This window comes from Cyprinus carpio, chromosome B10 (assembly GCF_018340385.1).
Source record: "Cyprinus carpio isolate SPL01 chromosome B10, ASM1834038v1, whole genome shotgun sequence".
Taxonomy (NCBI): Eukaryota; Metazoa; Chordata; class Actinopteri; order Cypriniformes; family Cyprinidae; genus Cyprinus; species Cyprinus carpio.
The window spans coordinates 13,826,550-13,887,863 of NC_056606.1; the positions used below are offsets into that span (position 1 = coordinate 13,826,550).

Sequence of the window (61,314 nt, forward strand, 5' to 3'; positions counted from 1 at the left end):
AGGTAACAGATTAAATTAGACTGAGAAATTGAGAATAGGCCACTTGGCTCTTAATTTAAGTGGGAGTTCGTAATCGTCTAGCAATAACAAGACAAGAGGAGGAGATGAGTGAATAAAAGGGGAGTGAATGAGAGAAGATGCGAGGAAAAAAAGAAGGGTGTACGGATAACGGCCTCCACACAGGGAGCCGTTTACCCTCCCTGATGTTCCACAGCGGAAAAAAAACACTGTTGAATTATGTCAGCAGCTGTGAAGTCTATAAAATGGCCTAATACTTGTCTTTTTTTCCACAATAGCCCGTCTGCACCAAACACCGGTCCAGAGGCCTAAGCCATGGGATAATGGAAAGAAAATAGCGGACATTCTTGTGGCGGCCCACAGAAACCGGGGCCGTGCAATAAAGACAGACGAGATCACTAGTGAAGTGTACACACACTCAAACAGAGGAAAGATGCAGCCAACTACGCCACATGGGAGGGAAGGACCTGGGGTCTGGCAACCCTCCCTTATGATCTCTGAACTGGCAACCGGCTGTTCTCTAACTGCTGGGCTCAACTGATGTTTGGCTATGAAAAATGAAAGTGATGAATTATTACTAATCTGTGGATTATTTTCTGTATTAAGCCTACCAGACTTTTTCCCCCTAATGTTTGTTTTTAATCACGAAGGAAACAGGAGAAGAAAATGCCTGACCACATGTGCAATTTCTAATTTCTTTTACAGGACAAGTATAATAATAAGAAAAACAAACATGTCATTTACAAATTAGCATTATATAATGCTTAACATACCCGTTTTATTCAAGTGAAAAACATTACTTAATGTCATATTTGTGGTGCACATGCTCATGCATAAGAGTTGTTGGCTCAGTGACCAATGTTTGAGTCCGACTTGGGTCATGTCCCATTCCCACTCCCCCCTCACACCCCTGCTTTCCTGTCTACACTTGGCTGTCCTATAAAACAACAAATACAAATATATACATAAATATATATATAGATATATATATATATATATTTAAATCTTATTTTATTTACTTATTACATATTTACTATAACAGGATCAGTCTGCTAAAATATGAATTATGTTGATCATAGACTATACATAACTAACAAAGCATCATTCTGTTGTATTTCAGGAGTCATGTATTAATTATTTACATTTACATTTATATTATCAAACACACACATGCATGCATATAAATTTATGTGTGTGTGTGTGTGTGTGTGTGTGTATAATTCAGAAATGTTTTTTTTTCTAAGTTGTAAATGAAACAAAGATGGATTATGTTGTGCAAAAAAAAATACTCATACATCATATTTCAGTTATTTCGACATTTCACTTTTAATTAAGTGTTTTACTTCCCATTTCTTTGTAACTGTTGCTGAAAATTATTAGAGAAATCGTTAGAGATAATCTAAAACTACAGAGATAATCTTTAGTTTTTCATCATTTTCTAAAAAAAAAAATGTCAGTGTATACACACTCTCTCTCTCTCTCTCTCACACACACACACACACACACACACACACACACACACACACACACACACACACACACTAAAAATACATAAAGGTGTGTAAAAATGAATAAATAAAAAAAGTGATATACACAATTCCTTGAATTATATCAACCAATTTCATCAACAAACAATCCCTTCAGAAGATTTTCAAAATGACTGATCTGATTTCATTGTGCTGTTCTCTTAAGTATCAGGCTTGGACGATCACTTCAGACTATCAGTGAGGTCATCTGTGGCACCCACAAAGCTTCTGTGAAACTCATTTTCATGTGTGTAGGAAATTTTGGACTGCATGATCAATCGCCAATGACGGGGAATGTTCAGTTTGCAATCTGGAGTGAGAGACAGTGTGTATGTGTGCGTTTTGTGTGACTATGAGACAGCGTCCCCTGGGTTGAAATAATGTGTGGTTGGGTGTGTGTGTGCATGTGTAGGGGTTAGTCCATGATTTATCAATGTGGGATTTTCAACCACATGAGCTCATTCTAGTTCCTCCACCCACTGCAATGCCACCGGAACACACACATGCTGTCCGGCCCAAGGACAATGAGGTGAGGCTGTCGGGAGTCTGGCCTCAAACAATTATGATGAACATTTCTGGCCCAAAAAGAGAGAAAAATTGCACTGATTGATTTGTTACAGACACATTTGGTCTTGCATAATGTTCATCATCGATGACATAGCCTGATCATAAAATTTAAAAACAATTAAAAGGCCAGCCATTTATGCCCTAATTTGTTTTGATCTGTCAGGAGGGAAGGGAGTGTCCCGCTCTAGAAAGACATCAAGCGGCACAAACCCCAACGCCTTTCTAATTCATAATTTATTGGCCTCATCACGAACAAAACAGCCAACTCTCCTATTCAGAACGGCAATAAACCAGATTCTCAAGATATCAGAGTTGATGTTCTTACAAATATTTTAAAACAACGGTCTGCAGGTGATGGCAGAAACTGACAATTAACAAGACCTTCAACTGAAAAATGACTAACACTTTGCAATAAGATCTCATTTGTTAACATTAGATAATGCATTATCTAACAAACTAACAATATTTTTAAAGCATCTATTAAAAAAGGCTAATTCTAGTTAAAAGAAACACAATTATTTACTGTTTTAATGTTAAAATTGACGTTAACAGAGATTAATAAAGACTTACAGTATTGTTCATTGCTAGTTCATGTTAACTAATTTATTTAATGTTAACAAGAGACATCTTAAATGTAGTTACTGAAAAAAAATGGGTTACAATTATTTTTTAACGTGTGCTAGTTACAGTGCAGTTATACATTTAAGTACTGAGAAATATTAATTAACTACATGTGCTTACTATATGGTTTGGCTTGTGTTACTTGCATGTAATTATGCATAATGTATTGTTATTTTAATTGTAAGCACATATAACCTGTGTAACAAGGACACCTTAAAATAAAGTGTTACCAAAAAATGTTTTAAGACTACAGGATGTAAACGAGATTCTAATCTATGACACAGATAGTACAGATTAATCTAGCATACTTTTTACAAAACCCTCTTAAAAAAAAAAACATCCTCTTACAGAATCCTATGACCCTATATCAATAAAAATGTTGCACACTGTCTTGTTCTAGGTAATCAAGAACTTTTCTTTAAGATGTTAACAGTATGGTAAACTGAGCTGCTAGTTTTATCAGTCATGGATGAGTGTCACATTATTGTCCTTCTGGTGAATGAGAGAAATGAATCAATGAAATCGCCTGCATTTCATTCATCCCACAAACAAGTTTCTCCAGTTATAAAAAGAGCTTTTGTCCATGTTTTAGCACAAAGAGGATATTTATTCAAATAATGAAAAAAATGCTGAATCAAAATAGAGAGAAAATGATACTGGGATATTAAGACCTCGTGCTGAACATCAGTACTGCTTCACCTTTAACACATAAACAGGCACGTCTGCACACATTTACACCTGTCACATCACTCGTATGAATTGGCCGTTTCCTTTTGTGTGTCTCAAATGTGGTTTCACAGCCCTGAGCAGGTACAGGTCTGACTCACAACTCGAACCCGCCCACAATCATGAATGACGTGCCTGATTACAAAGCCATTGTGTGGCGATTGAGGGGACAGGGAAGGGTGAGGTATGTGAGTGTGTATTTGTGTGCACCTGGCCAATACTGATTGGAAGTAGATTTGGCATATTACTTAAGGTTGTGTTACAAATTTTTTTTTCCCAAAACAGTGATAGGGGCTTCAGAATCTGGAAAAGGGTTAATAGTGTGTGTTGCACGTGTGTGTGTGTGTGTGTGTGTGTGTGTGTGTGTCTAACATAGACAAATTTACTGAACATATGCCCAGAAGTTAGCAAACTCGGTCAAACTCAAACAAAAGACAAAAAAGAAAGAAAGAAAAAAAGCTCACAAATTGAACAAATATCCTTTAGTTTTATTTAAGGTGTAGAGTTTGTGTTAAAATTTCTCTATAGCCATTTGAAACCAATGAAAATTGTTTAATGGCACGCAAAACATTTGGATAGCAAGAGAAATGTGTCTGTGCAAGTTAACGGATAGTTAGACTAACTGTTTAAAAACAAATAATTAATTGTTCTGTAAAATGTTTTAACCAACCTGTGGATTTTTTTGTCCAAATGTATGTACTGATTCTATTTCAATTACGTTTCAATTTTAAGAATAAAATAAATAAATAACAAGAATCTAACGTAAAACTGTTTATCACATAAAAAAATCTGAGAATGGCAATGAAGAGACAGTGGAAGAATAATGTGAGCACCAAATGTAACACACGGAAAGACACGTTTTCTTTTATGACAATATGCCAAAACGTGATAAATATAGACAATATTTTTTAAAAGTATATCCACTTTTTATAAAAGTAACTTTTGTATGAATTCATTTTAAAGTACCAGTATTATAAATAACACGTAATTCATTTTTTGGCTAAGTGCATTTGAAAGTTTGTGAATAAACAGCGACACTTCCATCTATTGGAAGATGATATGAAACATGATATACACTGACCCAACCCTGACATTTTTATTGTTATAACTGGTTACAGCTTCAGGGCAGCAATTGCAATTTTATTTCAGGATCTTTTTAATTTGTGCACACAGCATAGTCCCTCAAACACACTTTACACTTCTTGCATCAGTTGTAAAACTTTATTTAGAGAAATGCAGTGCAGCCAGGTGCGTTATTTCAAATCCACGAGAGGCTTAAATCACACTGATTAAATACACTAATAATTCTTTGCCTTGCATACACAAATGTGTTTCAAAGTTGATTATGGCAAAATGATATTGTAGGAACACACTGACTGTGTAAATAGCTGGAAGAAAACTGCCACACACACCCTTGTATGAGGGATTCTCTAAACGATGGCTTTTATTCAAGTGTAAACACTGAAATACAAAGCCATCATGTATTACAGTAGTACATTTAAAAAAAAAAAAAATGATTTCTGTCAATAATAGTTGTTATCATTGCTGTTTTGTCAGTATGGAATTTACCACATTTTACTGTAAATCTATAGTTTATTCTTAATTTGAGTATAAACACACACACACACACACACACACACATATTATATTGATTTACATAATATCGAATTAACTTAAAGTTGACTCAATACTTCTGAAATAAAAAGTAAGTGGGACAAAGTATTATATTTTACAACGCAAATAAAATAGTGGTCAGCGGACTGGTTCAAAGTTCCATAAAAGTGCCCGCTGGTTGAAGTTATAACAACTGACTTTCCTGCGAGGGGTACAATACACGTGGTCCTGCCTCCCACTGAGAGAGACACAAAGAGAGATGCTGGGGTCGAACTGTGACTCACACAAGTCTGAGATACTAGACAAAACAGCCATCAGAAACAAATCACGAAAACTCTGTAAAGAAAAGTCTTGTTTGGTAAGTAACGGTCTTTTGCAGCTGGCGACATGGTCACCTGTCATTCATTAGAGGCCAGTAAAAACTTACAACTCCATAAATTTATATTGAACATTTTCATCAGTTTTATGTATCCTTTCCATATTCCTGATGGACTGCCAGATCCATAAGGAAAGAGTGACTCCACAAGAGTGGGACTGAATTATCATCAAATAATTAAATAATTATACCCTTCACCCTCTGCTGGACAAGGAACACTAAACGTGTCATCAATCACTTAATCAAAATGATGCTCTTTTCATTGTCATTGATGCTCACATAACATTAAAAAAACAGATAAAAAAAATGTACATTTTGTTGTGAAAGTGAATGTGTTAAATAGCACTAAATGAGTTCTGACGTGATAATGAATAGGCAAAATGTCCAGGCCTTAATTCACCTTAAAAAGAGATAAAATATGACTATATTTTCCATGAAGACAGTAAAGCCTATGATGATCATTGTAGGTTTTAGCTTATGACATTATTTTCACATAAATTAAGCTCATTTGCCCTTTAATTCCTAATACTGTGTAAAAAAGAAATAATTAATATCAGGAGAAAATAAGTTCAACTTAACTAATGCAACCATTAGGCGTACTTACAATTGTATTTCATAATATTTAGAATATAATCATTTTTCTCCATTATAGCAATCTCAAACTATTCTGGGTGGAAAATAAATAAATAAAGCATCAAACAAAAAAACTCTAAAGATGGTTAATTCTAAGTGACCACAAAATGAACTAGGTCAAATTAAAATGTAATGACTCTGTACACTAATAATTAGTGTATCTGCAATGTAAGCACCAAACGTGCATGAAAATAAATTATTAGTAGTACTTTTTTTGTGGTAATTTTCCTTATGCAAAATATAATCTATGAACTGGCAAGAAAAAGATTTCTTGATCACTTGGATATGCCAGAACCAACCGACAAACTATAACTGTATTTTCACTTTCAGTGATGTATGTGTTCAAGAAAAAACATTGTACAAAGTTGCACAAAAACTGTATTCAATTCTGTTCACAGAAAATTACACAGAGATGACATATATTATATACACAGAGTGTATCATATGACTGAGGCGTGCCATTACATCATCCAACAAAGTACATTTGTTCTGTGTCACAAAAGACCAACAGGAAAACACGACTGCCGAATGCAGGTCAGACAGCAACTTCACAGGCTGAAAGAAAGACAACAATTATCTCTCTAGATAAGAGAAATTCATGTCGATTGTCCAAATAAGCCTCCTTTAACAGTTTAATGCCCCTACAGGTCACAAGCCTATTCATTTCTTAAACACAATGTGGGGCAAAAACGTGTGGATCTCAGATACAGTAACATCTTTTTAGTACCAGCAGGGCCAATAACTCACACTGGTCTATGGCGCCATCTTCTGGACATTTTGTAGACTTGAAGGAAAAAGAACAACAAAAGGAAGGTCTGTGATAAATTCAATGTATGATGCCGGTATTATTCCCAAACATTTGTTTTAAAATTTCCTAAATTGTTAAACTGATTTTTTTTTATTTTTTTTATTTAGTATTTAAATCTCAGATTTTAATGTCAAATGATTTTTGGACCCCACGGTATAACAAAGAATTTAAAAAAAAAAAAATCATATAGATTAGGAATCCATTTATAAATATCAACTTTGACAAAAAATAAAATAAATAAATAAATATTATTAGATAATAGCTGAATTAATTAATTGTATGCTCCAAGTGAATTTAGGAATCTTAACATTATAATAGACAATATGAAAAAAAATATATATTCCATATATTTATATATATGTGTGTGTGTATGTGTGTGTGTGTGTGTGTGTGAATATATATATATGCGTGTGTGTGTATATATATATATATGTATATATATATATATATATATATATACACATACACACACACACACAATTTAAAAAAATTATATAAGTTATATTTAAAGTTGGAAAAACAAGCAAGTGCTTATAATATAATTATAGACATCTGGGATGCTAATTAGATTTTTAACAAGTCATTTTATGCACAAATGCACACAGCAATTCTATCATTATTTGTAAGCATTAAATAATTTAGTTCTAAAAAACCTCTCTACAAAGGATTAAATGTTTTCTATAATCCACCATTAAATTAGTGCTAGTTTATAGAAATATTGCAAAACTAATCTTAAAACAAACAAAAATAACAAAATATACAATATTGGCTGGAAAAGAAAAATCAAATATCAGACAATAACAAACAAACAATATATCTTGTTGGTATAATTAATATCCTTAATCCATATCGTTTTCACTGATTACAACACAGCATCAAACTGTTACCCTTGTAAACTCTTTACAATTGTTTGTAAATTTTTAATGTAATGCTAAACATATACAACATGTACACACGCGCACGCGCGCACAAACACTTATATAAGCACGAATCTATAAATATCATATCGAGTTAAATAAGCTCAAGTTACTTTCAATATTTGTAGTTTCTAACTAAACCAACCCAAAGCTAAGAGTTAATTATGCATCGATGCATGAATAACGTAATTTATCAGCTCCTCGTAAGCCTCGATGAATCCGAGGGTCACTGGGTTCGTCTGTTACATAACGAACCACACGATGTCGCTGCAGCTCCAGCAGATAACAAGAGACACATAACATGCCAAACCGTAAAAAAAAAACAAGTCACTAAACCTTCTCAAGTTACATTTAGGGCAGGAAAGTTCTCTTTCCAGAGGAAGTTTCTAGTTCATTCTTTCAACGCTTGAATCCAGTGAAGGTGCCAACTAAAACAAGCAAATGCGTAGCGCACGCGAGTGACGCAGAAGTATTTTTTACAGCTAGTCAGCCCTCTCTAAAACCTACCAGCTGTATGAAGCCTCTGTCTGTGGCTGTGCCAACACCTGTATGTCAAAACGGAAGCTTAAAGTAAACAACTTTGCGATATGAGACAAAAAAGAAAAAGAAAAGAAAAAAAACAGCGTCAAAGCGAGACGAAGGGGAAAACACAACAACCTCAGTTAGAAGAGCAAGAAGGCACAGCGACGTGCGTGCGTGCGTAAGGGAGGGGCGTGTCCTCGGCTAGACCGCGGGTCAACGGGTTCGTTCATTCCTACAGCCTCGTGAAATGACAACCGATCCGAAACACGATGTGCAGTTCTAACACACACACATATACACATAACACGGAACCAAACACCAGCCGTTATCGACACATTTTAACACACGCACCTGCAGACCCCAGACACTGCTGTGTGACTATCACACGCACGTGGATTCACTTTCACACTGAACAACGTAGACTGTATACACACGCATAATGGAACAAGGAAGTAATGTGTGGGTTACACAACCACTTTTGTACACAAACTTTTAGAAAGATGCATCCTGAAATACATACAGAATACATTTATGCATGCAGCAGTCTCCTATATGAAACTATAATAAAACACATTTGCATGGTTACAGATATGATGCAGGTGGTTCTTACCAGCTGAAGAAGCTGTGCACGCCTGTTCTCAGTCCAACAGGACAGAAAGAAAGAACAAAAAAATAAATAAATAAAAAATCAGAAACTTTCTTCAATGCAAAAAGGTACAGCAGCACATCTTCAGCAGACAAGCACATGTGGGAGAAAGTGAAAGACAAATGAGAAGGGAGCAGAGAGAGGTACGACTTATGGGAAGAGAAAGAGAAGTGCGACACAGCAGGAAAGGGGAGAGGGAAATAGATAGAGAGAAAGCGAGAGTGAGAGAGGTAGAGAGAGCGAGAGGGGCACCTCAATGTGAGTTCTTGCTGCTGCAGAGAGGGGTGGTCGGAGCTGTAGGGTACCAGAGTTCAAAGCACTGAGAGAATAAGAGTGTTATTCTGCTACAGCCAGCCAAGTCTTACACAACACCAACCAGGGGCAGCAAGTTCCTTCTGCCTATCTCTCCCTCCCTCCCTCGCACTCATTCACCGACTCGCTCACTGTCTCGTTTCCTCACTCACTGATTCCCTATTCTTTCCATTTCTTCTATTTCTGTTTCAATTATGTGGTTGCTCTTTCCCTTGGATTTTTCTTCATCACTCCCTACATGAAAGCACAACTGAAATCCATTTAATCTCTTTTCAAATTACATACAGAGCAAATTGCTTATTGGGATAGTTTACCCATAAATGAAAACAGTGTCATCATTTATTCCCCCTCATGTCATTCAAACCCAAATGACTCTTCTGTGGAAGGAAAAAGGATATTTCGAGGAACACAGAACCAAGCAACATCGGAGTCCACAGATTTTAATTGTATAGAATAAAAATAACAACATAAATCATATTCCACAGAAGAAAGTCATAGTTATAGAAAGACATGAGGGTGAGTAAACCATGACCATTTTTAATTTCTTTTCCTTTTGAGTTTTAGAAGAGAAAAAATCCCAAACTATACTCTTCCAAGATTCTTCCTAGAGCAAACATGATTCACAGTTATTTTATAACTCTATGTTCTTGCTGCATGTCAGCAACTGAGTATAATTTCTGTCTATTTTTATTGCTCTTAAGGAATTTTAGAAGAAACATCTGAGGCGTATCCATTAAGTGGCCATGAAAGAGGATGATCTGAGCTGTAAAATGTTCCTCTGGCTCCTGTTGGTGAAAAGGGCAGGTTGTTTTGCAGTGAAACTTGCGGGTTGAGGTTATTATGGAAGCATTGAAGGGTTTCTGGAAAAGGCCTAGAGATCTGCATCACTGGAATTCCAGGAAAGCAAAACAGTAATGGTCTCATTCCCCGCTTCATACGACACATACTTTGTCAGTGTAGACCTTTCAATGCCATTATTAAGGCATGCTGGATTGCTTTTATATCTAGCATAAATGTAAGAGATTAAGCATGGCATGGAAAATTTGGATTTTGGTGAGGATTTGATTTAGATGCAAGGGCACAGCTGGGTTTAGTCACAACTGCATTTGTATTTAAATTGATAGTCTGCCCAAAAATCATCATTTACTCAAAGTTGTGTTGTATAACTTTCTTCTGTGGAACACAAAATATATTTTTAAAAATGTTTTAGTGTTTTTTGTGTCTGCACAATGAAGGTCAGTGGGCTTCAGTGTTGTTTTGGACTCTACTGTCTTCCATTATATGGATAAAAACAGTTCAAAATATGTTCTTTTCAGAGAAAATACAGTTATACAGGTCTGGAAAGATATATATATATTTTTTTGCTTCAACTATCCCTTTAAGTATTCCATTAAATAAGGTTTTCATATGTGATTTTTTTGCAAGATGCAGGTAGAAACTGTTTATATAAGGCTGATATAAAATCTGCAAAATCATCATTCATAAATCACTGGTGTCAGGTTTAGCAATAATGAGAGCTTGTTGTCATGAAGAGATGGAAATGTCAAGACATGTTTTTGTGCTGAGCTAGAGGAGGTATTATGCAACCATTTTCACAAATAATAAACCTACAATAAATCTTTAAAATAACAGCATCATAAATTAGTGTTTTAATGCAATCAAATCACTGAGCAAAGTGATCCAAGATCATAACCATCTCATAGTTTCAAAGACCTGACAATACTGGAGTCTAAAAATAGATAGAAAGATTTCATAATAGTTATATAACAGCAGGCTCAGCTTCACCTTCTGAAGTGCTGCCTGAATGGAGACAGCAGCAAAGAGGATGAGGAGGAAACAAGGCCATAATTTGACCTTATGTGCACAATTAAATAAACTGATGATTTGCTAATATAGCAACTTAACTGACACATAGAGTCTTTAAAAACAGTCTAGGTTGGAGCTGTGGCCTACTAGTAAGCAACGACACATAAGGCCAAGGAGGAAGACACTGGTTTGAGTCCAAACTTCAATAATTCCAATTCAAATCTTTGCTATCAAAAATAAGTGGAAGAAGCTACATTGTAAAAGAGTCTACCTTGTCAACAACTGTGCTTCATGTGGTAACACCAACATTAACTAAATGATGTTACCAGTAAAAAGTCTGAAGTCTGATCAGGTAGATAAAGGTTCTTAAAGGAGCAGATCACCCAAAAAGGAAAATTTGCCTGAAAATTTACTCAGGCCATCCAAGATGTAGATGAGTTTATATCTTCATCGGAACAGATTTGGAGAAATGTTGTATTACATCACTTGCTCACCAAAGAATCTTGCAGTGAATAAGTGCCGTAAGAATAAAATGCTAAAAATAATTCACAAGTAATCCACAAGACTAATTAGCATCTTTTGAACAAAAAAAAAAATGAATCCATAACTTTTTCACTGGAGAATGCAATATTGTGGATAGAGCACGACAGTTTGAAGTTAAAACACCTTTATGATGGATTTGTTTCTTACAAACACACAGCTTTTCACAAGACATTAAGTGATGGACTGGAGTTGTGGTTTTATTGTGATGTTTTTATTAGCCATTTAAACTCATTCTGGAGACACCCATTCACTGCAGAGGATCCGTTGGTGAGCAAGTGATGCTAATTTCTCAAATTCTTTTTAGTTGAAGAAACAAACTCATGGGTGAGTACTGTACATTTTCAGCACAATTTCATTTTTGGGTGAACTAGACTTTTTAGGCAACGATGACACTACTTCACTAGAGAACTATCCCTTTCCCTCTCATGAACCAATGGGAACTTGCTTAGAGGAGTGGAGCATCCACTGGCCTATTTTGCAGCAGTCTTTTGTGTCAATTGAACGCAGAAGTGTTGGAAAAGCCAAAGTCAGACGCCTGGTCCGGGAATGTCAGACTTAGTCATATCAGAATCATTTCCACGTCAGTCTTACGAGTCAGAGCGGTTCGCCTTATTAAACGCTCCCACACATGCTGAGAGACGACTTGAATTTCTCTACATGAAAGATCTGTTTTTCCATGTAAACGTGCCAGTTAAAGCACAATTAAAGCTGCACGTTATTAGCCCCTGAGAAAAAGTAGTCAGTCAGTAAGAAATGGTAGGCTAAAAGAAGCGAGATTCTGTATTAACTAATATATACAGGACATACAATGCAATATTTACAAATGTGTACCACACTACATAAACATTAAAGTGGCCTACTTGAACAGTATGTACTCTTGAAGCACACGTAGAGCACACACTCTATCACATTCAGCTGTGTGGGAGGAAACTGCGCAGAGGCCCCTGGTTCAAAGTGTTTAACTACTGGTATTACATACCCGCGGCTGTTTCGCAAGAACAGCCTTACTCACCTAAGCCTTTTCAAGCCTCTTCTCCAGAACTGAAACAAAATCTATTAAAATAATCTCGGGGGTTTTATTAAACCCAGACTAACTTGGCAAAGACTCCAACCTGCAGTTAGATGTCAGTCTTAATTTGTAAGAACCGCTGCGAGTGCCTTTATTGGATTAAGACGAGGCTTTGAGATGTTAATGACACTGTTAATGGTGATTCTTAAATCTTTTTGAGGCAGAAAGAATCAAGTAGTTTTTCTGTCAAATGCATTTCCATTTAATTTTGAGAATTTTTCCTATTTCTTCATCAACTTCTTCAATATGAGTGTATCTAGCATAATGAGTGTCCTAGTGTCCTCTATTTTCTTATCAATTGTTTGTACTGCTTATCATGTACATTTACATGCACACATATATGCACATTACACATATATATACAGTATGAGAACATTTAGTTCAGTACTTTTATTCATCAAGGATGCATATGACTTTCAAACATATGCATATGAGGTTTCAATCAAACATCTTGAAACTATTTAGCATAGTATATTGATTTAGCATAGTACAATGATTAAAAGTTTAACATAATATAATGATTTCTGAAGGATCATGTAACTGGAGTAATGGCTGGTGAAAATTCAGTTTCGCCATCACAGGAATAAATTACAAATTTACCACATAAATGTACTACATAGAAAATCAAGTTTAGACACAATAGAGCTCCTATTCAAATACAGTGCTTGCCAAGACTCAGCATGAAGAGTGTTGATAAATGTGAATATGCAGGATCCAGCAGTGCTATTTTAATATCACTGAGATACTTTTATTTCAGTTGTTTTCCATTTTCATTTTAGTTAAAGTAATTTTGTTAGGTGTTTATGTCCTATATATTAATTTTTATTCCAGTTTTAGTTTTTTAATTCAGTACACAAGTTAAATTAAATGCAAATGAGAAATGTTGCCATGGCAAGTTTTTAACTTGTTTTTATTTCAGTTAATATTTATTTTATTTCAAGTAACAATTTTTTTTATGGTTTTAGTTTTAGTTTCAGCTATAGCAATAATAATCCTGGGATGCAATAATATAATAAGCCTAAAATTGCATTTGCAAAAGAACAAGCATTTGGTGTGCACATTTCTGTTCTATAAGGTCAATGAGTTCATTAGAAGAAAGCCTGTAGGGCTGACCTGTCTTTCCAGAGCTCTGATTGTGCTGGTCCCACAGTCCCACTCTTCTTCAAGGAAACTTCAAATCTGTCCCATTTTCAGCCATCTCATTATAGACAAAAATATGCACCTGTGGGACAGATAATCACAATGTTTAAAATGTCTTTAGACCCACACAGAGGAAGACAGAGATGGGGAAGAGAGCAATACAGAGTCTGCATTCACATTCTTGTCTGTTTTCTCTCTTCTCTGTCCCTGATCATTCTGGTGGCTGCAGATCTCTGCTGTGTTTTGCAGATTACTGTAACCCAATCGGACCTGTGCATGACCCAGTGATGCAACCAAATGCACTGCCAGAGTCATCATGAATGCCAAGTCAAGAGTGCAAACCACATTATGTAAAGCTAAAACCAAAAAATCATGATTCATTTCCATAATTATTCCAATCTGGAACCCAAAAATCCCACATAAAAGTGAACAGTCGGTTATAATTTACTCACCCTCATGTCATTCTAAATATTTGTTACTGTGGAACACAAAATGAGATATTTAGCAAAGTGGTCGTGCTGCACTTTTACACACAATAAAAGTAGATAGTAATCTTCTTGGGTACTGTGCTAAACTTTCTACAGAAGAAAGAAGATCATTTGAAATGACATAAAGGGTGAGTGAATGATGACATTATTTCATTCTTGGTCGAATGATCCCTTTAGGATTACACGTGACAAACTCACAGGAAGGATGAGTATTTGTGCACTTAACAATACCCTAGTGAGATCTCACATTCACTAAATAGGCCAGCGGCATGACAGTCTATATATAAAGACTCTCATTCCAGTTACCAACCACACAAAAAACCCTGAGGCCCACCACAAATGCACCAAAAATAACCCCAAGTACAGCAGAGTTTTAACAAGAGGCATAGAAAAAGTTTTAACACTACCATCACTGCGGAAGGTACTCTACGTTACTGTGAAAACACTTTGATGCCGGTTTTATTTTGAACACAATCTTTTCACATCTCTCTTTGTTTGTCAAAACGTTCAGTACTTGTTCTTGCTTCTCCAGTTTCACTGTGCAGCAACACAAAGATGTCAGTGAAAAAATCTGATCATCTAACAACCTACAAATTTTCTGCTTTTGAAATGCACACTTAACATAATGTAATGTACATTTGTATTCATTTTTCTGCTCTTAATGATTACCGATTTCACATAGTCTTTCACTGGGGATGAAAATAACCTTCACTTCTTGGTGTCAAAGCAACAGATGAACAGCAGTCTGGATAAACAACAACAACAACAACAAAAAAAGACAATATCGAAAGTCAGAATCAAAAACATTTTGTCAGTAGTTTAAGTCTTACACAACCCACAGCACACCTGCTCTCCCAGGGGTACACTAAGGGAGCAAAACCATGAGAGGCCAGACCCGAAAAACAGTGTCTGGTTTCAAAGCTTTTTTACACTGTCTTAAATTAGGCTGGGTCTCTGGGGTTCAAAAGAGTAAAGAATTAACCTGCCCAGATAAGAGTTTGAGTAGATATAGGCTGCTGTTAATGCATGCACCTGCTTATAAATTAGTCGACCCATGTAGCTGGGAACTAACCCATGACATAGCTGTCAACATTGAACAGTGGAGGTGGGTGATTTGTACGGGAATCCATCCCCAAAATAAGGGATTTTTTTTTTACACGATTCTTACCAACAAACTTTAAAAAAAGCACTAATCATTAACAGTCTAAAGAGTTTATAACTACACAATATATATTAAAGAATGACAGACCAATGGATACGTTAAGGTAAACATTACTTACACATTTTCATTTGCTACAACGTGTTTTAGCTTAATGTTGTGAGACAGAGTGAGAAAGAAACAGAGAGAAAGAGGCAGACAGAGAGAAAGAATGTGTGTAAGAGGCAGTTGAACAAATGCGTTATCGGAATTGAACGCAATCTTTTCCAGGGAATGCCACGATTCCTAAAACCAGGAAAGAAAAGGAAAATGGAGCCACAATGTCTTTGATAAATACTGTATGTAAACTCAAGAGTGTGAGTGTGAGGGAGAGACAGAGACAGTGTGTGTGAGAGACAGTGTGTGTGTGTTTGTATGTGTGTGTGTGTGAGTGTGAGTGAGTGAGAGAGAGAGAGAGAGAGAGAGAGAGAGAGAGAGATTTTGAGAGAGAGAGAGAGAGAGAGAGAGTGTGTGTGTGTTTGAGAGAGAGAGAGAGAGAGAGAGAGAGTGTGTGTGTGTGTGTGTGTGTGTGTGTGTGTGTGTGTGTGTGTGTGTGTGATTGTGAGTGAGAGAGAGAGAGAGAGCGACCTTAGTGTTATGTCCAGCTTGTTGAACAAATTTTCTGTATTGCCCACATTGCATGGCTGCTTGTCAGGTAGTGGAAGGTGGTCTCCCATTTACTCAAATATCGGCATAATGTCCTCGGTTTTGGTTGGTGATTAATTCGGTGATTTTGGCCGTCGGCGGCCTGATCTATCATCGCACATCACACTCATCTACTCTAGACTCGAAGTTCACTTCCCGCTACTTTTTCCGTCTTCATCCCGCCCGCCGGCGCCGCTGCAACTGTCTTCTTCTTCGATAGTAGCCTAAGCTAGTGTATACTGCCACCTGCTTTACTGGAGGTCTAGCAACCCAAGTGCAAGCCACTTCACAGACACAGATAGTTGCGTGTTCTGAGCTAACACAATCAGAGTGTAAAAATACGGGATATTTTACGGGAAAATACTAAAACGGGAAGACAGCGGGAAAAGAGCTCAAATACGTGAGAAACCCGGAAAAAACGGGAGGGTTGACAGCTATGACCCATGATATTTAAAATGCTGTCTAGGAAGGTAGTTTGCTAGATTTTGAGGCATCACACTTACGGCTTTAAATGTCATATGCATTATTGGGCAAAAAATAATAATTGCAACAACACCTTTTCACCGCCTAATGCAATGATGGTGGACAATTTCCTTTCTAAATAATGCAGAATGAAGGTGTGAAAGGAAGGTGAACACATTAACACATTCATTCATAAGGATAAAATACACACTATCGAAACCTGACTAGATTTTTGCTGAAGATCTCTCGAGTTCTCGCGGTTGCTTTAAACACGTGACGTCATCATCCAGCGTCGGCTTGAACGAAGCGGCTCGTGGAGTTTGCAGGAAGCTTCAGGTTGCTGAATCATTTTGATTGCTGGTGAGTCTGATATCAAATGTTCAGAAACAAGTTTATATTGAATAGTCTCACCAGCACCGGTTAGTATAGCTAATAAAAGATCGTTAGAGGGTCGTTTAAGCGAACACGTTTTACTTAGATTTAATCCAGAAGGCTAAACTGACAGCATTGTCATTGACGAATGTAGTGCAGAAAATGATCGATTTATTGATTATTAGTAGGACAAATATTAATGCTTATTTGATACTGTACCCATACAGCAGATCCCAGTGCTTCCTCTAAAATACTATAGTAAGTTATTGTCAAGTTACTAACATGAACACATAATAAACACCAACACATGTGTTTTTGTAATCTTTTAATCATTTAGTTTAATTACATATGCTTTTTTTTTCCTTTTTCAATTGCACAACGAGGCTAATATGATCAGTTCTAAGCATTTAGAGTTAAAACACTATATTTATGTCAAACTGGCTTCATATTAATCAGTCGAATGTTAGCATATGTTTATTTACATGAATGCTAAACCAGTTTCCTGTGGTTAAAATACTATAGTAACAGTTGTTGTTACTAATATACACATAATAATTGAATATGTGATACAAATCTTTCTGCCATTTTGTTTCACTTTATATTCCATTTTGTAGATGGTACCAGTTTTATCGTAGTAATATTAACCTTTGTACTATGGTTAACGTGGTTATTTTGTGTAAAGGTAGAGAACTGCAGTGATATGAATCATTCACGCTTGTGTTTCATCAGATAAGAGGATGGACTCTCTGTATGGGCCTGTCGCTTTGGGTATACTGGCAGGTGTAGGCTGTGGGCTCTGCCTCGGATGGCACCTCAGTGGGCGTTTTGGCAGATCGTCCCGCAGCATGATGGCAGCTTTAGGAAACAGTGCCGGTGCTGGCAGCGAGGCCAGTGTGATGGGCGAGAGCGGAGAGTTCAAAATGATCCTGGTGGTCCGAACTGATCTGAAGATGGGCAAAGGTAAAGTGGCAGCCCAGTGCTCCCATGCCGCTGTGTCCGCCTACAAGCAGGTCCAGCGCAGAAACCCCGAGCTCCTGAAACAGTGGGAGTACTGCGGTCAGCCCAAAGTGGTGGTCAAGGCTCCAGATGAGGACTGTCTGCTGGAGCTGCTGTCCCACGCCAAAGAGGTCGGACTGCCGGTCAGTTTAATCCAAGATGCTGGAAGAACCCAAATTGCACCAGGGTCTCGTACGGTTCTTGGGGTGGGACCGGGACCAGCTGATCTTATTGATAAAGTGACTGGACACCTTAAATTGTATTGAATAACACTATTGGATTAAGATGGGACTAAATTCTTATCATTTTTATACAACTAGAAAGAGTGGTGAAGATTAATTAAAAGAGTTAAAATGACACATTGATTTATAGGTTTAACAATTTATTTTAAGTAAACGGTTCACCCATTCCATCATTGAACATGAGTAAAATTTTTGTCATAAGTCAAGTAAGTACAGAAAATTTTATTTTGGGGAATCTTATTTCTATCATATTTTAATCGCCCCCCTCATACCCAATGGAATAAATTACTTGTTTAACTTTGATGCAAAAAATCACTTCCTGTTCCTTTTTCAATTGCACAGCAAAGCTTGTATAATCAATTCTGTGAACATTTAAATTTAAAACACTGGATTAATGTCAAACTGTCTTCTTAAGTATTAACATTTTTATTTACACGAGTGATTTTCCCACCGTGGAGCTTCATTTATGTTCTGAATGTCTGAAACTGTTCAGTGAGTATGAAGGGGGAGAAATTACAAAGTGTGTTGGGAAAAAAAATACATGGCACATGAAGCTACGTTTAGACCAGATTTCTCTTGACAAACAAGAAGCCTTTATTTATATGATAATCTGTGGGGGGAAAAAATCTCATTCTCTTTGTGCACAATCAGGTCATTACAATATATGTGTATGATTAATCTCAGCTCAGTGAAAACTGAGTACAGAACACACAGGGAGTTAGTTTAATCTTTGTTCTTAAACCATTTGTGATTTCACTTCTTTACAAATAAAGGGTAAACTGAGTTTAGGAATAACTGGCAGGATAAACTGGCTTTCTAGTCTCACTTCGGTGCCATACAGTGACCTAAACATCACAACAACCAGCAAACACACATACGCACACAAACACACTGCAGCACAGAGAGGTAAGGTTAGTAAAACACACACAGGTGTGGAGAGCCGCATATATATTTATATATATATTCAAATGGATGGTCCAACACAATGAGTACGTGTTACTGCACAACAAAAGTTTGTTTTTCATATGGAAAACAAAAATTGGAGAACCTGCATAGGTCAGGGAAAAGGTTTGAAGTTGCCATATGAATGCATGTTTATGCATTTAAAATAACCTTTTTTATATATTTCTAGAGCTACGCACCCCCATTGAATTACTGGTACTGAGTAGTGTTTGTTTGTGGAGGCGGTAGTTGTAAGTTTTTTTTCTCCGTGTTATTTTATTTCCTGGAATATACAATATGCTGACAGACTGAACAAGTTGTTCACACACACCAAAATGATACATTAGATGTTTTTCTCTGACTACGGAGTGCAAATCTGATTTTGTTTTGTCATTTTAATCAAGCTGACTTGCTTCTCCCACAAGTCTCCTCATTGTAGACACCATTCCCTTTTATTGACAGATAAAACTGACAGGAAATTAAATCTAGTAAGTATCTGGAATGTGAAAAAAATAATTCTTGATGAAATCTTTGACAGTATAGAAATAAAGTCCTTCATGATGGTATAAAGAAAACACGATAAACAAAAACGATCATTTTAAAAAAGGTAAAGTAAAAGAATAACATTTGCTCAAATCCCCCGTCGTGAGCACAAAGTGGTAGAGTCGGACTGGTGGAGGATTGAGGGAGGGAGATCCATAGGGGTGCTGCACCGAACCAAGCGGCAGCTGGAAGAGGGGCGAGCGGGAAACGGGGAGGTCCTTACATGCCGTAACCGAAACCCGGCTGTGCCTGAGGAGCCTGGGGGTAGCCAGGGGCTGCTGTGTACCCGTAGCCATAAGCCTGCTGCGGGGGGACAGGCACACTGGGACCTGCTGTCAGCATGAGCTGAGGTGTGCCTGAGGAATGAGAGATATTGTAAAAAAAAAAAACTCATTTGATATATTTTAAAAAACATAAATACTAGTCAATTTTCTTTGCAATTTGCTTTCACTGTTTTACCATAAACAATGGGTTGAGTCTCTGTCGCCTGCTCCTCTTCTTTCCTCAAGGATTCGGAGGTCTCCAGCTTGTCCACCTAAATGCATGAGAAAAATTTGTTTTCAGTCTGTATATAATGATAACTGTGCTGAGGACCAAGAATGTCTCTTAAAATAATCATGGTTTTATCATTCATTAAAATTAGTTTAGAAAATAGTGTAAATACAAATATAATTACACTAACGCTTATTAATTAATAATATGAATGTTAATATACAAATGTTAATCACTTTTCAAATTGACAGAGATATTTAAAATTCTTTTAATTCATGTTTAAAATGTAAAACATTCTTAGTTTAATATTCAAGTTAATACATTGATAATTGATGACTTAAGATATCAATTATGATTATTTGAAAATATTTGTACTGTTACTTTATGTAAATGCTAATTACTTTTCAAACTGACTTATTTAAAATGATTCATTTGATTTATTTTGGTCAACGTTATCTGTGACTATTTTTAAATTAGTATTCTGATAACTGATGTCTTGATTTTATACTAAACTGAAGTATGTGAATGTTAAATCACATTTCAAAGGGAAAAAAAATAAAATAACTTAAATGTTAGCTCCATTTTTTTCGTGTTTTTATTTTTAATATATATTGAAAAACTAATGTCTCCATTTTTATTATTTAGTTATTATAACTTGATTATACTAGCATATATACTAATGTAATTTACAATGTTAATACATTTTAAAATGTAATATTTCCTATTATAAAATGTTAGTCAAATTTACTCTTTTTTTTCAAATTAAGAAAATAAAGACATCAATTATCAATGTTATGCTAATAATTATAATTATTTAAAAATAATTAAATACAATTCACTGTATGTAAATGATACTTTTCAGCTAAACACATTTAAATTGATTTAATTCAGCCTTCAAACGTTAGTCAAAGGTCATTGTTTTGAAATAACTAATTAATCTTCTTTTATTTTTAAGTGGCATTCCTAGTCCTCCATACATTTGTTCCCCATTGTAGAGTAGCAGCCAATCCTTACCTTGCTGAGGTATTCCCTCATCACCTGGATGAAGTAAGGCATGGCAAAGTCCATGATGTTGTGCCTCCATGCTGTCTCCAGCACCACATCAGGCCTGAGCAGGTCATAGCAGGTGAAAAGGCCGGCGGCAAAACACTCCTTTTTATCTTCCTGAAGGAACCACTGCAGCAGCTCCTCGGCCAGTTCTATGTCCTTCGACTCTGACGCATACTGCATTGCATCCTGAATAGAACAACATGCATGGCTGTTACGAATCAGATCAACTACAGTTACAAATAGCATGACTAGACAATAACCCCATCCTCCACCTCACCTTGTAGAGTTTGTCTTTCTTGCACAGCTCCACACTCTGCTTCCATCGGTTGTTTCCCTTGAAGAGGTAAGCAGCGATTCTCCTGAACTCGATCAGTTCGTGTTTCTCCAGACGCTGGGCCAGTGAGATGTTGTCGAAGTTATCGTACGCATCTATAGATGTCCTGAGTGCCTGAGGACGGGACAGTTGAACAGATGATGAGGTGGCGGACAACAGCTACTGTAAAAAGCTACAATAATTGTTATTTGTTTTTCTGAAAAATCCTGTTGTTTGTACCTGATAGTCTTCCTCTGAGATGAAGAGGTTGTTAAGTGCTTCATTGACAGACTTGTTGTTGTGGTTTTGTACTGACCGCAGATAAGGCTTGATGAGAGGAAGCTGCTTAACCTGAAGAAACAAAAAAGTCATTTTAGTTGATGTTAAACAAGCATGAAGTTCAAAGGCTCAGCACACAGGCAAGGTAGCCTTGTGCTTGCTTTCCATACCTTGCTGAAGAAGCTGACGGCACGAGAGTGATCCAGTCTCGGGGAAAGAACTATGAGCAGGTCGTTCAGTAACAAGGGCTTGAACTCCAGATAAAACTGGATTGCTTTGTAGTACAGTTCCACGTTGGCCACCTAAACAAAACAAGAAATACGATCACTGCCATTTAATTCATTTCCTGGTGTTGTCATATTTGTTTATATGATCAGTATTCATTTTAAATTGAAAGTAATTATATGTACTCTGGTCATTTTTCAGCTTAAATTTATTTTATTTAATTTAGTTTCCAAGGGAATATTTCTCATGTTTGTTTTTCCATTTAAAAATGATTCCTTTTCATTTTTAAATGTATATATTGATAATTAATGTCATAATTTGATTCTGTATATTTATACTAATAATTAATAATAATTCTAATTATATCAATCTTTATTATATATTAATCAATGCCTTAATTGTATTTTATAATTAAATAATTTAAATTATTTTATTATTTATATTTATACTTATACTGATCGCTCTCTCTCTCTCTATATATATACACAGATATAAGTACACACACACATATATATATATATATATATATATATATATATATATATATATATATATACACACACATATACATACATACATATAATTTTAATTTATGTTTGTTTTGTTTTTCCATTTAAAATTAATTTCCCTTAATATAAATATGTATATATAAATACACACACATGCATGTATGTATATAATAAAAAAAAGTTATCTTTATGTATTTAAATATATTTATTTATAATATAAATTATGGGAATATAAATATAGTCAAGTAAATAAATGTAAATATTTTCAAAATATATAATGTATGTTTGTGTATTTATATACACATAATAAATATACATAAAACACACACACACATATATTATGTAAACAAAAACTTATTTCGGATGTGATTAATCGCGATTAATCATTTGACCGCACTAATATAATTTTAATATAAACCTATAATTATAATAAGTAATAATAATATAATTGGCAATATGTAAATGTTAACAAATCACTTTCTAATCAACAAAAAAATATAGAAATTTAAATTTAGAAATTGTTTAGATCATGTTTATATTTTATTTTGGCTTTATTTCTGTTAACGTACATTGATTGTTGTAGAAAACAATAGCAACACTGTAAAAAAGTTTAAACTCAAAAGAAGTTCATTGGAAGTGTATTTATGTACACAGGAAAAGCAGTTAAACTTTACCTTGGTGATGATGTCTTTGAACTGTCCCTCTTTCCAGGCATCTGTGGGATGGCTCATCATGGTGATGATGGCGTTGTCATATTCTTCATACTTGTCATAGAGGAAAACAAGCTCTGCCCACAGGTGAGCCTGCTCTGCAGCCCTCAGGACCTGATTAAGAAAGAAAAAGAATAGAAGTCAAGTGAAGGAGACAGACTTTGTAACATTTGTGCATTGCAGAGGATGATACTAAGATCGTTCCTTTGGAGAATATCAGATTACATGTTGAATTGAATTAAAGCTGGAGGGGGATGATGGAAGAAGAAATCAACTCCTGCTGTTTAACAGAACTGAGCGAAGGACACTTAAATAAAAAGTGGAGTGTTACAAACCAACATCTGAAATAACAATCATCTTTAGTAGTGCTGTGTACCTTTGGGATGTTGACTCTGGACCAGAACAGTTCCAGGTGTTCCCTCATCTTCTGTGGTTTGAATTTAGAGTAGAGGATGGCCAGCTCTGTGAACATGCCCATGTGAGCGCGCTCCAACCCCAGCGCCGCCTCCAGCAAGGTGATCAGCTCCTCGAAGTAGCCACGGTCCTATAGAGAGCATTTTATAACTATATATTTAATTCAATTTTTAGTTATTTGCAGAATCTTCTTGGCGGATCACAACTTGCCTGGTAATAGTTGATGAGCTCTTCTAGTTCATCGGCATGAACCACGATGTGAAGGCCGCAGATCTGAGCCAATCTGAACTCATTCCCATCCACACAAGCAAAGCACACCTCCTTCCATGTGCGAGTGCTGTTAGCCTTGCGGGCACCGTCCACTGCGGCTTGATACTCTCCCAAGTGGACCAGGGTAGAAGCCAAGCGGCCGAAGTTGGAGACGTTATTGTACAGAAGTTTGGCCGCCTCGTACATCTTCTCGTCATAGCAGCGATCTCCAACCTGTGTGGAATAATAAATAAACAGTGTTACTTAACATATTTTTTTATACTTATATAATAAAGTACTCGTAATAACCAAGTGTTGTTAAAACTGTATGAAAAATAAAGCTGAAATAAAATAAAATACGTTGTACTAAAACGACTAAAACTGAAATACACAAAATAAAAATAAATTTTATAATTATAATTTATTTTTATTTTGTGTGTATTTCAGCTAAATTATTTATTTAAAAATTGTTAATAAAATAAATAATTTTGCTGAAATAAAATATAAAAATATAAAAAATAAAAGCTAAAAAAAATACCAAATGTAAGTGAATTTGAAAATAGAACATTAATATAGCTTAATTGAATAATATAAGAATAATATAACTTCAAAATATTAATAAATACTATAAAACACTACTAACAGTATTTTAATAATACTATAATAACACTGTTATAACACACTAAAGAATTAAGGAATTCATAAAACACGATTGTGCATTACCTGCTGGATGTGTGCATTATTTGGTCCATTTATAAACTCCTCCAGTTCAGCGAGACGGTTGGTTTTGGCCAGTGCGAAGATCAGCTCTGTCTCCACATAGGACTCTCTGGACTTCTTTCTGGCCATCTGCAGAAACTTCACCAGGTCCTCCCAGTTACCTGAGCCAGAAAATATGGTTGTGAATACAAAATCAGTGGAAAAATGTCCTTAAATACAATAATTTATTATCTAGAACTAGGACTGAAGAGGACGTACCACTCTGGGAAGAGACCTGAACCACCTCCATGTAAGCTGAGGGGTCATCAGCCTTGATGTAGGAGTCAATGGACTCTTTGACGAGACCCTTTTGCAGTTGAGCCTTAGCCAGCTGGCTCCACACTGCAGGTTCATTACAGCGCTCCGCAAACTCATAAGCCCGGTCCAGATTACCAATGTGCTCAATCAGAACCTGAGGAGGACAGGAAACATCAGCTCTTTCCTTATCTGCTATTCAGTAAATCACTTCAGCAAGCCTACACTTGAAAACCAAGGCTACTGAAAGTATTGCTCAAACACATACCTGCACTGCAGAGGTATTGACATCAAACTTCCTGAAGATAGCAAAGGCCTCCTCGAACAGCTCGCTGCTGATGGCGATGTTGGCGATGTCTGGGGCATCGTAGTTGTCCAGGCGGTTGATGTATTCCATGACGCGTGTGCGGTCTGCTTTGATGGCTGTTAGGATGAGCAGGTTCTGCAGGTTTCTAGGAGCAGGATGAAGATTGGACTTGTATTAAACTTTATTAAATTGTGTTAAAAGCTTGCACAAGACTGTTTGGGCAAGGAATTTAATGTCCTTAAACACACAAAAATGGCCTGTTCCAAATGTTCATATGTTGGAATATTTTTGGGCTCATGCACCTGTGTTCACTAAAGACTGAGTTGTCCAGGACGATCTTTTCCAGCAGCTCAATGAGTTCATTGGGCAGGTCAGCAGTCATGAAGGCCTTCACTGTGACGGACACCTCCTCTGGGTCCTGAGTCTCTGACAGGGCTGTCTGCACCACCTAAAGAAACAAATAACAACTTGGTATTCAAAAAAACATGCAGGAAGGTTACAAGGGAACATATTACTTATAAATGTCTTAACTGTCTCTTTTAATAAATTAATTCATAAATGTTGAATAAACGTACTAATTTCTTTAAAAAAAAAAAAAAAAAAAAAAAACTCTAAACATCTTGTTACAAAGCCTAGTGAGCCTATCTAGGAAGAATATTAAGGGATCACAGAAATGCTTTCCAAAGTAAAGACTGTTCAAAACAGATGGTAGAATAATTATGCTTTCTAAGATAACTTGAATTATGAATCCCAGAATGTACTGCAACAAACCTTTCTCAGATTCTTGCATGCCAATTATAAATTCAAAACATTCAAGTGTCAATAACACTCATCTATTTCGCCCAATATTAATGTGAAATTAATCAAATATAAATACAAACATGCACTTCCAATTCCTCTATGATCCATGTGTGTATATGGTGAGAGATGAATTTAACACGTATGTGTACCTGGTCAATAAGGGGCCTCCTGAAGGGGTTGGTCTCCAAAAGCACGCTGGCCCAAAGATCTGGGTCTCTGCGGCGCACCAGGTAACGGGACAAACTCTTGAACAGCGAGTTTTCATTGCACACCTGTAAAGAAAAATAAGTTACAAATTGTATGCTTTATATTGTTGTTGGTTGCTCTAAACTTGGTATGAAAATGCTTAAAGCTTATTTCTGGACAAGCATACTAACGTTGATGAGCTCCTGGTCACACTGTCCTCTCTCATAGGCCACACAGGCCAGGTGAGGGTCTCTTTTCTCACAGTATTTCCCTACCACACGGCTGTCGTAGTACGGGTTTTCCCGCAGGAAGCGTTCTGGGTGATTATTGCTGTCAATGTAGATCTTGGCCAAGGCATTGTGGGTAGCTGGCTCCTCACAGCCCTCATGGATACGAGACTCCAGCCATGGCAACAACAGCTTCAGTCTGCAGAAGAAAGACATTTAAAACTCAACCTATCTAAAGCTGTTTATGTTTAGTTCATTTTTATGTTTTTCCAAAATAAGTAATCTTCCCCCCCTCACAAAATAGCATATTGCAACTGCTAGAGCTGCTGTTAAACAATCAGAACAGCTACTGCTGTCTGTGTTCTTTGTTTACTTGTGCAATCAAAGTTTCATCTGGAAACTCTCATGATGTACACAAACAAATGATTAAACATCACCTAAAATAAACAGAAGCATCCTGTAATAGATTTGAATCCAAGATAGCATAACATCATCGTCTCAAGTGCTTTGTTTTGATAACTTCTGGTTTGATATTGACATTTGGATGCAAAGTTTATACCTGTTTCTCTTCTCCACTTCTGCCACCAGCTCATCGGTGGAAAACTGGCCCCGCACAACCAAAATCAAGTTTTTGATGACGTCCTCGGAGCAGTCAACATCCAGGAGCCCTCCAATAACCACAGGCAGACGACTTGGGTTCACCTGTTTATACACAAATGATCATTTACTGTTTGTTCATTGCTTGACTACAGAGGCTATGTGAAAGGTAAGTAAAGGTTACTCACCTTTTGCACGTAGATTTCAATGTACTTCTGCAGGTTGTTTCGGTACAAGTAGAGTACAAGATCATGGACGAAGTCGAAGCGATCGCACACAATAATGAGAGGCAGCTGGTCGGTGAGTTTAGCTTCCTGTCAGTCAAACGTTGGGGAAATGAGACGATAACGTCAGATGTCAGACACAGATGTCATTTGTTCAATAATACAGTCAAATCTGCAAAAGACCCCAGTTGATTTTTAAAGTTTAAATTCTAAAATGAATTTTAATTCAAAACAGTTCATTATAAGTTCAGTATAAGATTTAACATTACATAACTTAAAGGATTACAAAGCCGTTTTAAGTTTATAAAACAGATTTAACTATATTTGTTGGAAATAAATATTACTAAAATTACTGAAAATGATTAGTTCTACAAAAACCTACAAAGTAGTTCATAATTTAAAAAAGTAAATATTAAAGCAATAAAAAAAACTAGTTGTATAAAAACTGCCAAGTAAATAATAATAATAATAATAATTAAAAAAAAAAAATTAAAAGCAATACAAAACCTACAGTACCAAATAATTCACAATTTAAATATAGAATAAAAAAAAAAATGTTAAAGCAATAAAAAAAATTAACCATGACAAATTGAGAATGTTATAAACATGATTCTAGGATAACAGAGTAGTCCACAAAATATGTTTTTTGAAGAATTGTGTGGTTAGTGGTTAAAAGAAAGTCTATAACTGAAAACAAGGCTAGAATCATGTCAAACTTTGAGGTGGCAGTACTGCACCCCCTGCTGGCTAAAACATTTAAAAAGTACAGTTTACAACACTTACAGGATTAATGAACTGGGATTGTACAATTCACTCCAAAGAAACGCCACAAATCAACCTCCACAACATTGAGCGTGTCTACAGATATTTACAGAGGCTGAACATTTGCAGTGAAGCCTTAAACAAGACTATATTAAACTATATTAAAGTCTCAAAATCATTCCACAAAACTTGGCTTTCTGGATCCACCCTTTGAAGCCGGCAGAGTCCAACAGAGAAGTCAGCTTTATAAGGTCTGACTCTGGTGGAACAGATTCTGAAAAAGACCCAAGGCTTCCATTTCTGCAGAACATGGTCACCACAAATTAACCACAGCCAAACACACATCAACACACTACCAAAAAAAACACAAACTCAATCTCATTCGCTACGTTTTCAAGTTCAGGCCAAGAGAGGGTTGTTCCCAGCAGTCAATGCTTTTTGAAACCTCCCTGTATGTGTGCATCGCACACACCAATCCCAGTATTAATCCTTCAACTGACCACTAGGAGAAAAAGAAGGGATGACAAAAGAAAAGAGAAGGGAATAAAGTAAAGAGAGTCTTGTAGTACTTAGGGTTAATTTACCTGATACAAGTCCTTAGTATCCCATAAGTACAGGGTAAAGCACAGGAGATAACAACAGCCGCCATCAGGATAAAAGAGTGAGATCAACTCCCTAAAACTAATAATCCTAAAAGGGAGCCTGATCTAAATGGGGATCATTTGTTAATAAAAAGAGAATACAACCTGCATTGGATTTTTCCACAAACCTTCAAGATATTAAATGTTCTGTTTTATTGTGCATATGTTTATTCAATTTCAATGACAGTAAAACAATGTACTGAATCCAATATAAAAAAATTAAACTCATCCTTATTTTATCTTAAATTAATATATATATATATATATATATATATATATTTTTTTTTTAATTATATATATATTTTTTTATTTTTTTTTTTATTATTATTTATTCTATTTTCACAGTAAAACGCGTCCAATGGATATAAACCAGGTCGGGGTTCTGGACGGTTTAGAAGCAGAGATCTGAAGCTGGTATTTTTGTTGAAACACTTTATTGAATTATTAAGTAAAAACGGCTTATTATTTGAGCTGAAGAATTTTCCAAAACACTCTTTTGACTTAGAAATAATCTTCAAAGTAAATAAATTTTTGGTTATGCATTTCTGATATAAATCCTGTGGCCATTATTATTTTAGCATAAGACTATTTTGATGGAATCACTGTATAATAATGAATAAATAAATGATAATAAATTTAAAAGAAAATTAATAATAAAAAGATAAAAATACTTTTAAAACAAGTAAAGATTAGTTAAAATGATTTAATGCACTTATCAACATTATGCCACAAATGCTATTAAAAAAAAGCTTAATTTGAGATCATTATGAAGGTTTCAATCTTGTGACTTGTTTCCATGCATATTTAATATTTATTTTAACAGTATTTAGTTACCATAATTTGTGTTGAATTTTAAACTGTTTAAATATTCCTTGAAGTTTTCCTTTTTTTTCAGTGGTAACTGACATTGATATTTGCCGTAAACGGTGTTAATAGAGCTCATAGAAGTTGTATTAAACCCAGAATATTCCTTTATCATAAAATGGCAAGGATCAAACACATTTCCGCTTGCATCTGAAATTGCAAAAGGCTTGCATGTAAATGATAAAAGACAGATCAGAAGAAGAGAACAAAACAGGAAATGTAATGAGGGAAAAAAGATGGAAAGAGTTTTAACAGATGAGAAACTAGAGAATATAATGTGCTTTTTGTGGTCAGCTATGGATCATTTCGAGAGGTTTCGCTGACAGAGTCTTGGCAGTACCTTGAGAAAGTTCTTGACACGTTCAGGGTCATAGCAGTTGCTTTCCCGACAGATCCGCTCCACCTCTTTGATTTGGCCCGTCCTGCATGCGGCCTGGATGTATTTGAAATGCACCTCTGTGTCCTGGCTGAAGTTCACAATCGAGCCAAGGAAGTAGAACAGACCTGCATCCAGCACAGAACAATAAATGACGCTTGACTGTTACTGGACAGATGTCTGAATGTGGTTTACGGTTTGATCTACACGTTTCGTATATGCAGATTTTGTGTGAAACTTTAAAGGGATTTTTGTTCTTTTAAAATATTTTATGTTCCACAGAGGAAAGTCAAATGGGTTTGGGATGACATGAGGGTGAGTAAATGATGAAAGGGTGCACAAACCCTTTAAATTACTGATTAGGCCGCTACATTTGCATGAGCATTGCGTTTCCATTTCATTTTGCTTCTTGCTGTCATATGAAAAGCCTGAGGGATTGTGGGTGGCCGCGGGCCCTGTGCCGCTGCCTGCTCTGATTGCCAAACCTTTTGTCCTACTTAGCCCAGAACGGAAGGCTACATGCTGCTCCACACACAGAACAGAGCCATTACACGGCCAAGATACCAGTCAAATTGTGTCTGCACTATGAAAGGCAACCAGCAGAGTGACCACGAGTGTTTACGTACAAGTTTAAATACACTCAAGAGTGACTTTCTAGCAATGCCTGCCAACAGAATTCGTAGGCCTGCCAGATATATCAGAAGAAACTACATGGGCAATGTATACACTAAGTGAGATTCATATGCAGGGAAAATATTGTTTATCCATCCCCGTTTTATTCAGTCTTATTGTTTTTGAATGTACTTTATGATCTTTACAGTAGTTTGTGATTAATGGATAAGGTTATTGGTTAACAGATTTGTTTATCAGTTCGTTTAATCACTTAACAGACTCGTCTTGTCTAAAAAAACAAAAAAACTTTTAATATTCCTAGATATTTCCAGGTTGTCTCATATCAGTGTTTGAACTTTCCAGTGACACCAGGTTAATAAATCATAAGGAATCTAGTTCTTACCCTCAAAACTCTTGAAAGACTCGAAAAGCTCAGTGAGTGCCTGGGTAGTCAGCTGTTCGTGATACTTGGAGGCCACCTGGACACAGATCTGAAGGTTCTGCCTGATGTTAGCGGACAGCATGGCTCTTAGACACTCCAGAGAGTCCTCCACTGACAGAGCGCCAAAAAAGTTCACCAGCCACTGCAGTCATTAACAGAGTGCAAAACGAAGAGAGACAGAATGAAAAAGAAGGTCACACTTTAATTCAGTATGATGAAAAAGAACTTGCTGGGTACCTCCGGGTTGAGCAGGTGTGTGTGTACGACAGCTCGTTTGATGTCGTACAGGTCAGTATAGTGCTCTAAAGCTCTCTGCAGAAGCCCTGCCTTCTCACACAGTTGGGCAATGTGGGCACGATCGTAGTTAGTGAACATCTGATTTCCTAGAATGGCATCTGCAACCTGCAAGAGACCGTTTTGCTTGAAGATTGTCGAACACAATGACAATAAGTATATCCAGATGCTTTTCAGTGTGCAGTGTGTACCTGTGGTGCATGCATCAGGTTCATTTCCAGCAGACGGGTCTGCAGTGGACCTTCTGATGGGCGGTTGTTTTTCAGAGCATCCAAAAGGAAGGACGTGCACTGCTGAACCAGGTTATACTCCATAAACACATCAACGATCTGGGAGGAAAGCACATTTTTAAGTGAAATTCTTTCAGAGCTCCTTAAATGAGTCTTAAACAGCCTCTAGGTCACATGGTTTCTCTCTAAATCATTTGAAATCTTTCTTCTCCTCTCCTCCTCTGTTCCTGACCTGTGTGATGTCAGCCAGCGGTTCTTCATCCTGAACGAGCATCTGAGCAAACTGCAGACCCTGATCCGGACTGATCCGCATCACGTTCCTCAGCAGAAAGATCCAGTCTGGAGTGTAGCCCACCTATAAACACCAAATGAGGTATGAGTATGTCTATTTTAATTCATTCAGTACTTTTTAAACTTCAAATTGACTGATCAGTCATCATACCTTTTTGGCATACAGGACAATCTTGGGGAACTGGCCGGTTTCTGCGAAACACTGAATGACTTTGTTGGGTACGTTGGCCCTCAGGTAGACACTAAGAGCAAGAGTGGGGTCCACAGCCTTCACCAAGTCGCCCAACTCCTCTGAGCATTCAAGCTGAAGAGAAACAACAGAAATTTACCATTATGGTTAAATACAATTTAAGAATGCATTGTGATTCTTTAGAAATCATTCTAATTTACTGATTTGGTGTTCAAATAACATTTATCATCATCATCAATGATAAAAAAAAGTTGTGTCGGAGCACTGGAAACATTGTTTTTATTTCAGGATTATCTGATGAATAGATTGTTTAAAAGCATGTATTTCAAAAATAAATCAGTTGTAACATTATGAAAGTTTTTCCTTTTTTATCAGTAATTTCTGGTCAATTTAATGCATCTTTTCTGAATAAAAGAAAAAGAAGAAGAAGAAAAAAAAAAACACTGACCCCAAATTTTTTAAATGGTTGTGTAAGGTTGAAATGAACACAAGGAAAACTTTATTTGGTACAGCGCTCTTTGTTTGTATATTTCAGGAATGAATATGGCATCACGGTCCTTAACTCTCTAAATAAATCATGGTTGTGGAACAACAAATCATGTCAGCTCAATCACTAAACCAAGTCGAGAGATGTAACTTGTTGAGGCTATGAGAAAGAACATTTTATTCAGTTATTTTAAGTGCAGATTGTAAAAAAGACTGGAATGAAACCCAAGACTTTCCTCTGTGCTTCAGAAGGAAAAAACCCAAACACCCCTTGCCCCACATAACAAACACATGACATCACATCTAAAGCAAACATCTTAGATAACAGACATACACATTCACACACAAACACCGTTGTTCTCACAATCCACACAGTCTGTTTTCACACAGACCCCTTCTTTGTCACAAAAATATGGAGGCATTCTTTCTGTTTATGAAAAAAAAAATGCATCCGAAGTGCACACCCTGTTCCCTGAGACTCTCGCACAAACACACACACATGCGTACAGAGGAAGAGGCTCCTGTGGGTGTGTGTGCAGATAACCATCTCCCCTGCGACCTCCTCCACATACCTTGTCCTCCTTCAGCCATTTCTCCAGAAGCTGTTTGCGGCCCTGCTGAAGGACTGGTCTGCACAGCTCCAGAGACTCAAACTTGTTGAGCTGGCCTTGGTCCAGCAGGATCCCGAAATACTGCAACAGTGGGGATGTCTGACCGGGCTGAGCCGGGACGCCCTGGAACCGACGGATGGTGTCCGGAGTGCGCAGGATACCCTGAGATAAACAAGAAGTGAAGAGAAGTATTATTTAATAATGCTAAACGGTTTACTATAATAATAAATTATTCTATTTAATTTAATTTACAATATGTTATTATTAAACATCATATTATTAAAATATTCAGCCCTACTCACCTTTGGAGCATTAGCGGCCACTTTAGCTGCCTCGGAGTAGTTTCCTGCGGCAAAGAGGGTGTTAAACTTACGGCCAAACAGCTCCTCGGCTCCTGCCAGATTATTTCGGACCGCCATTCGTAAAGCCAGGTCTGGATTCTGCAGCACATTGGTGATGTACTGGATGATGTTCTCCTCCTCAACACACACTGACAACACCTAGGAAAGTTTAAGATTTATGTTTGCAATTAGTCATTTACCTTTAGACCGACGTAAAAATTATTGCATACTGTTTTATAATTGTACTACAATACTAAGGTGCAGATAATTGCCACTATTTGCAATAAGTAGTATAAACAGTATAGTATAGAAGCCAATATAAGTTCTTTGGTATAAATAGCAGAAAATCTTTTATTTTAACAATGTAAATATAATCTATAGCTATCTGCACTTAGTGTAAATAGCATATTAAAAAATACTGCCATTTTCACTTAGTGTAAATAGAATCCATTGCTTTTTGCACTTAGTGTAAATAGCATCCATCGCTAAGAGAATATGCCATTAACACAGTGCAAATAGCCACTGTTTTTTAATAATCATTAATATTTTAGTTGTTAATATTTTATCTATTTGTTAATATAGATACTAATATTACTACTAATAATAGTAAAATGTTCTCATTGATTGCTTAATGTTTTAAACATCTTTTCTCAAATTTTCTCAGCAGAGCTTTAATGTAATTTAGCATCTTCACAGGAAGGAGGTGCAAACAGGAAATTCCCTTGGTGGTTTTCTTGGTCACCCTGCATAAAAGCAGCTGGAACATCCATCACACACAGCACAAGTGATCTGTTATATGATATCAAGGACCCTTAATGAGAAAACGTAACACCTCGTATCGGCTAACATCCTCACACTGAAGTTAAGGTGCACACTAATGCTTGTCTCTAGTATGTAACATGATCAGATGCAGGAGTGCAGTGAGATGTAAAATGTGTCCCCTTTCCACCAAGATGTCACTGCTTTGACCAAACGTTTTTTATCTTTATTTCCAATAAAATGGTACTACTGAGATCTCTAGGAATTATGGACCAGACAAGAGATTGTTTGAGAGATGCTTAAAGTTGGATATTATTGCTGTAGGTGCTGGCTGGATCTCTGCTGTAAGTGCATGTCTTAAGTGTTTGTACGCTACCGTGTATTTTATATCAGCATCAGCAGGTTAAAGTCACAGGTGTTATTCTGCATGGATGGACATCACTCTCTGCTTAAACCCGCACGTCCCACCCCCAACAATATGGGTCAGATCGCTCAGAGATGGAAGAAGGTAGAGACACTAAAGAGAGGAGTAAAAATAGAGCAGCTCCTTGTGTCTATCAGCTTTCTTCCACAAAGAGCCAGTGAGAGAGAAAGAAAAGGAGAGGCCAAGCGAACGGGAGATAACATTTGCATGTGTGTGTGTGCTTGATAAACAGACAGAAGCTGCAGTTGTCCAGGGGGGAAGAACGCTGCATTGACGTCAATAAAAGCCCAAGGCCTGAGGAGATGATGATAGTAATAATGAGTCACTCCTGATGAGGACCCCAAACAACACAAACATCTGCACAGAGCACATCCCAGTATGTGTTATCAGTCGGACAAGATAATACCCATCCCAGTTTCTTAAAAAAAAAAGGATTATATAATGTCAAATAATAAATAGTGCCATATAATATTTAATAAATGTTTGCAATATATAATTTTTATTCAATCTAAAATGAAAAATGCATTTTTAGGCAATGTGGCAAAAACTCAAAATAATACATATAATGCAACCATTTAGATTTAAAAGTGTACAAAACAATTCTAAATAATTTGTAAATTGCTATTAACCTTGAGAACAACAATAACTATAACAATAAATACAATTTTTATTGTTGATAATTTAACTGTTTTATCCATCCGTGATGAATTGCTTAGGTTATGTAAATGTATTTGTTAAAAAGCAGAAACACATTTTAATTGTATTATTTTTAGTATATAACTATAAACAGATTAACTTAAAGATACATGATTAATAATTTATTATAATTTAATAAATTATTACTACTAAATTAATAAATAATATTACTAATTATTAGTAGTGTTACTAATTATTATAACAACATGTTATAATAAAATTTTATAATAACAATAATGTGCATCTGTTTTTTGAAAATAATTATAATCTATTTGTTTATTATGCCAAATTTTATTTTGCCATAATACAAGAACAAAACTTGTGTGTGCAATTTATATAGGTTAACATAAAACAATGTGTAGTGGTTCTGTTACATAAAATCAGATTAAGTCTGTGTGAGCTGTCTAGGGCCTGCCTTAAAGTACTAACAGACCAGACATTTAACTTACTGAGAGTCGTGTTACAGCAGTATAGTAGGCCTGATCAAAGAAAAAAGGGAGGGCAAAGTGCGATGTCACAGAAGCTGATGATGCATTCTGCCTACATGCACTGTGATTGGCAGTCAGGTTCTGCCTCTGTTAATGTGAAAGGATTTAGAATGCCAGTCAAGGCCTCCCACGGCAGGATCACATGATAACTGACACTTTTTTTTCTCTCTCAGTCCGTCTCCCTCTTGCAGCTATTTTCAGTGAAGGCTCTCTCTCAAGGTCACTCCGCTCACGAATGCAGACTCAGTTGGTTAGAACCTGACTTTTCATCCCCCACCAGTGCTGACTGGTGCAGAGGACAGGAAGATGGAGAATGCCAGTACGAGCAGGGGAAACCGAGACAGGAAGAGAGATCTGCATTCCTTTTCCTTTACCTACACTTAAATAAATCATATTCATACATGACATTTATTCTAACACCAATCCATCCATAATATCTTAGATCTTACTACCACCATGTTAAATAACAGACAAATGTATCGTAACCCAATTACGTAACGCTCTACAAAATGAAACTAAAACACACATAACCCTACAGATGATCAATGCATTAATGCTATGCCTTTAACCTTTGTGATGTTCTGCATGGCACTGTTGGTTGACCGAGTTGGAGGTTCTGTATTATTGACAAGGAAACAGTGCTCTTCAGGTTCAGCGTGACACAGTTTGGATTGGCTTTCTGCCATGCACTAAATAATTCAAGCCTTTCTCTGGCATGACTGGAAAATTATTTACATGCTCACAGGATCCATTAACAAGCTCATAATGGAGCATTGTGAACAGAGAGATCCAGCAGACAGGAGCGTCGGCTCACCTGAGATACTGAACACCTTTTTATTTAAACCGTTCTGAGATCCAGCAGAAATGTATCCCCTTTTGACATTACTTATGCATCATGATGCTTCTATTGACTATGGTGGTCTTGATCTCCAAGTTCAAGGGGAAATTTCAGGATGAGCGATGCTTTAAGCTATGCTGAGAGGAAATTAAAAAGATGAACTATGAAGAGGGAGGATGGGTGGTTTCCATGTCTCAGTAAGACGAGGGTATTAAATGTTCTGCCTCTGGAATAATCAGCTGAGCTGTGTTGTGTCCTCCTTAGATTACCTCTAACAGAACATAGATCCGACCAAACACACACATATAGAGCTCCATGATGCAGGATCAAAGTGACACAGCTGCTAAAAATGTGAAAAACTGACACATTACAGCAGGAGCGTATAATTGTTTTTCAGAGTAAATACACTTTCTCCTAACCCTGCATAATATGCAGAGACAACTATAAGTAAGCCATTTGAAGGTTTATTTCCTTGGAAATTGTAAACATAGTGGCACTTTTATCATTGCTCAGTTTAATTCACATGTCATTTACACCACTTAATTAAAATTTAATGTTCAGCGTGTACCTGTCCTTTCCTGTTCACGCCAATGATTCCAGATGTGGCTTCGTGGGGTGCAGTCACAAAAATGGTCTCTCCACTGATTCTGTTCATGTAGATGCAGGTGCCCGTCTCCAGGTCATACAGATGAATGTAACCGTATTTAGTGATGAGAAATACGACGTCCTGTTTGGAGCTGATCTGTGTGACGAGAAATATGTTCCTAGATGTCAGACCAAATCTGGATGAATTTATATTAGTGGAGATGGTAAGATTTTTGTGTTTTTGTTTGTTTAAAAGAATTCTCTTTGCATTTATTTAATAAAAAATACAGTAATACTATGAAATCTTAGTATGATTAAAAAATATATATATTTGAATATATTTTATAATGTATTTATTCCTGATAGCAAAGCTGAATACTCAGAAGCCATTATTTCTGTCACATGATCCTTCCAAAATCATTCTAATATGCTGATTTGGTGCTCAAATAACATTTCTTGTTATTATCAATGTTGAAAACAGTTGTGCTTAATACGTTTTTTTTTTTTTTTTCAGGATTCTTTCATGAATATTAAGTTCAGAAGAGCAGCATTTACTTGAAAAAGAAGGGACATCCAGTAAAGGAGGAAGGAAGAAACGAAGTAATGCCTCTTTCACTGGAAAAAAGTCCAAGAAACCACAAACCTGCATGGCAACGGGGAAGTCATTCTGTGCTTCTGGAGGGAAGAACACATCCACAGCTTTCTTTGGGAATGGCTGGTTGCCGGTTGGTGGCGTCCCCACTTCAATAATGTGAAGCTGCATAATAGATTTTTACTTAATTTTATGTTTGAAGTAATACACACAAAACAATGCAAGTATAAGTGACAAATTAAGTGATCACCAATAATTAGCTCTGGAGAAAAGAAAAAAAACAAAACATACATCTGAAACTAAAACTAGCAAGTTAAATAACCTCTTCCTCAAAAACTGTAGTTTACACCCAAAAAGCCTGCCCAGACCACTTCCTCTCTTTCTTAGACAACTGTGTTATGAATACTTACAGTGTATGCCTCTTTGCTGAATAAAATATTTCTAGTTAATGCAATTAAATGTGATAAATACATCTGGAAACGCACCTTTCCTCCTGCCTGACCTCGTACAGCGAAACAGAAGAGAGTGGATTCTTCTGCATTTCCCTCCATTTTGAACTGTCCAAAGCCAGCGGCATGACCCTCGATAGGCTGTGACACCTTCCTTTCAACTGAGTAGAGCTGCATGGCACCAACAACTCGGTTTTGCTGTGACAAGAAACAGAATACTTGAGAGATTTGGAAAACACCTTTGATTCAGTATCCAGTATTTGACTGAAAGACAGACAGACAACAAAATAAGGATATAAAATACAACTACTAATAATAATAATATTGAATATAGAATCAATAATAAAGGAAATAAGTTATAAGTTAAATACATTTCAAATGTAAATGAACAAGAAATTATAAAAGCAAGAAATAACAAAACCGACTTGAGCATGTGTATGTGCAGAACGAGCAATAGTGTGTGTAATTGTAGACCAGAAATCCAGAATGATTATTTAAAATGATTATGACACCTGAGCAGAAATGCCAATAAGCAGCAGCCACTTCTGCTTGGCATCAGTGCGGTAGTTGATGATTTGACAGCCTGCCAGGCTGGAATGTCTGTCGAACACTTTGACTGGCTGAGAGTCTCCCTCCATGCTCCAATGATAGACGGCGTTATCGGTCACCAGGGCAATGGTGTTAAGAGAGATCCACTTCCAGAAAGTGACATCATCAGTCATAGTGTGGGCTTTCATCTTACTCTTCATCTCGATGTTAAAGATCTGAAGGGTTTTGGCAGCTGGGAGAAATAAAGAGAAGAAACACCATGAAAAAAAAAAATAACATTTTATATTTATAAACATAAAACAACTGAATTAGATTACAAAGACATCAGGGTAGAAATATTGTCAGTCATGGCTGGAAATGCATCAGGCAAGCCCACCATGACAGCTTATTCAGCAGTTAAGACAAATGAAGCAAAGCAATCAAAAAGCGAGTGTAAAGAGAATTTGTGAAACTGAAATTAAACATCAGAGACTGATTTCATCTCAGCTTACTGTACACTGTGACTTGCGAATAATGTGCGTTATGGGAGAGGAAAACTTGGCAGCAACTCACCTGATTAACGTCCAACCGATAATTTATAAAAACACTAATCTAATTACTTCCTTCAGGCCTCAGTTAATCTAAACTTTGCGTATCACTACAATTAAGACAGGGATTGCAAAATAACACAAAGTTTTCTGAAGTCAACTTTCCCAATGTGGTTATAGTACCAGTTTTCGAGGAGGCCATTTGACCAGGATATGGAGGCTGACAGTCAAGTTCACCCAAAAGTTATAAACCCCCCACCCCCCCAAAAAAATTGATCATTATTTGCTATTATTTTAGTAACCTTCACATTAACACATTAAATTATTGCATAAACTATTGGCATGCTTTTATGTACAACAGCAGCCCAAATTAATGGGATGGGGGTGGGGGGTGGATTGTCTTCCTCGGTAGAAATCGCAGTGAGAAGAATTTTGCTTAGGTTGTGGGCTCATTTGAAGGACACATGTCTGTTTTTAGTAGCTACACTTCACTAATCAAAGAACCATGTAAAACCCCTTAAAGCTTGAGATTATTTTTACAAAACAATATACTGTAATGGGTATAGTATGTATGAAACTAATAAAACTAAACTGAACAACAATAACATTTTTCTCATTAATCATTTCATTATTTTAATTAATCAGGGACCTACTTTCACACAAAAAAAAAAAAAAAGCTAATTTCTGGTATTGTATACTCGCTTTGTAAATGTAATTTACAGAAAAGCGCAAACTGCGTGCTTAATGCAAATATGATCAGTTGATTGTGTTCATCCATCTATGCAAATCTTTATGTGCAGTAGACACAAAATTAGGTTAATCACTGTCAGTCACCATCAGTTTAGAGTAGTGATCGTGTATATTAGCGAAGACTGATGATGGTATACCACCACCACCAACAAAAAAAACCCTAAGCTTTTGCTTTTATTTCTCATCAAACAAAATACAGAACAACATTAAGCAAATAGTGTAAAATCCTATCTTAATGAATTCAATTTTAAATACGATAAAAATAAAATGCACTTCACTTAAAAAGCCTTGAAAAACCTATGAAAAAAATCTACTATTGTCCCTCAAAATGCAGCAGATGGAGTTTGAACTTCACATCAGGCTTCGTGCGATTCATAAAGATGTCGGTAAAGATGTGGCTGTTTGGCCAGTCGCCCTGAAGTTACAAAATGCCGTGCACACCGCCACGCAAAAAGGGGTCTCGCGCACTCAACATGCACAGCCGCCCACTCCACGATGAGGCTTTAGGGGGCCCCCCTCCCTCATCGGGCCCTTGGAACCATCCTAACCTCCTCCCCATTATGCGCCCCTGAATTACTCACCCTCATGTTGTTCCAAACCTGTAAAAGCATCGTTAAATTTTGGAACATAAATAAACATATTTTGGATTAAATTCAAGACCTTTTTGACCCTCCGTAGACAGCAAGGGAACTACCACGGTCAAGGTTTTTGTACGCAAAGAAAACAAAAAAAACAATTTACTCAACAATTCTTCTTGCCCGAGTTATGTCTTCCGCCTTTTTAGAGAGTACCCAAGAGCGTAATCTGCGTTGTTTGCGCTTAGGGGAAAGTGTGTATACATTGTGATACTCTCTAAAATGGCAGAAAACGTAACTCGGGCAAGAAGATTTGTTGAATAAATTATGTTATTTTTGTTTTCTTTGCACTCAAAAAGTATTTTTGTAGCTTTGCAAAACTAAAGTTGAGCCACTGATGTCACATGGACTATTTTACCAATGTCCTTACATTTCAGTTGTGTTGCTGTCTATGGAGGGTCAGATAGCTCTCAGATTTCATCAAATATATCTTAATTTGTGTTCCGAAGATGAACGAAGGTCTTATGGGTTTGGAACGACACGAGGGTGAGTAATTAATGACAGAATTTTCATTTTGGGGTGAACTAACCCTTTAATTTGTTTTCCGAAGATTAACGAAGGTCTTACGGGTTTGGAACGACATGGGGGTGAGTAATTAATGACAGAATTTTAATTTTTGGGTGAACTATCCCTTTAAAGTCGCAATGAAACAGAAGTGGTGACAGATTGTTTCTTCCATATTATTATATCGACTGAGAGGGCAGGGACAGGTTCTACCTGGATTGGATTTTGAGATGTGGCTGTTACACTTAAAAATGGAGATCTGAATGTCAGCTTGAAAAGACGGGTTAAGAGGCCTATGATTGGAAAAGTGCTGCATTTGTCAGAGGTAAGCCTGTAGTTTTCACAGAAAGATTGAGTTTGATCAAGGTTACAAAAATAAGAAGAAACATATACATGCACGAATCATTCACACCAAGATCAATAACATGCATTTGGAAAATAGATTGGGTGAAATTTCATTTCATGCCGACTTTAAATTCTACATAGAACTAGTCTAAGATTGCAGGATGCTGTGAAGCTGATTACTGCAGAGGTCAGAATTTAGTCTATGTGCACTGACAGAAGCATAGATGACTATTTACAATGATTATGAAACATGACAACACCATGTTTCAGGCCTGTGTGAACAGAGTTCCATAATACAACCTACAGTTACATTCAAATCAAATGACAAATGTGGGAGCCAGAGCACTGGAAAATGAAAAAGGGATAGAAGGGATTTGAATCCACATTCAAGATTGTCTCAACATAATAAGAGAGCAAGAAACAGCATTATAAAGTAAAACATACTTTACAGAAGATGACGACAACATCTTAACGTTACGATAAATAAATGTCAAGGAGTTAAAATCCTGCTTTCATAAATCTAACTTAATATAGAGTGCCATACCAAGCAAACTCAACTTAGGACCTTAATCAATTGGTTCATATCTGTTTATATACAGTGAACAAAGGCCAGAAGCAGGACCAAACAAGTCAAGATTACTTCAGGTTAAAATATTGCTCAGGAAATTTGCTGGTTGATTCATACAGGATATTGTGATGAACCCAAAATAAGCTAATAATATGGCCTGTAGCCACAAACAAGCAATCGATTAAAAGCTTATCTAATTTTAAACTGCGACAGTGACTGCTCTGGCTCATTCACTGCTCTTTTTTCTCTATTGAAAAGGCAAAGCAAACTGGGTTGATACTACAAATAAACTTTGTTCAAGCAGAAAATTTGATTTATTTTTCCATGTCACTTATAAACATTGTGTAACGTAGCAATTACAATTAATAACATGCTAAGAATTGGATAAATGACTATAAAATAGCCAGTTGTACAGCATGAAAAATCTTTCAACTCTACACAGGCATTGAGCTTTATGTAAAAGCTACTGATATTTATTCAAACATCAACTAAGACACTGATACAGTGTTGGCCACAGAATTGCTACCTAAACACAAGCTGCATAGTGATTAAAACCTAATGGACTATGAACTACCACAAGAACCATAAATCTATAAGGCTACCTTTACCCATGTTCATTAACATGGATTTGAAATTTATATGGAGACGCTTGATTGTTAAGATTACATAGTGAGGGTGGAGAAAAGGACTTAATATGGCAAGCACTTAAAATTATAATTAAAATTAAACAAAGAGAAAAGCAAATGTATGCCCAACAATATTTCAAACCCCAGAAAGAGAAATTTGTCTACAGAAATCAACATGATATGAACATTCAAGCTACGAATTTTGTGAAAGTTAAATCCTGTTTAGCCAAAGTGGTTTAATTATGTGGTACATTGTTGGCTAAACAGTCTTTATCTATGTAAACAATATCAGATGGAGAGATTCCAGGACATGTTTGCTTTACATTGCCTATCATGGCTTGAATTTGCATGGGGCCTAAGTCTGAACCTTGAGGCACACCGCTCCTATATTTACAACAGCAATATTGTTGATTTTGAAACTGCCATTATTCTTATAACACATTCATTAGAATTGAATTCAGAAAATATTTAGATTTTTTTCTGTTTTACGTTCATTTCATAAAAATATAAATAGGCCTACTTTTTTCAAAATGGTCAGTAACCATGTGTATGTGTAGCCTTAAGTATTATTTATGAAATTTTCTGGTGTGAAGTGGAGGCTCTACAAACACCGACACAAGATTAAGAAATGAGGCCAAACAACTTTACATAATGTTCATTTTAGAAACAGGATTATAACTTTCACAAATCATTGTACCAAAATGTTAACTCACCGTCTGCATACACATGAGAAAGCAGCAACAAAAAAGGAAACAAAACAAAAAGACAAAGCAATTATGGCTGCATGACAGAAAATACACAACATATCATGTTACTGTAAGCTAAGGTTTAGCCTATAATGAGGAAAATACAAAAAACACTTGCTACAGAAATTGGTCTAGTATAAATTAAACTAAAAAGGAACTCTGGATGAATGAATGAAGCTAAGAAAACAACACACTTATTTTCTAGTTAAAACAACAATGGATTGGATCAGTCCTATGGTTCAGTTGAGCTAAAAATGCATCATTACAATTAGGTTAATATGACTATCCCTGGAACTAATAATTTATATCTCCTACCTTTAAGTGCAATGACTTTGCTCGCAGGGTTCATGATGGCGCTATCTGCAGAGATGGGCCTGCGGATGGGGGTGTTTGGGTCTGCCATGTCGATGATCACCACCTGTGCCTGTTCTCCGACCTTCTCCCGGATACAGATGAACTTATCAGACTCCATCGTCAAGGTGCTGAACCCGATGTTGGCTGGGTTGATCCCCAAATTTTGGAGCTAGGAAAAAGAGAAATTTTATTTGCTTTAATTTGAATAAATATATTATATACCAATGACAATTAAATCTTGACAAATCTTAAAACTTCACAAAGGGGGAATGTTTCCTGATTTCAGGTTTCTCTTTGACCCTGTGAATCTTTCTAAGAATTGATCTTTTAAGAAAAATCAATGACTATGTGTCCCACACTATAGATTAAAATGGATCTGAGGCATAATTTACAAAAGGCACAACCAGACCAAACAGTAACAGCAAAGAACTTATTTACAATGTGCTTCTGTTATCACAAAATTTAAGCAGTTGCATTGTCTCTTATTATGAGAGTAGCATTTCAATAACAGATATAGGCACAGAACCAGCAAAACCTCTTTCCCCACCCCACTGAGCCAAACACATGGCTTTGCTGTCTGAATAGGCCTTGAGGAATTTATTGCAGGGACACACAAAGAACAGATACAAGAAAATAGACACATTTTTAAAAAAGGTTTTTTTTTAAAAAGAAGACTGTGAACTTGAACCATATTCAATTGGCAATCTTGAATATGTATCTAACTATTTTGACATTTTTGGTCAATAGTGATTTCAAAATTATAATAGTTTTAAACATGTATTTTAATCAACATTTTGGCATTACACAATGCAATTGAACACAATTTAAATGGTAAAAGTGCTGTTTTGATGTTTGTTTTGTTTTTTCCGTAGTAACATTCAGTAATTTCCACTGAATATTGATGAACCAGCTCAACGTTGCTAAATTACAACATATGCACAAAAAAGAATGGTGGCAATTTGTACAGAAAAATACTGTACAAATGCTACAGTAAATGCCTGTTAACTGGTTACCAAAGCTAAATGTTGAAAATGTGTTAATTATTTATCAGATAAAATTTTATTTCAAAATTCTGCCCAATGTATGTTTTTGCATGTAAAAACTTATAAGTACTGTATAGCCTAATCTTCTCAGAAAAAAATAAAAGGACATTCCCAGAAGTCCCTTCAGTTATTAGAAGTACAAATTGCAACAGTCACTAACAAGCTAATCTATTTTACAAGCACACAGAAGCTATGCATCCGGAAAGATCAGAGGATAGACAAACACTTCTATCATTATTCCATCATTTATTTTCCATCATTTATTTATTAGTTAACTTGGACAAACACAGCAGGTCAGACTTTCCTGGCACAAGATGCTCAAAAAATTCATTAAGACAACAGACAATAACATTTAACACACTGGCATAACTTGCAGATTTAATTAACTTGAAAAGGTATTTAGTAATTATAATACAAACAGAAAAAAGCTAATTATAAACCTTTCAAAATAATAATAATGCACGTAGTTAATTATTAAGCAATCAATCTTTAATAGCTGCCTTTTAATGCTTATGCTGATGGTTTTAATTTGATCAACAGTCAAGTGCTAAATATCTGTCGATTAGTTGAGTTCTATTTTTTGTTCATCAGTAGGTTATGTCAGTTTGCTTTCAACAAATATTTCCTCATCAGCAAATCAGCTAATGAAGCGTGTTTCAAAGCTGGTTTCAGTCTATTAAAGAGACACTTCTCAGATCTTCTTAACTATTAGAATTAAACCAAACATGACGAGACTTAGGTACAAGTCAATTACAGACAGAAATAAAAGTCAGTGGAAAGCCCACTCAGCAGCACCACACCAACTGCCTTAGAAGTCGGAGTCACCGAAGGCTCGGTCAGAAAGACTGACCCTGAGAATAAGATCTGCACTTCCACACAGGAAAACACTGTGATCTGCACGCTAATAAATGCTGATTTTTTCTTGTACAGTAAATTAGTCTAATTCTATGATTCACATCATATGACTAAGCACCACATGTAGACGAGAAAATGCAGCGACATCAAATCTGAAAAGAGACTTACATTTGAAATGGGTTCAGAGAGGAGCAGAGGAGGAGGATTTAGTGTAGGAGACATCTTGACTTCAGGCATTTTTAACTAAACTGACAGCTACTTCTATATAGACTCTTCTAAGACCAAGACAGATGGCTGAAAGGCTGAAGGTGTAGCTTGTAGCCAAAACCCAGCCTTGGTTTTATCAGCAGCCAGACAGATCTTGAATACCAGTAAGCTCAAACAGAGGCGGCAGTCGAGTTTGTGACACTGATATATCGCCAGTCACTAATTTCTAATGCACTGTGCACCAGCTGCCACACATGCTAAATTACAGAGATCAGAACTGACAGCTGGACACACATGAATTTGAAGTCTTGGTCTTATGTAACATCACTTGCAGCACTGAATAATGCTGGACAGGAGGAAAGTCCTCTCTGACATTAACAAAGCTTTCATTGGTCAGTGTTTAACAGTTAGTTGCCAAGGTGTTCTAAGCTATGCAACCAAGGCCATTTGTTTAGTCTAAAATCCACTTTACAAATGATTTTGCATTGCATTTTGGGCTGATAACTGTCTCAAAGAGCAAAACTGATTTAAACTGGACTTGAAATAAAAAAAAAAGAAGAATATAAGAGATAAATTAGTCAGATGTCATTATTATCATGATAATATTCTGCTTAATACAAAGTTATACAGTACAAAAACAAAAATATGTCTTCCAAGATATATATATATATATATATATATAGTGCATTGTGTATATATAGAATATAATTCATGAATCATTTATACTACATTTTTGATGATTTTATGAATTTTTTTTTTTTTTTAAGAGTTTTGGCAGCCAATAATCCAATGAGCCAATGATGATATTGTATGGAAGAAAACAGAACCCACGTCAGAACTTCTGCTTTTGTATTCTACAGAAGAAAGAATGTCATACGAGTTTGAGATGACATGAATGTGAGTAAATGACGACAAGTCTTCATTTTTGGGAAAATTAACCCAAATTTGGTTGTGAAATTGTACTTCTAATACAGAGGTTGTAGGTTAAATAATAAAACATCACTGACTTATTATTGAGAAGGACTTGTAGTTTTGTACTTTCATTTGCTTAATTACTAAACTAGGGGCTAAATATTAACTAATACTGGACAGTGAACACTCAGATAAAGCATTTCATTGGTGGCCAAAAGTATCTCTGGCTCATGCTGCAGCTCTCAGGCCTAATCAAAGAACACGAAGAAACAGGAAGCACATTTTCTAGGAAGAGCTCAACGGAATCAGCAGCACCTTTTATCAATGGAGAGCGGACGCTGGCACACCCGAAGCCACACCCACATTCCTTTGTCATGTGTCACAGAAAGCCACATCATCGCTACTAACTGAGAATTGCGAAATAATACAAATGATTATAAAATAAAATAGAAAAAAATAAATAGAAAAAGGACTGATTACGCATTTAGCTTGAAACAGAATAATTAAATTAAGCTATTTTCATGGCAGGAACCCAGTAAGATTAGTTAAAACTAGGTGTATAAACAAATACATATATTTAAAAAGGAGATAAGAGATCAACAGACAAGATAATTCACAGAAATATAAAATGAGAAATCAGAAAACAAATAACAATATAAATAAGAACAAAAAACAAAAAAACATTGCTACTAAGAGAACAGAAGCATGTGCACGCACATTTCTGTGACCTTTATTACCGCATCTCATACATGACATCACACATGATGACATCACTACTGAACAGGCTGTTCCTATTGGCTGAAGGGAAACCCTGCCCTTGTAAGCTCTCAAAACGCAACGAGAGACACTGAAGCCAACGTAAGGGAAAGAGCTCTTCTCGCTGCCGCAGCATCAGCCTTAGGCCAAGCGTGATTCATCCACAGCATGTAACTGCTGCTTGCTTCAGTGTCATCTCAGACATGCCCAGAAACTTCCCCACAGGTAGCTTACTCTCCAGCCTTCAAGAACATGCTGTGTGGCACGAGAAACATATACTTGAAAATAGCCAGTTCCTTCCTGGATTTCTGTGGACATCTCTGGTCGGTGCAAAGAGGATGTGATACTGAGTTTATCCTGGCAAAGAATTTGAATCAATAATTGCTAGCTGGTACAAGGAAAGCTGTTCTTTTGTACCAGAAATAACTCAGGCAAGATGAACATACTGACTAGACTATTAGTAAATATACACTACAGGTCAATAATAGTATTATTCTTTAAAATATTAATCTTGGATCTTGTCCAATTCACACAAACAGACACTGTAGCAAAAAAAAAAAGTAATTATCAAGCATTGACAATCTCTCCCTGTCTGCTGGTGTACTTGACTTCCCATTTTAGACTGTTTATTTTACAGTGGTTAGATAAAGATCAGTGCAGTGAACTTCACCAGTAAGTTAGCAAACTACAAGCCAGATACAAGAGATAATGGCATAAACAACAGATGAAGAAAGGAAAGACAACCGTTAGCAGAATCATGAAACCTCCTAACAGTGCTTATATGTACACATTGAGATTTATTCAAACAAAAGATTCAGATGCAGAGTATACTGTAAGTGCGTCATGTAATTCATTCATTTATACACTAACTAATAAGTTACTTTTACAATTAGTGCATTGAATTATTACTTTCATTCAGCAAATGTTTTAAACTGATCAAACGTAACACTACAGAAGTTTTTTAGTTCCAAATTATTGCTTATCTTTAGAATTTTTATTCATTTAAAAAAATCCAGGAAAAAATGTATGACAGAGATATTAAGTAGCACACTATTTTCATCACTGATAATAAGAAATGCTTCTTGAGCAGCAAATCAGCATATTAGAATGATTTCTGAAGGATCATGTGACTGACACTCACATAACATGCTACCATCAGTGCCCCTGCTGGCACTTTCACTGACTACCACCAGTGTGGCATTCCACATTAACCTTTAAGAACTGCCACAGACACTTGACTTGACTTTACTGGGTTAACTCGAGTGGTTGTTCTGTTATGCTGACCTACACTACTTTTGAAGTGTTCATGCATTTAGCACATTTCTATGGGTGAGCTTTGCTTTCACAAATCTGGACGAGTGCGAAAGACGTTTCGCCTAATGCTTGAAGCATCAAGTGCTTCTCGAAGTCTGAGCAGATAAATTCAGAATCAGCCCATCATTTAAATTCATGACTTTTTAAAGCTGTCAGCACATTCTTTTCTCCAACCTCCTGTGCTCGTTTATCCCTTTTCCTTCTCCATCCAGGGAAAAATGGCACCTTGCTCAGCACAAAACCCTGATTGCAGAAGGCTCGGGGAAGGATACACAATATGCTGAGGCTTGCACCACACTGCCACTGTCCTCCATAACAGGAAGCTGGGACCCATTGTGTAGAAAGCTAAATCAACACGTTAGAAGAAGTGACCATATGACCATAGGTGACATGTGACCAGCCTAGCAGGTTCACCACGGACAGCAGAGCGGGAAAGGGAAAAGGAGAAATGAACACGAACAGAATCCTCTCGGAATCAGAGTTCATTCATTGCTGAGGAGTTCAAAAAGGATAATGTATCTCCATTCACACGAGATCACACGAGAGTCATGTGTGATCAGCAGGGTAGAGTTCAAAGATCAAATGCATTTGCAGGATTTCAAGTTAACGTATTAAACAGCACCACATAAAACACACGAAAACCATCTGCAGATCACCTGACTTAGCCCTGTATCATGCTTATGTTACTCTTAAAACCAAAGAGTAATTTATTTAAGTGATCTGCATTGACATTAATGCACTACAGGTTATCAAAAACAACTAACTTGTTGCACTAATGTGCATAACTAATGTGCAGCCAGCATCCAATCATGATACATTGCATTAGATTAAAACAGCCATTACTTGGTTTTTACAGCTTGCATTGCTTAGGTAAGGCAACTGCAAACTGATAACTCTGAGAACATCTTACATATAGGCCTTCTGTACCTGTATACCTAAAATAATCAAATAAGGTATAATGCAATAAACTATAAATGATGCATATGGAAACAGGAGTCAGTTATGGTGGTTAGACACCAGTTTTATGAACATACCTATCCGTTATACTATTTATTTTGCCATAGAGGATTCAGCAAACCAAAATAAAGCAGCACTACAATGTGAATCAGACAACATGAGCAAGTTTTGTCTTAATGATACTGTCTTTCTTGTGCCACTTACAGCATTATGCCACTGACTCCTATTGTACCCTAACCATTAGCTGGCACTTCACTGGAAAAGTGATGTGCTACATTTGCATTTCATTAAGTTAAAATACCACCAGAGGGCTTCAGGCTCTTTTTGGTCCATTATGCTCTTTTGCACTATTCTAGGATCAGTATCCCAAAATCTGACAAACTTGGACAGGATATACAAGTACATCTGACATGCCTGAACTACAAAAAAAAAAAAAAAAAAAACAACATACACACATATTTCATTTCAACATTATTTTAGCATTTAGACTATTTATAGACTATTATAGCATTTATTAATATTTTGAATTAGCTTTTTTAGTTTCAAATTTTAGCAATTTTTAATGTGCTGTTGTTTTTAATATTTCTATTTGGCTATACTTTATTTTATTTCAGTTCAGTTACAGTCTTCGTAATGTTAAAACAGGCAGTATTTCTGATTTTTGTTTGAAAATATTACGTTTTAGGTTGATTTTTCTTTTATTTCAGCTTTATATCAATCAACAGAAAAAAAATAATAGTTTTTATGTAACAATAACACCAACACTGATTGGCTTACTCAATATAACTTGCAAGAAAATTTTCAATCAAACAGCCTGAAAGCAAAGTCATGTTTGCTACCATTTGATACTATAATTGTATTGAAATAATGCGTGAATAACATAGCAATGTTGCAACACTGTATTGACATCTAATTGTGTTTAAATCAGGGGGGTTTTACCAAAATTAGCTGTGATGTGGACAAGTGGTCACTTACTACGCAAAACTTTAACAAATGACAAACACAGACCATTACAGGCCTGGCACTGTGTAAATATGATGCTCAACAATAGCTAATTGATCCAGCACTAAGACTGTTTGTCATAATATGACCTGTGACAAGGACACAGAAGCAACAATACACATTAAAAATATACATTTAAAACATACATCTAAGATTACTATAAACACAAAATGCATTACATGTATAACTGTTGAATAAAACGAGTTACACCAAGTCCTAAGGCCTTTAAGATGAATGAGAGCCTCAACTGATATAGACAAAGAAGAAGTGAAAGCAAGCAACATATGAGTTCAGTGCAAATAATAATGCAGAGGCATCATGGGACCATACACAGGTCTAAAGGTGGGGCATTTTACACCTGCTACATGAAGCAGGTAATCTCGACAGCTCAATCATAAATCTGTCTTAATATAATAGGACAGGGAGTAGGAAATAAAACAAGACTGAACAGTGTTAAACAGTGATTCATTTATCATTTATTAAATCAGTAAGTTTTCCTCTGCAAGTGATTTTTTTTTATATATAAGTACACAACTAGTGGCAAAGACAATTGACTAATTTTAGTTTAAGCCCTGTGAATGCAAATCTCAATATATTCTAGAAACAATCGATTTAATTTTCCAGCCATAAATCTGTACAAGCTACATTGTAGTTTCAATACACTGCATTTACATCCATACATATTAACGTAACTTAACCAACCCTCTAAATAATTAAAGAATTACGCTCAAAAATGCTGTCTGGGAAGGCAACTCACTGGGCTTTATTTGTGACACAACCAGAGTGTTTATTATTCAGCTGGTTAACACCGACAGAAGCTAAGCTAACCCTGCTACTACTAACGTATAGCTGCTGATGGAAGGTCATATTCACCGGGGAATGGGTTACTACAATTGCTTATTTAAAAACACAATGACGTTTTCACTATAAACTCATAATAAAATAAACGAGCCCCTCATTTGAAGATGTCTTAAAGTCCTTACCTGCAGGTGCTCCTGGAATCTGATGGGCAGGATTTGAGCCATGATGATGGTGGTTCCTCTTCGCTTTCCTCTCTAATTCCTGCTATTATCGCTGCCTAATCTAATCTACTCCAGAGCCGGGAATGAATGGAGGTGGTCTTGTGTTTTTGGGGGGGCAGATGAACCGGGAATGTGTTAGGTTACTCTAGTCGCCCGCTGAATGTAAATGAGGCGCTTCAACTCCAGAATGTCAACCGCCGCTGAGAGGAACTCTAGAAACCTGCAATGGCGGCGGAACCCGTCCGGTGGAGAAACGCACCGGAAAGAGACGTAGACCTCAATGGAGGCGGAGGGATACGTGTACTATGTGGAAGAGGGATTTTAGTTTGTTTGACAACATCATTTTACTACTTAGATGTAAAATACACATAAATATAGCGCGAATGTGTTATGAGTATATTTGGATATGGGAAAAGTTAATAAAATAAGTTTGAACGAAAAGGCTGACGGTACTAGTTCTTTACGAGTCGCCCTTTGCTTTTTGCCACATCATTCGTCCTCGTGAATTGACGTCAGTTCCGATATTATTTCTCATGTTTTATTTGTATAGTACAGGCAGGGGCGTTTAGGCCTTCGTCAGTACTGGAGAACGGTACTTTGAGCGCTTTTTTGATTGTCTATTGATAGGAAGTGCAGAACAGAGTCGTTTGCAAACAGCAAATGCAGGTGTTGAGCTTAAAACAGATCTTCTTCGTCGTTAGCAAACGATAGGATGCATTTGCAGGTTTGGCTTCAATTTAATGTAATTAAATCGCTGTTTTTGTTGTTTGTGTTCGAAGTATCCCATGTTTTACTCGCTGAAAAAAACGCTCCGAAAGATTCAGTGCTTGAGAGAGGTGTCCGACTCATTCGAACTGATTCGCGATTATTCTTTTATGGATTTTTTGATTATTTTTTTTAGTTGGTAGTAGAGAGCCGACTCAAAAGAATGATTCATGTGGGAATCATGTCCGATTCGGGTAGCACAACTTTGGGAAAATTATTTTGGAGTGTATGTCTGTTTTATTTACTTGACTGTCAAGATTTTATTTATTATTTGTAAGATGTGCGTCTGTTTTTGCAAGCTTCATCATAATAAACAGCATGCTGTCCATTAAGGTCAAATACATCAGTTGAATAAATTGACATTTAAAATGTATATAAAAATTAGCCTATTACATAGAAACATGTTCACTCATAACTGTTATTAATCTACCATGTAGTTGCCTAGATTTGTTTAGAGTTGTGAAACTGTAACCAGCACAAGTACTAATTAAATCATTTTGTGTAACTCCAGAAAGTGGGTTTGTGCACTAGAAAAAAAACCTTGAAAGTGGTGTGCAATATGTAATATAAATGTAATGAAACACAGCAACCTGTTTTCCAAGCACATGGCGCATATTGGATGCACACTATAGTAATGTATAACAGACAAGGGTGTGTAAAAAAGTTGATTTGTTAGGCAATTCCTCTCGAGTCTGTTATGGTGGGGTTGATAGCCATGAATTGTAGTCATTTCCTCTTAAACTTGGTCAGAGTTTGTGAGCAGTTTGCTCTGCTGAGAGGAAGGTGTGGCGAGCATAGTGAACTTGTTGAACCGACTCCTAAAGAAACACATCTGTACTACTTGTGTGTCCATGTAAAACTTCCATATACCATAAAATTACTGCTTTAGAATGAGCGAAATAAAACTGTACTATAAAAAGAGCACTGCAGTTCTATACTACTGAGAAAACAAATCAAAGTATTGCACACTGAGACCTTGTTGGCTGTGCCCTAATTTAAAGTGCGCAGTTAAAAAGAAAAGGAGTGAAATATTATGTCGTACTGCCACCTAGTGTTTTAAAACAAAACAAACAAAGAAGTAAGTTAAATTTATTTATGATTTTTTTTTTTTTATTGAAATTTTTTTATTTTTATTTTTTTATATTATCCATAATTTAAGTGGTCTATGCAATAGATAATACTTTACTGTGAATAAATAAAACATTTGGTCACTGAAACTATGACAAAAACATGATGTAGTGTTATCAAATGATCCCATATAACAAATACAGCACATTTTCATTACCATAAACATTTAAATATTACTAATCCAATATGTACGAAGTTTACCTAATACATGTTCTATTACAAATACTCTGAAGTGCAAACAGTTACTGTTATCATTCTTTAAAAAAAATTGACGAGTCACAAATTCGAAAAACAGTGACAGCAGAACTACAAAAATATATATATATATATTTTTTAAAATTTGGTCACTCATCTTAGTTGTAACTTCAAAAAACACTTTCCAATGGAACTCCCTTCACATTGACACCAATGAACTTTCATGCTGTAGTAACAGTGGTCACTGAAGCTGGTGTACTAGGTTTGAAGTGCTGCCCCAGTAGCCATGCTTGCTGCGGTACCCCTGCTGGACCCAGCTGTGCGGTTTAAAGGAATGGCTGGGTCTGCAAGGGGGGCGGATCATGTAGTGTGGCCGCTGAAAGTAATGCCCTTTCCCCGGGCCAAACTTCTTCCTTGGCACAGGATGCCATACTGGGGGACTGGCATATACAAGCTGTATTAATAAAAAAGATTACAGCACAAACAGTTAGAAACAGTGCTTATAAAGGCAATATATGCAAAGGTGCAAGACTCACTGAACCTTTGATAGTAAGTAACCTTACTTTGAAATAAGGTTTGTAACTAACTAGGCATGGGCCGATTACCGGTTTCAAGGTATACCGCGATTTGAAAATTTCAAGGTTTCAAAACCACTAATATTTTCCATTATACCATTCCTGCGGTATGCACTGTTTTCCATGTCTCCCCAGCGACTGAAAGAGTAGGAATCTCTCAGGCTAAGTGCAGCGTAGTATCACTGACCCCTCCTTCTCCTGTTGGTGCGAGCGAGCGAAAAAAATAACAATGCCGACGACCAAAATATACTCTGGCTTTTACACGATCGGCAACTGGCCGTTTTTTGCCTTATTCCAACTCTCTGTTCTGGACTTTCACAAACTGCGTTGCAATGCAATCATTTTCCAAACTGTAATTTATGTGAAAATATGAATTCTGTTAACGCCCGTTAATACAGACCAGAGACACTTTTTTCACCCAGTCATTTAAAAATAATACATTTCAGAGCTGTAACAACAATACCGTGATATTTTTGCTTAAGGTTATCATACCGTCAAAATCTCATACTGGCCCATGCTTATAACTAACATGTCTGATAAAGGCTTTGAGGGTGGCCAAAATGTTACTTGTTTTAGAACAATAAAGTTTAAGCACGTGTTGCACCTTTTCTTCAAGAAAAAAAAGCCCCTTTTACATATACAGTCTTTATTGGTAAATTGCCGTTAAGAGACCATGTGCAAACAGGACCTCTTCAAAAATACCGGTAAACAGTACTTCAGCAGCACTGCTGCTGATTTTAATTCTTTATCCTATCTAAACATGTGCTAGACAAACGTCCAACCACTGCTCCATGTCTCACACTCAAGACCTGCCTTTTTCCCCAATCACCAGCACCACAGCTGTGCAATAAACAGGGCTCGCAAAATGTCAAAATCCCTGGTAGCCCTTCGGGCAGGCATTATTCAGATTTTGGTAGCCCAAAATGAATTTAACTAGCCCAAATAAAAAAAAACATCAGCTGAACTTTACTGTGGACAAATCAGCATGATCAGCAAAAACTAGTAGCATACAGGGATGTAACGATTCACTCAACAAAAACAGAATGGTCTGATTTTAGCTTTGTGAATGTGATGCAAATGTCACTCTGACAGCAGGTGGCGCTTATGGAACAGCAGGTTTTATAGGCTGCTGTCCCTTTAAGACTGAATGCACCGATCAAATATAATGATGCACAGGAGATTTCTTTCTCCACTGTATGCGTTCACTTAAGACATAACTGACTGCGTTTATGAGAATACTTGCCGAGACAATTTTTTTTTATTAATTTTGTGTGTGTGTTCATTCAGGAGCAAGGACACGTGAAAGAGGAATCAATTCTGTCTACACGCATTGTCTGTAAAAATGCGGCTCTCTGTGCGCACTTTGAATGAGTGTTTGCAGCTCTGAATGCACACATATGGTTTAAAGCGTTTCAATGTTAAAATCAGCAAGACTTAGAAACAAGTGCAAACGATCAACTATGATCTGTTTTACCCCACAAGCAAGTGAACAATGCAAATCAAGGGAAGAATTTTATATCACTATTCAAGATAGCCCGTCGGGCAGGGCGGTGATGAATTTTGGTAGCCCGACCGGAAAACACAATAGCCCCGGGATGTCAGGCTCCGATTTTGCAAGCCCTGATGAAGTAATTGTGGTACTGTTAGTATTTACCTAATGTGTCTAGTGCAAAAACACATTCTGTATAATCATCCTTATGCCTGTTACTTAGAAGTTTAAAAACATCAGTCATCAGAGATTGTGAATGAGTGTGGGTACCGATGTGTGAATGGTACCTTACTGGAAATAAGAAGGAACGTTGTTGTTTGTGTGAACAGAACTTTTGTATATTTACATGCTGTCATGCTGGTGATTTAAAGGTAATTTCCCAGAATTACTGTGTGGTAGGGGCCATTAATTACTAAAAACAGACAGAAGATTTTTCAATTAAATATTTGATAGAAATAAATCAAATCTAAATTTTCCCAGCTGAAGCCTCTTTCAAAACATCTAATCAAGACATTTCTGAATAAAACAGAATTTAAAAGGAGTCCTCATAAATATTGTTAATATTGTGTTTTAGTCAACAGACCTACACTACTGTTCAAAGTATGAGGTCAGTAAGATTTCTTTTAAGAAATTCATTTCTAAAAAGCAGGGACTGTTATTTTAAATTATAATATTTCACATTGTTACTGTTTTTACTGTATCTTTGATCATATTAATGTCATTTGGTGAGCAGAAGAGACTTTCAAAAACATAAAAATGGTACTAGCTTTTGAACAGTAGTGTAACTGTGGCAATTGAGGCAATGCAAACATATTTAGGACATTTTGTACCTGGTATGGAGTGTAGTTGTGGAGAGGTGGGGTGTATTGGGCCTCTCTACAGCTCGTGTCCTCATCCGAGGAGGATCCGGAGTGGTAATCTGACGTGACCCTCTCCACAGCGCTTGTCACTTTCTTTGTCACATCCTCTTTATCATCATCATCATCATCACCACTTGAGAAGGTGGCTACAGTAAAACCATGATTCCTCTCGCCATACCTGTAGCCAATTCAGAAGGAAAGATGTCAAAAAACAAACCTGTAGAGCACTTCTAAATAAATCTGCTTTATTTCATCAACTCACCTACAGCACACCTCTCCAGGGTCGACCCACAGTGTGAGCTCCTTAGGCAGACTGAGGTCCTTGTACTGCACTCCACTCTCAGCACAAGCTCTGAGCAATTCAGCATCCTCTTTATGAAAGCGGTTCACTCTGATGCACCTGCACAGGATACATTTATAGCTCATTTTAACATGACGCATCTGTTCTGACTGTCTGTGAAGGAACATGAGATGTCAATGAACAGTATTGCTTATAAGAGTGCTGTACCTGAATGCTTGGCCCTTGCTGGGGTTGTCTGGATACCAATGACCCTTGTACTTCTCCTGTAATGCTACCGTTAAACGCTCCACAAACAGGTCCACCTTTTCCACATCCAATTTCTCCGCCTTCTTTATCAACCGCTTCAGGAAAAAAACCACTGCTGCTATTTCTTTCTTCATCGTTAGCTGTTCAGCTGAAATTCAGGCCCAACTACTGTGAATACAGAGACTTTCATGAGTACAAATACCACAATGACACCCTTTGATATGAATTCATTCCTATTAATATAAATTCACAAACAAAACATGATTTTCAATTTTAAAAATCTGGTCATAAACAATAAAATTGTGTAAATTAAACAATGATATAAATTATCAGATTTTTTTAAGGATGCATTACATTGATCAAAATGAAAAATAAAGACAATTATGTTGCAAAATATCTCTATTACAAATAAATGATGTTCAAAGAATCCTGAAAATGTTTCCAAACCTTTCAAAAACATTAACTGTTAAGCAAAACAACTCTGATAATACCAAGAAATGTTTGTATGTTATTTATTAAATCAGCATATTAGAATGATTTGTGAAGGATCATGTGACACTGATGAAAGATTTGCCTTCACAGGAATACATTTTAAATTGATTAAAATAGAAAACAGTTCTTTTAAATTGTAATATTACTATTTCCACTGTACTTCTGGTCAAATAAATGCAGCCTTGATGGGCAGAAGACTAATTTAAAACCATGAAAGACTGTACCGACCCCTAACATTTTAGCATAAATGCAAATTGTTTATTAATTTCTTAATGTATTAAATAATAAAAAAGAATAATCAACACGTTAATATTTTATTTCTCCTGCTACAATTAAAATTATAGAGAGAGAGGGAGACAGAGAGAGAAGATCCTTCTTCATACTTCTTTTTTAAAGTTCAGAACAGGTTTCATTCTAAACCATTAACCCATCAAATTCGAAAACATCAGAAACATAAGCTCCTAAGACCTTCTCTCTATAGATACTTCATCTAACTTAGTGTGTGCACTAACGGTACATCCAGTGATCAACATAAAGCTGGGCGGTCAGACGGCGGGACAGAGCAGCAGGATGGCGCGCTAAATACATCACGACCGTTTGAAACACGAGACCATAACAGAAACGACCAGTAACGTTAGTAGTGTAGGGACTTAAACGGCACTTGTGTAAAAACTCGTTTTTAATTCTCTGAAGTACATTACGTTTAATAATTATCTTATATTTTTTTAATTCTTCGTTGTAGTTTAACCTACCAAAATATTATCTACGTTACGTTAGCGCACTTGCAGATAAAAGTCATGTATTTTTAACGTATTGATAATTATTGCTCTTTATTTGTGCAAAAGCTTATTTGGCAGTTAACGTTAACGTAGTCACACAGGGGGAAAAAAACAGTTGCCAACTTACACGAGCTTACGACGGCAGTATTTAAATGTAACATATTAAAACTATACTCAATAGTTAAATTTTCAGGTATTTCGCTTTTTAAAAAAATTGCAATAATTACCACAAAACGAAATTAACGTTAGCTAACTGTAGCCTAGCTGAAGTTAACGTGGCCTCAATTCCATTTTCAGTTGGCTTTTCTGACAATTTCATTTACAGCCATTAGTTTCACATTATTCTTAATTTAATATTTGGAGCTAATAAACATAAATTAGTTATACGCGAGCTCGCTACATCACAGTACAAACAGACATACTGACCGTGTTTTCCTTTCATCCACATGTGGACAACTCCTGCCGCGCACAACACACTTCCAGATTTTTATTGTTTTGATTTCATCCACATGTGGATGTCTTGTGCGCATGCTCAAAGGAAACAATTCCAGAGTCGATTCTTTTGATTCGTGAAGCGAAAGATTCATTGTAGTTGGTAGAAGCATACATAACAAATACATGAAAAGTAAATTGAACAAGTAAAATTAACAGCATTTATTACGTCTATGTGTAGAAGAGTACGCAGATATAAATAAATAACGGACGAAAGTGTTTTACTCCGTATATTTTACCAAAATAAAGCAACAATTAATCAAAATAAGCATACCGCTCCGAATTCAGTAAACTTGAAGTATAAGGGTAATGGGCCGTGGTCATTTAGGGAGATTTTTTTTATTATTATTGTTTTTTATTTATTATTATTATCTATTTATTTATTTATTTTAAATCATGATAAAGTAAAGTCTAGGGTCCAATGGACTGTGGCATTTTTATAAATTGGACAATGGCGCCCTCTAGCTTGAAAAGTGATGTTTTGCAGGCAAAACTATCTCCCAGAAAAAACAGTAAATTTCTATTGATGTATGGTTTGTTAGGATAGGACAATATTTGGCCGAGATACAGCTAATCTGCAATCTGAGCAATCTGAGGGTGCAAAAAAACAAAACAAATCAAAATATTGAGAAAATCGCCTTCAAATGTAGTCCTTAGCATGAATATTACTAACAAAAAATTAAGTTTTGATATTTTAACTGTAGGAAATTTACAGAGTATCTTAATGGAACATGATCTTCACTTAATATCCTAATGATTTTTGGCTTAAAAGAAAAATCGATCATTTTGACCCATACAATGTCGCCTATTGTTTCTATTGTTGGCTATTGCCTATAAATAAACCTGTGCTACTTATTTTGTCCAGGTTTTGTTGTCCAGGATCACAACTGATAAACTGGTGGACTCATGATAGGGTTTCTGTGTTGTGAAAATTGGACCTATCCAATCAGAAAGACTAATTCTACCTTTAATTTCAACACGAACATCTTGTCAGCAGGAATTTTTTATCAGGGCAAACATTACAGTCATAATAGCCTAAATGTGCTGAACTGAGCTGACACATCCTGTCAACAGGAAATACATATCATGGTGTAGATACTCCCACTCCTAGAAATGTGTTAAAACAACATGGGTAGCAATCCACACACTATCATACACTATCAACGATGAAATAATACCACAACCTGGATTACATGGGACACACTAAAACTGAAAACACCTGACAGTATGTTCTGAATTAGCAAAACATAGTATGATTCATGATTACACATATCAAGAGAAAAGTTTGTTGATGAATAACAAATATATTTAAATACACTATTGTTTTTTTCAATACAAATGTGAAGATTATTATTTAAATGGCTCTGTGTCCACTTCACAGATCAGTAGGTGGCAGCATTAGATACATTTCTTGGAAGATGGACATTGGACAGAAGAAAGTGAAGGTTTTTAGGCAGTCTTAAATTTTACTGAGAACTTGTTAAAACCTTCTCCACTTCACACAAAATCAGACAAAAAGAAGAAAAAAAAAACACCAATCAGGGTTTGAACCTTAGACATACTTTATTTTTTGAGTTACAGGTCTACATATCTCACTGGAATAATAAACTGGAATAATCAGTTTTGTGGAGGTGACAGTTGCTGTATGAAACTGGACTATGATCACTCAGTATTGAATACAGAACCACAGTCTTCAGTTCAGAGTCAGATGTGACACTGTCGCTCACAGGCTGCTGACAGGTTCTGTATGGACAACCTTGAGAACAGATTATTGATGCAAAAAAATAAATGGGTTGCTCTGATCAATGACATTCAAATTTATAAAAACATGAGGACAACATTGTGTTGGAGATAGGATCATATATTAAATTCAATGGCATAGGCCTACTCACACATTGCTGTGACGATCATGAGGACTGAAGTTAGCAGTGAAGAGATAAACAAAGCTATCTGAATATTATAACCTGTAAGTGAGAGTTAATGAAGGGTCATTCTGTATTGTATTTTTATTATGTGTAAT

The 61,314-nt window shown here is 36.3% G+C and overlaps 3 protein-coding genes and 1 long non-coding RNA gene across 11 annotated transcripts; 1 reads left to right on the plus strand and 3 right to left on the minus strand.

The window, feature by feature from the left end:
- Positions 1-4,665: 4,665 nt before the first annotated feature.
- LOC122138714 lies at positions 4,666-9,904 on the minus strand. 3 transcript variants are annotated; one of them, XR_006155752.1, is made up of 3 exons: positions 9,227-9,904; positions 8,939-8,960; positions 4,666-6,865 (listed from the first exon to the last, which is right to left on the minus strand). It is a non-coding gene; the product is annotated as an uncharacterized LOC122138714 (long non-coding RNA). The 3 variants fall into 3 exon arrangements; XR_006155751.1 differs by lacking the exon at positions 9,227-9,904 and having other exon boundaries at positions 8,939-9,194; XR_006155750.1 differs by lacking the exons at positions 8,939-8,960; positions 9,227-9,904 and adding an exon at positions 8,314-8,931.
- A 6,935-nt stretch (positions 9,905-16,839) lies between these two features.
- Positions 16,840-18,362, plus strand: ptrh2 (peptidyl-tRNA hydrolase 2). 2 transcript variants are annotated; one of them, XM_042732649.1, is made up of 3 exons: positions 16,915-16,997; positions 17,237-17,267; positions 17,739-18,362. In XM_042732649.1, exon 3 carries the CDS (start codon positions 17,747-17,749, stop codon positions 18,269-18,271), a length of 525 nt encoding a protein of 174 aa, XP_042588583.1. In that variant the 5' UTR covers positions 16,915-16,997; positions 17,237-17,267; positions 17,739-17,746; the 3' UTR covers positions 18,272-18,362. The 2 variants fall into 2 exon arrangements, with proteins under 2 accessions (XP_042588582.1, XP_042588583.1); XM_042732648.1 differs by lacking the exon at positions 17,237-17,267 and having other exon boundaries at positions 16,840-16,997.
- Positions 18,363-18,802: 440 nt separating this feature from the next.
- On the minus strand, positions 18,803-52,235 carry cltca (clathrin, heavy chain a (Hc)). Of its 4 annotated transcripts, none has more exons than XM_042732646.1 (32): positions 51,934-52,235; positions 43,866-44,073; positions 43,518-43,520; positions 38,813-39,081; positions 38,337-38,498; positions 37,903-38,016; positions 37,243-37,416; positions 33,431-33,628; positions 33,090-33,290; positions 31,993-32,145; positions 31,783-31,905; positions 31,512-31,649; positions 31,264-31,428; positions 30,988-31,168; positions 29,937-30,100; positions 27,294-27,419; positions 27,068-27,210; positions 26,473-26,707; positions 26,245-26,367; positions 25,597-25,742; positions 25,256-25,439; positions 24,952-25,144; positions 24,697-24,854; positions 23,935-24,207; positions 23,687-23,854; positions 23,275-23,424; positions 22,037-22,168; positions 21,828-21,938; positions 21,552-21,722; positions 21,239-21,460; positions 20,192-20,267; positions 18,803-20,088 (listed from the first exon to the last, which is right to left on the minus strand). In XM_042732646.1, exons 1-32 carry the CDS (start codon positions 51,973-51,975, stop codon positions 19,952-19,954), a joined length of 5,043 nt encoding a protein of 1,680 aa, XP_042588580.1. In that variant the 5' UTR covers positions 51,976-52,235; the 3' UTR covers positions 18,803-19,951. The 4 variants fall into 4 exon arrangements, with proteins under 4 accessions (XP_042588580.1, XP_042588578.1, XP_042588581.1 ...); XM_042732644.1 differs by lacking the exon at positions 51,934-52,235 and adding an exon at positions 45,971-46,098; XM_042732647.1 differs by lacking the exon at positions 43,518-43,520.
- Positions 52,236-54,293: 2,058 nt separating this feature from the next.
- On the minus strand, positions 54,294-59,294 carry LOC109082516 (protein BTG3-like). 2 transcript variants are annotated; one of them, XM_042732650.1, is made up of 5 exons: positions 59,229-59,294; positions 57,493-57,699; positions 57,247-57,384; positions 56,955-57,162; positions 54,294-54,514 (listed from the first exon to the last, which is right to left on the minus strand). In XM_042732650.1, the coding sequence occupies exons 2-5, from the start codon at positions 57,663-57,665 to the stop codon at positions 54,302-54,304; spliced, it is 732 nt and encodes a 243-aa protein (XP_042588584.1). In that variant the 5' UTR covers positions 57,666-57,699; positions 59,229-59,294; the 3' UTR covers positions 54,294-54,301. The 2 variants fall into 2 exon arrangements, with proteins under 2 accessions (XP_042588584.1, XP_042588585.1); XM_042732651.1 differs by having other exon boundaries at positions 57,493-57,696; positions 59,229-59,287.
- Positions 59,295-61,314: the final 2,020 nt, after the last annotated feature.

Coding starts and splice junctions, on each gene's coding strand:
- ptrh2 (XM_042732648.1), top strand. CDS start 17,747: ATGGACTCTCTGTATGGGCCTGTCGCTTTGGGTATACTGGCAGGTGTA.
- LOC109082516 (XM_042732650.1), bottom strand. CDS start 57,665: ATGAAGAAAGAAATAGCAGCAGTGGTTTTTTTCCTGAAGCGGTTGATA. Junction 57,163..57,246: donor CCTGGAGAGGTGTGCTGTAG/GTGAGTTGATGA, acceptor AATTGGCTACAG/GTATGGCGAGAGGAATCATG. Junction 54,515..56,954: donor ACAACTACACTCCATACCAG/GTACAAAATGTC, acceptor TTATTAATACAG/CTTGTATATGCCAGTCCCCC.
- cltca (XM_042732644.1), bottom strand. CDS start 46,039: ATGCCTGAAGTCAAGATGTCTCCTACACTAAATCCTCCTCCTCTGCTC. Junction 38,017..38,336: donor GAGGTCAGGCAGGAGGAAAG/GTGCGTTTCCAG, acceptor TCTATTATGCAG/CTTCACATTATTGAAGTGGG. Junction 25,145..25,255: donor TCAATACCTCTGCAGTGCAG/GTATGTGTTTGA, acceptor TGTCCTCCTCAG/GTTCTGATTGAGCACATTGG.